The following is a 72,089-nucleotide window of genomic DNA, read 5'->3' as shown; positions in this document are numbered from 1 at the left end:
ATTACACAACTCAGGAGGAAGTACTTTGGTTACTTTGTGGCTTTTTTGTAAGTGATTCTGACATTGGCCTTTATTTCTGTACTACTTGGCTAAATAATATTTCTGACATTGGTTTTCAAATATTCCATAAATACATGAACATTTCAGATATCTTTTTCCAGAATTTGCATTCATACAATTTTTAAGTATTGTTTTCCCCAGGATGTAGGGCAAAAATTCTTTGAGAGCAGCTTTCAGAAGTCAACATTATTGTTGTGACTCAGGGCCAGCCTGTGGGTCCGACAGCCGGCTCCGATGTATCGGATGACTCAGATGAGGGGGAGGAGGGAGACGAACCGGCTGATGATGGTTTGGAGGCTTTGCAGAGCCCTCAGCCGGGGACCTCTTCTCAGCTGCGTGAGCCCGATAGTGCGGAGGATGATGACCCACAGCTGGCCCTGTTCAAGGACGCCCGACGCAGGAGGCAGTCGAGCAGGAACAAACAAAGAAAGGCTGTGGGACTCCTCGGGAGGAGGCACAGGGAGACCACGCCCTGAGCTCTCAATAAAAGGAGTGTTTGGGGAGGGGCTGGTTGCTGAAAGCAACTCTTCCGCTTGAGGAGACAAGCTCTAGTGTTTTTGTTAATTGAGTAATAAATCCTGGCAGACGCCTTTTAGCCTTGGACGCTCTCCAGTCTCTTCTTTCTGAATAGGGGTTTGCCTTACTACAAGGCCAGAAGAGGGCTGGTTCAGAACAATTATAAATAACCTTGCAGTTTAAAAGACATGATACAGAAAAAAGGGGGTAATAAGAGAAGGTGGCTGGTGGGGGGGGACGGGGACGGACGGACACAATTTAGATAGCTTTCAGCGTTAAATTGTGGTTATTCACATGACAGCTAAAAACAATTGCATGTGAGAAAGAGCCTACAGTTTTGACTTTTCAGAAGTATTGTTGGAATGATTCTTGCTTCTCATTCCTTCTGTTCTTCTGAATCTCATTTATGAATGAATCACACCCATCTCACAAGTTCCAGCAGAATCAATATGTCTGGGGCCACACATTGTGCTAAGTGACAGTGTGGCATCTTTTAGTTCAGCACAAATTCATGAAGCTGCTCTTTAGCTTCATCTTATGCCTGAACAGATCATAATGGCTTATTTTTTTAAAATTTCTAGCTTACAGTGTCTGGATTCAGCTGTTGGTAGTCATTGGAGCCAGAAAGACTTGACAGCCTGAATGCTTGGCTGCAGATCCTAAGTTAGTTGCTTGAGCAGTCCCTGGAGTATTGGTGAGAAAGACCAGGCAAAGTTCCCAGGAGTTTTTCTGGAGAAGTCAAAGGGTACGCACCAATGTATAATGAATATAAAGAAGGAACTTATCATTTTTGATCAATCCAGCAATTATCAATGACATCTGGATACCAAATCTACCAAAGTGGATTGACTTGAATCAAGAGGCCTCCAAATCAAGTCTACTCTCTTTCTCCCCCAATCTTTCTCCTTAAGTAGAGGAGCTGTCCGTCAGTTGTCTGACACCTTAAAGGATATTTTACTCCTCTGAGAACCTTCATTGTTTCTCTGTCTTCCTCATCCCGGCCTTGCCAGCTTTTAATTAATAGTTATGGCCATTGTAATTATTTCTTACTGCTCTTCATTTCCCTGAAGACTATCTAACACAACAGGAAGTGAATAACAACACTGGAGAATGGTTTACACACGTGCTTTAGTTGAGCCATATCCCCCTTAGCTTTCATATTTTATCTTTTAAACCTGCCTTTCATATTTTTAACAGTACATTATATGTACATGGCTGATTATGTAAACATCTTTATACAGTAATTACCAGGATTAGTTAGTGATTAACTGTCTTTTCATATTTTACTTTTGCATTTTGTACTTAGGATAAAGTGCTTCCATATTTATTATTATCCTTGCCTACATGTTAATGTATTTTGGATGAGTCTGAATAAGCCCGCAGAGAATGTTAGTGTCCATGGCTGCTCTAACATAGGCCTTGTCAAATAGTATTCCATGACTATAATTTTCTAACAGTAGGCTCTGTAATCAGAACTCTGTTCCCTGTTAAGTTTCCTTAACAAATACATTGGCTGGATATGTTTCCCATCCGGTTTTCATAGTTTCTTCTTGTTTTTTTTAGCTAGTTCTAAAAACTTGAATAAGAAAGGAATTCTGTCTTCAAAGTCCACTGAATCTGTTTGCACAGTCCATTCAGTCTGTTGCAAACCCTGATAATTTGTAATGACGTATATCTTTTTTTGTACTTCAGTTGAAATATTACTATTTAAAACCTTAGTTCAATTCTGAACAATTTCTTTCTCCCAAAGCCACTGTCTGCGTGCAGTAGAGATGGTCTGGGATAGGGAAGAGGAGGTGAGAAAAATTCCTTCGACTAATATGCATGTAAAAGCCATTCTTAGGATCTGCTTCAACTATTTATAGAGCATAATACGGTCATGATTCTGTTTGAAGAAGAAAAAAACAGTCCATTTTTTCTTAGTCTTTCTTTCCATTGGAATGACAAAGATTTCTGATGGGATTCAGAAAGGATATAGGCCCATAAAGTGCCTGTAATGTATTGGGCTCAATTGTAACACCACGTGGTAAGCTGGAGCTAACTAATGGCTCCCAGCACCTCAGACACCCCGTCACTAGTGCTGCCTGGTTCCCCTGTTCAGATCCTGCAAGCAAATAAACATGTTCATTGCTGAACTCACTCACCTCGTCTTCATTCCTGCGCAACAAACACACTACACAACACTGGCGACGAAGATGGGATTTTGCTTCTCCAAAGGAGCTGAAAGTCATTAGGGGAGAGGCAGCGCATGCCTGGCAGGAAAGCATTCCCCCCCCCTACGGTCGGCTAGCCAGACACGCTAGTGACCACGTGCTCAGTGGATCAGTCCCTGGGCAAAGGAGGAGCAGGATCAGAAGATGCAGGAACCAGCCGCGAAGACCAGAAGAATGCCCAAGATCGGAAGGCTGCGAGAGTTCGACATCAAGCGACCAGAAGGATGGCCCTCATACCTGTCCCAGGTCGAAAACTACCTTCGGGTGAACCAGGTTGCAGAGGATGGACTGAAGGCCGCCATGCTGCTCTGTGTGTGTAGCCCAGCAACATTCGATCTGACTGAAATCCTGTTCGTGCCAATGCTGCTGGAGTCAGTCTCCTATGCTGATCTAAAGAAGCTCGGAGAACACTTCCAACTAAAGATGTCAGTGATTGCTTGGCGCTATGCCTTCAAACAACGAATACAGTAGCCAGGTGAGACTGCATCGGAGTACATCGCGGCCTTGAGGCAGGCCACACGCCTGTGTCGATTTTCGGATGTCAAAGAGCGACTTTGAGACCGGCTCATCTGTGGCCTATGCAATCAAGAGCTGCAGCAAAAACTTTTTACTAGAGCAAACCTGTTGTTCGCTGAGGCCCAGGACAAAGTCATGGTAGACAAAGCTGCCAGGGGAGCCATCCGAACAATCCAGCCCACCAAAATAACACATTGCGAAGAAGCCGTCCACCACAAGGACACCGAATGCACCAAGGAATCAGAAGAAGATGCCGAAGTCGACAAGTTGCGCAGACAGCTCGACACACAGCACCGCAACAGCAAGCAACAAGAGACTCCTTACAAGGCAGATCTCTTACCTAGATGTCCAGGTTGTGGCAGCCGCCACCAACATGCGGACTGCAGGTTCCGGTCAGCCACGTGCCGGGCCTGCGGCAAAACCAGCCACATCGCAGCAGTATGCAGAGCTCGCCAGAGGGACCGGCCATCGAAGCGCTAGTCAGAAGATCTGACCAGGAGAGGTACTGGGGCCCCAGGGCCGTTCAGTGTGGGGTTTTGTGCAAGCCGCAGAAGTGTCTGTCGTACAGGGGCCCGACGCCCCCTCAGACCAAAATTTAGACTTCAGGTGGAGCTACAAGGCGTCCCCTGTAAAATGGAGTTGGACACAGGCTCAGCCTTTTCTATTATTTCTCTGGACACATTTAATTTCGTGTGCAGTCGCAGTAGAAAATGGGCCAAGCTAAGGCCCTCCAACATAATTTTAACAGATTTTCAAAATGCTAAAGTCACAGTCAAGGGTGAAGCTACCTTGGCCGTTAAATTTAAGGGATTTTTTGGGCACCTGGATATCGCAGTAGTAGGGGGCCAGAGAACGAGTCTAATTGGACTTGATTAGTTTGTTGCATTAGGCATCCAAGTCACTGGAATCAACCAGACACAAGTCGTGAGTCTAGCGTCATTTGCGAGGACTTCACAGACATATTTGATTCAGCCCTAGGAACTTACACAGGGCCACCTATAATGTTAAAGTTAGACCCCTACGTGGTCCCCATTAGAATTAAGCCTCGAAGGGTTCCCTTTGCTCTCAAACACAAAATTGACACAGAAATAGACAAATTTGTAGAACAGGGCATTTTGCAACCAGTTGATGGTGGGGAGTGGGAAACTCCTATAGTAACACCACTTAAGGCCAACGGGGAAATTAGAATATGTGCAGACTATAAATGCACAATTAACAAGGCCCTTAAGCAACACGCATACCCTGTTCCAGTGCTGAGCCACATCTTGGCATCATTGCAAGGGGGCACCATTTTCGCAAAGTTAGATTTGGCACAGGCCTATCAACTACTGCCAGTTGACGAGGCCACGGCTGCAGCTCAAACAATTGTGACTCAGAGGGGGGCTTTCAAAGTGAAGTGATTACAATTTGGGGTTAGTGTAGCCCCAGGCATTTTTCAGGGAATCATGGAACGCACGCTTAAAGGCATTCAGGGTGTTTGCCCTTATTTCAATGATGTGCTTATTGCCAGAGAATCCACAGAGGTGTTAGCTAGGAGGCTCAGAGCCGTCCTACAGAGGCTGTGTGAAGAAGAGAGAGAAATGGGGCCGACATTTCGGGAGAAGGGCGGTATATAAATTTAATAAAATAATAATAAAAATAAATAAAATAAAATTGAAAAAGAGTAAATGTAGTATTGGGGTTCCTTCAACTGAATTTTTGGGATTTCGCATTGATGCTAACGGCATTCACCCAGCTGAGTCCAAAGTGAAGGCCATTAAATTGGCATCTAGCCCTAAATCAAAAGGAGAGCTACAAGCATTCTTAGGCCTCCTCAACTTCTACCATGCATTCCTGCCTAACAAGGCCGCAATGGCGGAGCCCCTTCACAGACTTTTAGATAAAAAATCTTCATGGAAGTGGACCAGCGTTCACAAGAAAAGTTTTCAAGACCTAAAGGCACTTTTGTCAGCCAGCTCTACTGTCACACATTTCAGGGAGTCTAAACCAGTCTGTTTAGCATGTGATGCGTCTCTATACGGGGTGGGGGCAGTATTGAGTCATTTAGAAAAGAATGGAACACAAGTCCCTATTGCATTTTATTCAAGGATACTGTCCTCTGCTGAGCGTAATTACACTCAAATAGACAAAGAGGCCTTAGCCATTGTAGCAGGAGTTAAAAAATTCCATGACTACTTATATGGCAGGGACTTCATGGTCTTCACAGACCACAAACCACTACTGGGACTCTTCACCACAGACAAACAAACACCCCACATACTCTCCCCAAGAATGTTGAGGTGGTCTATTTTCCTATCAGCCTACACATTTAAGCTGGTTCACAAACCTGGCAAAGAAATGGGCCATGCAGATGGCCTGAGCAGACTCCCACAGCCACTAATCGAACCAGATCTGGCCCTTGTGGCCAGAGTCCTGTCCATTCAGGACTTGCCAGAGTTTCCTCTCCATGCAGGAGACATTGCTGCAGAAACAGCAGCCGATAAAACACTTAGTAGAGTGCTTTCATGGGTGCACACGGGGTGGTTAGATAAAAGCCCAGGCTCTGAATTCCAGAGTTACTTTGCAAGAAGACATGAGCTATCAGCTCACAAAGGTTTTATCCTATGGGGAAACAGGGTCATAATTCCCACTTCACTGAGAGATAGAGTTTTACAGTCACTGCACAAAGGCCATCTGGGTATTGTCCACATGAAGGCCTTAGCTAGAAGCTACTTATGGTGGCCTGGATTAGACAAGGCCATTGAGGCACAAGTGCATGGATGTTATACATGCCAGCAAGCAAGGCCTGAAATGCCGCACGACCCACTTCACAGGTGGGAACAAACACATACTCCCTGGTCTAGAATTCACATAGACTTTGCTGGGCCCTTTCAGGTACAGCTCTTCCTTATAGTGGTAGACAGCCACTCCAAATGGCTTGAAGTAATTCCAGTTGCAAACATGACTACTGCTAGGACCATCCAGGTGCTTAGAAAACTCTTTGCCAAGCATGAGTTGCCTGATGTCATAGTATCAGACAATGGGGCCCAATTCACTGCAGCTGAATTTCAGGCTTTCCTGAGAGCAAATCTCATCAGACACGCAATGTCAGCCCCATTTCATCCGTCCAGTAATGGTCAAGCTGAACACATGGTAAGGACAACGAAGGAATCACTGAAGCGAATAGTGACTGGGGACTGGCATCACAGATTGGCAGAATTTTTACTTTGCCAGTATTCCACGCCCTGCACTGCTACTGTGAAAAGCCCAGCAGAACTACGTTGGGGAAGACGGCTGATCACGAAACTGGACAGGTTGCATCCAGACAGAGTGGCAGCAGAAGCCTTTCGACCAAAACCCCTGAGGGGACTGCAAGTGGGAGATGGGGTGTGGGCTAGGAACTATGGGCATGGGAATCTATGGGTTCCTGGAAAAATTACTAAATCATCTGGCCCCCTCTCTTATGAAGTGGGGCTGGAGGGAGGGCGAGTTGTCAGACGCCACATTGATCAACTTAGAAAGCGGTTTCCAGAACGGCCACTAAGCAAGGACTGCGTCATAAGTCCCTCCCAAAGGTTCCAAACTGACAGCCAGACCAGCCCATGCATAGACTCTGAAGACTCTCACAGCACAAGCAATGAGGAGTTGGCCATAGAGGGGGGAAGTCCGGAAGTGCAACATGGGTCCCCTGACGGAGCAAGCCAACCTAACTTTCTCAGCCGTTGTGCCAATTTTGCTGAACAAACTGACTCTGGGGTGGGCCAACCTGGAGAGGCCATCCAGAGAGCACCAAATCTTTCTGACTTAATTGCATTGAAGGACACTGGTCTGCTTGGCCCGGTGGGTAAGCTGGTAGACCAGAAAGTGAATGGATCCCTCAGGCATTCCACAAGGGCACAAAATCCTCCTGCATATTTAGCAGATTTTGTGACAAAATAAGAGCTATAATGTTGTATGTACTTAGTGACTACTAAAAATAATGGAGCTTTAATGTTAATTGTGTTATTGTACTATGAAGTGGACCCTATTCATACTATTGTTAAATCTTGTGAACTGTATTGTTGTAATCACTTTATTATTGCTATGATGTTCATTCTAAGAGGGGAGGGGTGTAATGTATTGGGCTTAACTGAAACACCACCTGGTAAGCTGGAGCTAGCTAACAGCTCCCAGCACCTCAGACACCCCGTCACCAGTGCTGCTATTGGCTGCCCCTAGGTGGCAATGGGTTGCTTTAAACCTATTGGCTGCCGCCTAGGGGCCAGGCTATAAATTGCTGCAAGCTGCAGCCTAGTTCCCCTGTTCAGATCCTGCAAGCAAATAAACATGTTCATTGCTGAACTCACTCACCTCGTCTTCATTCCTGCGCAACGAACTGACTACACAACAGTGCCCCTTTAAAATCTAAAGTTCTTTTTTTTAATGAATATAATATCTGGGCATGCCCAGTTTTCTGTATGACTATCTGCTTATTCTTCATCAATGTTAATCATTAAACATGATCTCTGCCCAATTTATTGTTCTGAATATGAGACTAAAGATTAAGCGGGTTTAATTTTAACTACCTGTATCAAGGGCATGAATCTGTTATTTGTTAATGTAACATGGTATTCATTTTGTAGAGAAGCCCCTTTGCTAAAAACTGAAGTGAATGTGTTTTTCTGCACAAACATCACATTTGAGGAAGAGTGTTCAACCTTTATTGATAAAAGATAAAATGAATGCATGCTCTTAATTCTTCAGTTCAGGCACTAGTACTTTGATAAAAACCTCTCTTCTCTTTCCCAAGGTTTTTCTTGAAAAAGTGTTGATTTTCTGCCTATAAAGGAAATTCTGAACAGGCGGTTTTTCTCTCTGTGTAAACCAGCAGTGACTTCATCCTTGGGTCTGTTCTAATATGAATCAGTGAACGACTGCTATTGTTCTGGCCGTTGCAATTTCACCCAGGAGCAAGGAAGCATTTGCTGCAAGCGATCACAAGATGGCAGTGCGGAAATAAAATCTTTTTCATGGAAAGCTTAGAATAAAGAAGGAGCTCTGTTTAGGATTAATTGCATTTCTTCACATGGGTGAATTTCATGTTTGTCCACAGCAGTCAGGGAAGCTCCTTTTCCTGTACTGATTAGTTATTTGCTAAATGTTTTAAACATTTCACTGCTGCGAGAAGTGAAGGGAACTTTTGTCTAATGAAAACAAATATAAATATTAAGTATTCCATAGATGGACTTCCAGAGGAATCCTCAAGGCTGCAGTGCTATATGTATTTTAGAAGTGGGTCGCACTGACTATATGATTACACTACAGGTGTCCTATTCCCAACCTTTTGACATTATCTGGTGGAGAGAATTAATTCAAGTAGATAAAAAAGATGGCAATTCATTTGTTGTTCCTTAAGTTTGTGACCTGCTGATCCCAACGTCACTCCTTATTGGTCTTGCTCAGTGCTTTTTTTGTAAAAGAAAAAGGTGCCAGAACTCACACATGTCATGCAACCCGCCTTGCCTACCCTACAAGGTTCCATCCAAAAAAGGTGCCAGAACTCCGTTCTGAGCGTTCTATAACAAAAAAAGCCTTGGTCTTGCTGGTTAATACCATTGGGAGATGTATTTCAGACTCTTCACCCCTGCGATCGATATAGGTGGTTTATTCTGTAATAGTCCTACTGGTAACACACACACACAAAATACATCTATTATAGAATAAATAGAATAAGAGGTGTGCTCAGGATGACATTAACATGGATTAACAGCTCTACTCTTGATTCCTGTGTTGAAACTTTAGTTTGGGGCCTGGAAAGCATTAGAGATCTGTTTCTTGAATAGCATGATGCAAGAGATGCCATTGTGGTACAAAATGTTATTCTGATGTCTTACCCCAGTATAGGTAGTCAATTGTGCTTGGCTTTCAAGCACAATTAGGACCAGAATTTCTGTTGCTGAGCAAGACTGTTTAGTGAGTCATGCCCAATTTTATGACCTTCTTTGGCCTTGGTTGCTAAGCAAATTGCTGCTGTTGTTAAGTGAATTATGTAGTCATTAAGTGAATCCATCTCCCCCCATTGACTTTGCTTGTTGGAAGCCAGCTAGGAAGATTGCAAATGGCAATCACATGGCCCCAGGATGCTGCAATTGTTGTAAATATATGCCGGTTGCCAAGCAATCAAAATTTGATCATGTGACCTTGATGATGATGATGATGATGCAACAGTCACAAGTGCGAGGACCAGTCGTAAGTCATTTTTCCCTGTTGTGTTGTAACTTTGAACGGTCACTAAATGAATGTTTTAAATCAAGAACTGCCTATATATCTGGATAATATTGCTGGCGATCTGCTCAGGAAGATTCGCATTCCTCCACTTACAGCCTATTGCCTTCATATATTTCTGAAAAGGAGATTTTTCGAATAGCTAAGAAAACAGCAATTTTGTCCTCCTGGATAACTGGAGAGCATCATTCAATATGTGCTCCCTTGCCATAACTATGATGAGGTTAGAGGAAAACATAGATAAAGCTAAGGAGTTAAATACAGAATGGTGGAATTATCTGTTAACAAATGTGCTTCTGCTTCTTAGCAGTCAGGATAATATTTTTTTCTGTGGTCTCCTTGACATTTGGAAATACATTTTTATGTTCTTAGTTGTAGCATTGGTTTCTTGTTATGCACATTGCGTTTCTTTTTATTACTATCATTTTAATTTTCTTTTTGTTTCATGTTGTCCTATTACAACCTGCAGTTGCAACAGTAAACTTAGTTCTTACTTACAGCTACTGTACCTTAAAAAAACCCAACCAACCAAGATTTATGACCTTTAGTTACCTGAAACACAGTCCCTTCTGATTGCTTCCCCAATATATGGCAATTTTATAGAATTACTGTAATGTAATTCCCACACTTGAACAATCAATTTACTTATTCAGACCAATCTGTCACATTGCAAGGAAAAAGAAATCAGTTTCATTGCTTGGTCGTTCTGAAATTAAAGCATTACACTTTAAAAACACTTTAATAAGTAAGTGAATATAATTATTATGAGCTTTGATATGATATATTGATGTAGCAAATGAAAAAATAGCCACTGATGCCAAGTATATTTTATGCATTTATTTTCAAATTATCTATTTTTGGGGAAACGTATAAAAAGTTGCTCACTTAATACTTTTTTTTAAAAAAATGATATTTTTATGACACCACACATTCTGTAAAAGCATCATAGTAAATTTTATTCCTGGTGATTACATTCCTCTACAAGGATTGTTGCTGTTGTTTTTAAATTTACCAGTCTAGATACAAACTTTGGATTTTTGGGTGGTCTCCCACCCAAGTTCTAAAAAGATTTGATCTTGTATGTCTTTTTATGTGTGTGTATCTATAGTTGTTGTTTTAATCAGCTACAGTTGGTTTGGGAGCCAGATTGGTATAGTGCATGGTGTAATGTATTGGGATTTTACTTGAACTGTTTCACGTGTTTGTTTGAATGCTGCTTAGGGTTGCTCAATTAGTGTGTTTGTGTAATGGTCACTGACTAAGCCAGACTTGTTGTCTCCAAGATCATTGGATGATTTGGGTTGGGAATTGGTTCCTTTAGATCTATTGGCCGCCGCCTAGTGGCCAACCATATAAGTAGCTGCACAGAAACCTCTGTTTCAGTTCTGTTCCTGTTTGCCACAATAAAGCAATGTTCCTGTTTGCAACTTCTCATCTCGCTTACTGCCTCCAAAGTACTCACTACACAACACATGGGTCAGCAACCTGCGGCTCTGGAGGCACATGCGGCTCTTTCAGCCTTCTCCTGCGGCTCCCAGTCATCCTCCGCCATTTGCAGAAAGAGAGAGAGAGAGAGAGAGAGAGAGAGAGAGGCACTTGTGCTTCCTTCTCTCTCTCTCTCTCTCTCTCTCTCTCTCTCTCTCTCTCTGTGTGTGTGTGTGTGTGTGTGTGTGTGCGCGTGTGCAAAAAAGAGAGTGGCCTCACGCTGTCCTCGCAAGAAGCTGACAAGCTTATTGGGTGGGGCTCCTGCCTTTGCTGCATCTCCACGGGAAGCAGGAAGCAGCAGGAGAGCCTGCCCAATAAGAATGTGTGTCAGCTTGTCTGAGAACAGTGTGAAGCCGGCTTGCTAAGTGAGCAGAAGATCAGAGAGGGAGAGAGAGGGGGGGAGAGAGGGAGGGAGGGAGAGAAAGAAAGGGACAGAGAGAGAACATGCACAGCAGCCTCTATTTCTTTTTAGTTAAACTCTTCAAGCTCCCCTCCTTGTGTGTGTGCATGCGCGCACACAGGTTTTGCTGCTCCCAATGTTTTCCCCCCTCTGGGAAACAGGTCCAAGTGGCTCTTTGAGTGTTTAAGGTTGCCGACCCCTCGTATAGTGATTTAAGGCCCCAGACTAGAAGCCAGAAGAACTTTGAATTCTAATTCTGCCTTGGACACAAAGCCAGCTGGGTGACCTTGGGCTAGTAGGTCTCTCTCAGCCTTAGGAAGAAGGAAGCAAGGGCAACCGTCTTCTGAAGCCTTAGCAAGAAAACTGCAGGGATTTGTCCAGGTAGTCAACAGGAGTCAATACTGACTTGAAGAAACTGACAAGGTTAGTTTAGTGATGCCACAGGCTTAAGTGAGAGGCAGAAGGAAAAAATATTAGAGATATGGAGAGCAATCATAACTAAATGAACACTGTATTAATTAAAATAATTCAAATTTTTGTCCTGAACCTATTTAGTTCTTGAGCTAGTGCCCTTAGCCACAGAGATCTTTGCAGTACACAAGCATCCAAAGCACATTTTTGAGGAAGAACAGAGAAATCCAAGAATCTTCTCTTCCCCATTCCGTTAACAGGAGCTCTCAATTGAATTGGTATCTTCTTCAGATGGAAGAACTTGGCTCCACATTTAGTTGTCGCAATCAGAATGTGGCAGCCAGATGGTTAACTGGCTGACTGTCAAGAATATCATTCTAGCTGTTGAAATTTCTCTGAGAGATTCTAGTTTGCTCCAGAATTCAGTTTATCACCCTAGACTTAGTTTATCTTCCAAACAGTCTGAAATTAGACAATGGTAGTCAGTGGAGAGATGGCCTTTTCTGTAATAACATTCTAGTTTATGGACCCTTTTGTCCAGATATATTCACCTATTTGTTTCTTTGTCATCTTTTCAGTTCCAGGGAAAGACTGAAATTTGGGTTCTTTTGTATTTATAAATTTAAATTTTTAATTTTTTTTAAAAAAATAACAATATTTTATTATTTTGGGATTATGGAAATTTCAAATAAGGTATAGCTAGCAATGGCTTACTAGCCTCTACTTAGAAGTTATGCTATTTTGATAAATCATTAGATGCTCCATCACAGTTGATAAATCATTAGATGCTCCACCACTGTTTTAAGCATAACAGATACGCTGGGCATTGTTGGCAATTCAATTTTGCTGGAAAGGACACAGGAGGAAAATGATTAAAACAGGTGGGGCCATCATGGCATAAAAACAAAATAAGTAAGATCATTTGTATTTTTCTGTTTCTTTCACCAGTATCTACTAAAGCAGCTTTACAAAAATATCAGATTTGGTGCAAATAACTCTTCTCCTTTCTCAACAATGGGATGTGGGAAATAAAACATGGTTACCCCTACTATCCTAACTTTGTTAATGCTACAACACAGCATAAATGTAATGGTGCCTCAGAGACTTGGCAAGAAGATAGTGGTTTGTAAAAGCTTTTACAAGCAGAGGACATCACTCATTTCCATCGTCATCTGACTCCAATAATAGTGTGGCACGCCAGTGAGCTCATGGCCACTGTGCTATTTGGGCTACTGGAGTCATACATGACTGGTGTAGTGATATAAGGATACATTGTCAGGCAGGAAAAAACAGGTCCACATTGATTTATTGCTAAAAGCCTATTGCACAGGAATCTTCTCAACTAATGGTCAGCATCTCATTACAGTTAGTAAGGGTCAACGATACTTAAGAGAGGAGTTTGGATTTCATCCACTTGTAGCTATGTAGGGATTCTAGGCTGATCCCCCTTTCACTCCATTGCCAGGTTCTGCCATTTCTTCTCCTGCATATACAATGGTAATAAGCAGCACACGTGCCATGACTTTCTTGACTCACTTCAGATGCGGACAGCATCCTTCCCCCAGTGTGGGCACAGGTTGGTATTTCTGGGAAACTGGGAGTCTGCAGTTTGTCATCTACCTGTTCTTTTTCTGGTTCTGTTTTTACATTTCTACCATTAGTATTTTCATTCTGGCACCTCATTTTGTGTTTCTGCTTGCATGCTTTTCTGCTGTACCTCTATTCAGTGTCCATGCAACTGATGTATTTCTACTTCTGATGTTATGCAAGTGTAAGAGTGTTAACTGTGGTTAGTAGCTGTTGTGTTTCATGGGGATTTCTCTTATTTTTTAATCTTTGGTGTTGTGACTGTAGCACAAAAGGCGCAGTAAAAATAATGAGAATCTTTTTTTTTCTTTTTTTCAACACAAATTTAGTTTAAATGGGTAGTGATTGTGTTTTAAGTACAGAAGTAGCTGGTTCCAGAACAAATACGCTAAAATATATGAAAAGCAGTTGCAGGAATTGGGTATGCCTACTCTAGTGAAATGAAGGACTAGGGGAGACATGATAGCAGTGTTCCAATATTTGAGGGACTGCCACAAAGAAGAGGGGGTCAGCCTACTTTCCAGAGCACCAGAAGGACGGACAAGAAAGAATAAACGGAAACTAGTCAAGGAGAGAAACAACCTAGAAATGAGACATTTCCTAACTGTGAGAACAATCAACCAGTGGAATGGCTTGCCTTCAGATGTTGTGGGTGCCTCATCACTTTCAAGAAGATACTGGACAGCCATTTCTCTGAAATGGTATAGGGTCTCCTGCTCAAGAAGGGGGTTGGACCAGAGGACCTCCAAGATCTCTTCCGATGTTGTTTTTCTATGTTCTAAACTTAAAGGTATATCTGGTTTGAAGTTCTTTTAGCAACCATCACAGGTTGATAAGGTTGTCTTCAATCAGACCTTTCAGCATATAATCATGGTTCATTGACTGCAGTTTCATTGAACATCCAGATGCCATCTTTGTCCTTTGGTTACTAGTCTATACAATTCTCTTTTTTCCTCAGTTCAGGTACCCTAACTGCTCAACCCCTGAAGCTGCTTGCATATTTCTTTTTTATGACTTTTTAAGTATTAGAATTCCACAATTGCAGAATTCGTGTCTTTGGGCATTGTTCATTTTTCACAACCAGAATTTGAGTATTTTTCTTTGTCGGCCCAGTAATGTGTAGTCTTATAAGCCCAAGTTTTAAAAGGTTTTGTTCTGCATGAAGTAATATTTTAAGCCAAATTCAATTCCCAGTGCTTGAATTTGGGCAGTTTTCAGCAGCATTAGAAGATTGGCCACCTTCTGAGATGTGGTTCAATTTCTGGGTCTAGCCCAAACCCCAGAATTTTCCAGTGCTCTCCAATTTAATACTTAACTTGCATAACATTTTGAGGTGAGTCAAGGTCTTCTACGTTACCAGCTATAAATTAGTTTGATGTAATGGTAGGCACCACACTAGAAACTGAGAGACTATGAGTTTTGGTTTTGCGTTGGGCATAAACACAGCTGGTGATCGTGGGTCAAAATCTCTTTCTCTAACTCAACTCATCTTTCAACTTTCTCAACAATAGGAGGAAGGCAAGGGCAAACCACTTCTGAAAATTCACCAAGAAAATTGCAGAGACTTGTCCAGGCAGTCACCAGTAGGCAATACTTACTCCAAGACTCCCCCCCCCAAAAAAAGAACAAAATAAATCCAATTTGGAAGAAAAAGATATAAGATAGCAGCACAAGGAGACACTATAGGTCAGGGGTGTCAAACTCACAACATCACGTGATGTGTTGCAATGTATCACGACTTTTTTTGCCATTGCCGGCAATGCGGTTTCACTATGATGCATCTGGCCTGCGGGCCAGCAGTTTGACAACCCTGCTATAGGTCCCCAAATCTGGAAGAGCTCTCATATTCCAGAGCAGAACTATCAAACATGGACGTTTTGAGGATGTAACAGGATGAAAGCATTATGTAGAAGCACAAGACATCAATAATGAGTGCCACCAATGGTGTATGTGATGTCATAATCAACTGCACCCTGATATTTGATAGTTCTGGAATTCCAAAGCTTAAAAAATGATGCTAAATGCCAAGGTAGCTTTTTTTTTATTGAAAAGTTTTAAAGATAAAGATAAAATGTATTTTAATGCCAAGGTAGCTTTGTGTAAAACAATCACACACATGTTCATAATTATCCCTGTGTTATGGGGAATGACATCAGTGTGGACAGGGATTAAAGAGATACCATCTGTGGATTTCCTTGAAATATTTAGAACAGGAACAATTTGTATAAACTTGACATTGCAGTCATGGAAGCAGAAAAAATGGCAAATTTATAGCATTTATATTTTTGTAGTTCCCAAATTGCATTTATGCAAGAGAGTTTGCTATCAGCTGGTCACTCAGAATCTATAACTTCCTTTCAATCTTCAATAATACATTTTTATTGCAAGATCTGGTTTACTAACTACAGGTAATCCTTGACTTACAACCACCGTTGACCCCCAAAATTTCTGCTGCTAAGCAAGACCGTTGTTAAGTAAGTTTTTATCCATTTTATGATCTTTCTTGCCACAGTTTTTAAGTGAATCACTGCAGTCATTTAGTAACATGGTTGTGAAGAGAAATCTGGCTTCACCACAGACTTTGCTTGTCAGAAGATGACAAAAAGTGATCATATGAACTTAGGCCACTGCAACGGTCATAAATATGAGCCAGTTGCCAGGTATCCGAATTTTGATCATGTGACCATAGGGACGCTGCAACAATCGTGTGAAAAATGGTCATAGCTTTTGTTGTAACCTCAAACGGTCACTAAATGAAAGGTTGTAAGTTGAGTACTTATATCTGACATGCAACAATCAAGCTCCTACACCACTACTTTAAAGGAGAAATGGAGATATTGTGATATGCTAATAATCTCTAGCAAATTTGGAGTATTCAAGAATCTCCAGCTTACAGTTGTTAAACAAGAGCAAAATTATAAATTATTCCTGCTTTATTTAATTATAAATTATTCCTGTTCTAAAATTATACAGCTGACATGTTGAATATATGGGGTAACAGGATTATTTTTGTCTCTGAACTCTACTTATTTTGATACTCAGTAAATTCCCTAGACTTCTGGATGATTTTTTTTTCTGGCTCTGGTTGACGGACCTTGAGATGCTAATGAAAACAAAATAGATTATGCAAATTCTACTGATGTAAAACGACACTGAAAAATGCTTTTTTTTGCTTTTCTAAAAATGGCTTCAAAACCTCACATTGGCCATTATGAAGACTTTTGCATGCTTCTATATGTGCTTCCCCCCCCCCCCTAGAAAATATTCCATCACTGAGACAACTGAATTGCTTAGCTATAAATTCTTTCTGCATTTACTTGAGGATGCCTTTGGGGTTTAGTTTATTCCCTTATGAAAGTGTTTGCTACGCTCTCTTTTTGTATAAGATATTTGCTGTGGCTTTCAGAGCAAATAAGCTGTGTGCCAAAAGGATGAGCTACCTATCAAGTTGCAGAAAAACAACGAGTTGAATACAAGGCTGAGCGGCATCACATATAATGTAAGTCTGTAATGAGTTTTGAGGACATTTATAAAACTTGATCAGTTATACCACATGCAGACGTGGCTCAAGACTTGCAGTTACTTCACAGTCTACTTCCTTTGAAATGTGTGACTCATTTTTCTTTTCTTCTGGCTTGATGAGATTCTGCTTTGTTGATTATTAGAAGTTATCACAAACATTAGGTAAACACACAGCACACCCTTGTGTAAATTGTTGAGTAGAATATAAAGAACTGGTTCAGCAAAGGCCCTGCACACTATGGCTTCCTGTTCTAGAACAGAGGATCAAAATTGCCAAATATTAGCTGTCTTTTGAATTGAAGAAAGAAATGGGATTTAGATTTAACCTCCTTCCTCTCCACCTTCAGCAGCCAAATCCTTGATAGAGGTTCAAGCTGCAGTGGGGGCTTAAATTCTCTCGTTATTACAATATCTGATATTTTTTCCTTAGAAGTCCTTGAAGGAAGAAGTTATGAAGATGGTTGCTGATAATTCTGCTATAGAAATGAAAGAGAAATTGTCAAGAGCAACTTCCTTTAGAATCCGAGTTTTTAATAGCCATTTGGAAGTTTACAAAGCCTTTTGATTATTTATTTTAAGACAATAGCTTTTATATTATGGTTTTGGGTTGTGGAAAGGTTTGAAGATTGTGGATTAAACAGAAGGGTAAGCAATAATGCTTCTATTCAGAAAAACACAGTAATAGAAGACAATAAGCAGAAGCAGAACCAGCACCTACTGGCATTGCCACCCTCAAATCATGATCAACAATACATCCACGAAGAAGGGAGCACATGAGCTAAGTTACCTCAGGACGTATTTGCTAATAAGCCATTCAGGTAGCTATGGTTGGTGCAAATGTACTAATATATGCACAAGGGGATATTAATATAGTAAGGTATCTACCCTCAATTCCCAAATGGGTAGCTGGAAGGCATATGAAGAGGGAAGGCAGAAATTACCCTACAAAGTTCCCAGTTATTTTTATGCTTTTAACCTACAAAGGAGAGAGGCACAATATACCAAGGTCAACAGCAAAGTCTTTAGTACAGTATATATATATTTTTGATATGTGCTTAGATTGATGAACTGTCCCACCCATTCCTGTAACAATACCCTGAGGTAAGTTGGGTTGAAAAACCCTATTAGCCTTGTGAGGTAATCAAGACAAGAAGCACACCCAAGAGTGCTATATTTTTATTGTATGGTTGTATTAACAGAATCTTTACAGTCAAAATAATGATAGAACATCCCTTCTATTTGCCAATTGGTTGTCCAATTTCTTAAGAACTTCCAGTGTTGAAACATTCATAACTTCTGGAGGCAAGTTGTTCCACTGATGAATTGTTCTAACTGTTCTAATTTCTCCTTAGTTCTAGGTTGCTTCTCTCTTTGGTTAGTTTCCATCCATTGCTTCTTGTCCTGCCTTCAGGCGCTTTGGAGAATAGCTTGACTCCCTCTTCTTTGTGGCAGCCCCTGAGATATTGGAACACTGCTATCATGTCACCACTCATCCTCATTTTCATTAAACTAGACATACCCAATTTCAGCAACCGTTCTTTATATGTTTCGTCTTCTAGTACAGACATGTCAAACACAAGGCCTGGGGGCCGAATCCGGCCCGCGAAGTGGTTTCATGCGGCCTGCGAAGCCATCCTGGAAACAGTGAGGGAACGGCCCCCACTGCCTTGGCCCTGGCCCAGAGACCCTGAGATCTGTCCCACTCCTGCCCAGGCCCCCATAGGCACCCTTGATGTAAATGATGTAGAGCTGGCCATGCCCACCCAGTAGGCAATACACACTCTAGCCACACCCACCCAGTAGGCCACGCCCACCCTGGCCATACCCTCCCGGCCCCCTAAGGGCAACCGCAATGCTGATGCGGCCCTCCATGAAATTGAGTTTGACACCCCTGCTCTAGTACCCTAATACAGAGTTTCCTGTTTCCGGATTTGCAGACCAGTGGGGAGTGGGGATAGTTCTGTACAAGTGGCAGGCAAGCACATGTATGGGTGCGCAGCTCCATTTGCATGAGTGGTGTATACACACATACCTGTCCCTCATGCAAATGGAGCGTACACACATGCATTTGCCCGCTGCTTGCACAAGTGAGGATGTACGTGCGTGTATGATCGTTGGTCATTTCCACGGCCCAGTTGCAAACCCCTCAGGGCCCATTAGTGGGCTGTGGCCCACAGGTTGGAGACTCCTGCCCTAGTCGTCTTTGTTGCTCTTCTCTGCACTCTTTCTAGTCTCAACATCTTTTTTACATTGTGGCGAACAAAGCGTGGTCCTTCCAAGGTATTATAAAGTGATACTAACACTTTATGTGATCTTGCTTCTAGAAGATACTAGAAAAGCCTTCTGCTCCTGAGAATCCTTCTCCAGCTAATTTGTTTCCTAATTGAGTACTTTTAGCTTGAGATCACAGTCTTCAGAATTCCCAAATACCTTGCCAGTTCTCCAAAGTCTTAGCAAGGGCACATGTTGGGTGGAAATTGTAGTCTTAACCCTGCTGCAGCCTATTAGATTTGGGAAAGTTATGGGATGGGAGAAAAAAATTGCTGATACCTTCAGCCAAGTTTTCCAACCTCCTTCTCAGATAGCTGGATCCCCTTCAGCTGAAGCAGAGCCAACAGTAGCAAAACAGGAAGAGTGGTAGCACTCTGAAAACAAAATCTAGCCAGGCAAAATCCAGAGGGAAAAAAAGGGAAGGCAAAGAAAGGCTGCTGCTTCAATCAACTGACAAAGGTTCAATGCAGAAGACAAATGGATAGATAGATAGATAGATCAGAAATTACAACGTTGAACAATGAGGACAATACGAGATCTAGCAGGATTAAATGCCTGAGAGAATAAATCGGTTTTCAAGTGATAGGCAAAAGTTTACAAGGCTTGGGAATAGCCAAAATGGATCAGGAGAAAAAATGCCAAAATTGCAAAATCTATGTCAGACTGCTATTCACTGAATTACTACGGTAGCAGGACATACACAGTCAAGGACTGCCAGGTTCTAGGCTGATGAAGGCAAATCTGTGACACACATGTCAAAGGTAATACACTAAGACATTTTGGGTGACAGGCAAGTGTTCACCAACACCCAACAACTATTCTTGAAAGGATGCCTTGATCTTGCGCAATCTGCAGAGGTTGAGCAAGAATGGGGTATTGCTCTTGCACGGCCTCTGGACTCTCTGGAAGTTGCATGAGAGGACCATGCTCTCTTGTGGCCTCTGGAGCCTCCAAAAATCACAGGAAGATGGGGCACCCTTTTGTGTGTTTTTCGGAGGCTGCAGAGGCTATGGATGAGCATTCTCTAAAGCTGCTTCAAGAACTAAGACTTTGTGCAACCCAGAGCAGCCTCAGATAAGCCATAGGAGCCTGTTAACAGAAAGAGAAAATAAGCAATATGTAGCAGATCCTGGGGATGTCAGGCTGTGGCAGCAATCACGTCATTCCCAAGGTTCACTGCCATGGGTCATGCTGTGAGGCAGCCTTTTCAGTGGCAATGATGGCATTAGGCCTGAAATCAAGGGACCGACCTCTACTACAGGCCTTGGCACTGTCAAGAGCTATTGTTCAGGATGGTTTAAATGAGGAGAGATAGAGAATACTTTAATTTTTGTTTGGGGGGGGGAGAAAATAACATATCTCAGCCTTTATATCTTCATTTAATGCCTGGAAAGAAAGATGCTATTAGTCTACACTCTGGTTGTACAGTATAGATTTCCTTGACTTGGTCTGGCTGAGTATTGGAGTCTGCTAAAGAGCAACATAATCTCATATATGTGTGCAGGTTTCCCCTGTGCAGGCACTCATATTCATAGTGCAACTATCAGAGAAAACTAGAGCAAGGCTTTTCAACCTTTTCACCCATTGTACCACTTTTAGGATATGGCAACATCTGAGTACCACCAGTTGCCTAGCAAGGTGTCAAAGACTTGGTGACCAAAAAAAAGGGGGGGGGGGAAGTGACTTACAACAGTTCTCTTAGTGACTGTTCGAAGTTACACTGGCACTGAAAAAAGTGCCTCCCAAGCCACAGCCGAGCAACACACCTGCCTGCCCGCCCGGCGGTGCTCTTCCTCCTGTCCGAGGTTTTCATTTTTGTGAGCATTTCTGTTGAGGATTGGCAGCAGGGGTGGGGTGGGGTGTTTGGTTTTTATTCCCCCCGTCTTCTGGGTGGTTGCAGCAGGCTTTGGTCACTTCAAATGACCCTGGGACACTGTGACCGTCATAAATATGAATCAGTTTATTTATTTATTTATTTTATTACATTTATATACCGCCCTTTCCCGAAGGACTCAGGGCGGTTTACAGGGTAATTAAAAAAACCAAGATACAAAAGTTAAAAACAAATTTTAAAAAAATTATATTTGTTGCCAAGCACCTGAATGTAAATCACAAGACCCTGGAGATGCTGCAACAATCCAGCGGATCGGTGCTTCTTCTGGGCTCAGAAGTGCCAGGATCAGCGCTGAGCTCCAGCTGGAGCCTGGCGCTGATCCTGGTGCTTCCATTGAGCCCTGAGAGCCCTGAAGAAGCACTGATCCTGGCGCTTTTGCTGAGCCCTGACAACCCTGCAGCTCCAGCCATCTCTCGCTCAGGCTTGTGCTGCCACCGGTTCAGCTCATTCCCCTCCCCCGCTACTTTTCTAGGATGGTCGCGTACCACCTGCCAGGTGCCAATGTACCACAGGTGGTACCTGTACCACTGGTTGAAAAGCCCTGAACTAGAGAACTGTGTGATCAAGGGCAGGGCCAGAATATTCAGCTCACTGCCTACAATATATTTGCACTGCATTCAATACAGCAGTTGTTTAAAGATAAATGTAGGAGCAGTAGGCAAGACAGCCTTGTAAATATATTTAAATTGCTTTTGAAAATCAGCACATATTAAACAAAACAAATTTCTAGGATATTATATTCCTTTTTGGTATAATGGATGTGAGAACCAGTTTGGTGTAGTGATAAAGGCAACAGGTTAGAACACAGGTGTCAAACCTGATCGTGTCACGTGATGTATGGGGATGCATCGTGACTTTTTTTGCCTTTGTGGAGCCAGAGTGGGCGTGGCCTGCATGGGATGCATCCGGCCCATGGGCCGCCAGTTTGACACCCCTGGGTTAGAACAACTCCAGGGCTGCAGCCCACTACTGGGCCGTGGCCTATTCAGAATTGGGCTGTGCGAGTGGCTGGCTGAAGCGTGTGCACACACCGAACTCAACTTGCACAAGCAGTGGGTTGGCAGGCACTTGCACATGTGTGCGCCGGCCCTCTGCTCATGCAAGAGCTGCGTGCATGTGGCCCAGTTTCCCTCTCCTCCCAGCTGGGCTGCCAAGCTGCAAAGGTTGGGGACTGCTGAGCTAGAAACTGAGAGACTGAGTTCTAGTCCCATCTTAGGCGTCCTATGGCCAGTCACTTTCTCTCAATCCTAAATAGGAGGCAATGGAAAAATCCCTTCTGAAAAACTTTACCAACAAAATTTCAGAGACTTGTCCAGACAGTCGCCAGGAGTCAAAATTCACTCTATGGCACCAAAAAAACCAAAACCAAAATCATATATGAAGTAAAAGGTACCAGATAGCAGCATGAGGAAACAACTGAAGGGAAGAAAACAAATGGAATAATTGCATTGGGAATCTGTAATGATTAATGTATAGCACTGCTGGGGAAGAGACATTTATTTATTTATTTATTAATCCCATTTATATCCCGCCCTTCTCCAAAGACTCAGGGCGGCTTACAATCTAAGCACAAATCAATGTGCTTAGCAATAGCCTTCATTCTATGTACCGGTATATGCCTGCTTCTTAGGGCTTTCGGGCCCCCCCTCGCAAGCGGCATTATTACAAAGTCAGCTTATTGCCCCCAACAATCTGGGTCCTCATTTTACCTACCTCGGAAGGATGGCTGAGTTATAGATTTTTTTTTAAAAAAAAATGCATACATGATCATTGATGAAAAAGAAAGTTTTTTAAATATGTGCAACTTAAACATTTTGCAATAAACAAAAATAGATAGTCCAGAAATTCACAGTTTTAATAAGAATTAATGGATTTGAATCTATTTGAATTTGAATTCTACTTGTTCCATTTGGCTTTGGATGCATAAAATGCAAGAAGTTTAAAGAAAGATGGCTGGAGCTTTTTTCTTCTACTTGCCCCACCTTGCAATGTCATTTGTCAGAGTCCCCTATGATAATTACTCATCAAAGGGCTATGACTTGAGATGGAGGAAGGAGACCTATAATTTCGAATAGATTCTTTGCTGTCAGTTGAAACACACTGACTCTCAATATTAGAGGAACATTGCTTCCCATCATTGACCTCAACAGCACTTACACTAATGCAGTTTGTGGAAACTGTCCAATAGATATGCTTCATTGGCCCGCTGTTTTCAAACATTTAGAGGCCAAAGGTGAAGAAAAAAAAATACCTATTGTGGCTTGTGAAGAGGTATGCAAACACAGAAAAGCAATTCCAATCTCTCCTTGGTTGTTTTTATTTAAAACCTATCAAAACATTTTCTAAAATGAGAAAAACCGTTCATATACTTTACTGGGAAGCTTGCATATTAATCTATGTACCTCTAAAGACTGACTTTAGGCACTAGCCTGTGTTTACCCAGATTATCATTTGTAAAGGCCAGCACTTTTGCTGCAAGTACAAGATTAAAAAAAAAGAATTACCATGTCATTTAGTTCACATATTTCTGCTCCTTAGAAACAGGCCTAAATCCCACAGTGGAATGACCTCAAGTCCCAAAAGAAAATGCAAAAACCTGTAACCAAGTGTGAGAGTGGCCATAACTGCACAATTGAACCAAAGGTGAACAGTGAGTAGGTAATTGTGAGGAGATGTTCAAGTCAGATAGCACTGGCTCCCACAGCACTGATGAGTATGAGGCAAATATTGAAAGGAAGGACAGCAGAGTGGCAACCAAATGTAGGTTAGTCCAGTCTACTGTGGTGCCCGTAGCTACCTTTGGTTGCGAAAGTCGGACCTTAAAAAATCAAGACAGGAAGAAAAACGACTTGTTTGACTATGTGGTGCTGGAGAAGGCTTCTGCATATTCCTTGCATAGCAAAGGTAACCAACAAGCAAGTACTGGAGCGCATAATACCAGACATGTCACTAGAAGGAAAAATCATGAAACTGCATTTGACTTACTGTGGCTATGTCATGTGGGGAAGAATTGCCAGTAAAAGGAAACCAGGCCGCTAAAGAATATGGTGGCTGGATACCATCAAAGCTGACACCACCAGAGCACAAAAAACTCAGAGGAGTGCAAGATCAGAAGATGTGGATAGATCTGGCCCATAGAATCACCAAGTGTTGGAACAACACTGAATGGATAACATCATCGTGTTCAAGCAAGCAAAAAGGCATCTGTGCCATAAAGGAGGTGTTAGTGTTTTATGTTGAATCAGAAACTAGATAACCACATTTTGAGCTAATGTGTGTGAGCAACTAACTAGGGTGGTTAGTATGTGGTCCAGATGGAATCTGGACCAGGAAAATTGAGGTATTGAGTAAATCATTGGTCAATGAATCCTTGACATACATTTATGGAAGCACAAGTCGGATGTGTGGTCTGTGGCACTGTTCTTGGATGATCTCTTCTACCTCTTAATCTCAAATACATGCTCAAGATTCATCTATAAACAAGATTATAAAAATGAAATTGAGTATGCTGGTCCCTGGCTTTGAAATATACCTTAGACTTAGAGGAATTGCATTTAGTATCTACTTTCTCTGCTTTTAGAAAAGCAGTCAAGACATTTCTTTTGTCATGCTTTCAATGCTGAATAAAGTATTCTGACAGATTTTTTACTTCTTTATATTTACTTTATTATTTTTTTGTATTTCATTTATTTCATCTTTACAGTTGGCAAGCTTCAGTACAGGATTCAGGCTAGCAGAAAGATGGGGTATAAATCAAGTAGGTAAATAATAGCTTGTTTAGGAAAAAGTAAAGGCTGAAAGAATTGTTCAATATGCTAATCTAAAGAAATGTAATTTTGAGGTACTTGTATGTTTGGTGTTGTTATATGACATTAATAACTAAATAGTACCTAGCTTATAGTCTGTACTCAAAAAACCCCACTGAGAGTCAGATCTTGTTAATCTTTGGATGAAAGACCACGAGGAAATCTGATGTTTGTTTATATTGGAACGTAAGAAAAAATCCCATAAGATTTAATAATTTTCTTATAAGAAATTTTATGAGACACTCCCATTAATTTTATATATACTTGGTTGCATATGACGCCGGCGCCTCCGCCTTCCCCACCCTTTCACGTGTATCCTGGGCCTTTCAGGGTGAGATGCTTTTAGAGATACGGATACCCGGCCAAGTCGAAAAAGCATCCGACAAAGGGCTTCCTTTCGCTCTGAAAGAGGCGTGCAAATTCTGCCCAGAATGCAAGCATTAAGCCTACCGCAGCTCTGCAAAACGCCTGCCTTTTATAACCGGGAATCCGAAGGCAGCCAGCCAGTTAGGAAAGTGGTCAAAGAAACGAGGATTCCGTCACGTGCTGAATGCCGTAAAATGAAACCATGGCTTCCCAAGATGCCACCTCTGTCACTGGAGAAAACGAGGAGGGCGACTCAAGGCGGCGAGTACCCCGATCCTTCCTCCCAACCCCAACAAAGTGAAAGAAGGAAGAAACGCGAGAGCCGCGCCCGCCCGCGTCTCTCTTGCGCCCCCGAACAGTGCGCTTCTCCGAAGGCCTCGGTTTGACGCGCCCGCCCGCTCTCCCTCTTTCCGCGGCGCCCCTCCCTTGCTCGCGTTCAGGGAGGGAGGGAGGGAGGGAGAGAGCGAGCGAGCGAGGGACGGAAGAGGCGGCCATCTTGGGCTCCCTCGCCGGGGCTGTGCGTGTGCGAGCGTGGGGGGGGGAGGGAGGCAGGCTAAGGCTGGGGCAAGGGAGTGACTCGCTCCTTTGCGGAAGTGGTGCCTTCACTCCCCCAGAGTGGAAGGAGGAAAGAGAGAGAGAGAGAGGGAGGCCCGCGGGGTCGTCGGCACCTTTCCTCAGCGGCGTCTCAAATCCGTGGAGGATGGCAGGGCGGCTCCCGGCCTGCGTGGTGGACTGTGGCACCGGGTGAGCCGAGAGAGAGAGAGAGCGAGAGAGAGCGAGAGCGCGAGAGAGACGAGAGGGATGAATGGGCGACGGGGCGCGCGGCGGCGGCTGACAGTTGGAGAGGGCGGGGAAGGGAAGCGGCCGGGCTGCCGTTGCCTTTCATTGGGGCGCGTGGACGGGGATTCGCCCCTGGAGCTAGAAAGGGGCTCCTCTCGTGTCTCTTCTGCCCCAGTGCAGGGCATGGCAGGGCTTCCTGCCCCTCACCTAGCCACCCCCCCTTTATTGGCAGGTGTGTGTGTGGGGGGAAAGATTATTCCCAACTCCCAGGCCGGCTGGCTGGCTTCCCAGCAGCCGCTCTCCCGGCAGCTCTTTCTCTGCCTTTCGGCGTCGGCCGTCAAAAGCGAGCGTTTTGTGGGCAGAAGGGCGAGTCACGCCCTAAAACTGCCCGGGTTCAAACCGTCTCCTCCCCGTTTTCAATACCGCGGGAGGCTTCGGCCTTTGCAGAAGGAAAAGGCTTTTCATTGTCTCCTCCTGTTAAAAGTGTCGGAGGTTTGCCGGCGGTCTTATTCATTGTGTGCTTGCGGAGATGACAGAGCACCTTCCGCGGCTGGGAAGGAGACCCTTGGCCCGCTGACTCTTAGCGTTCCCGATATCCTTGGGCTTGGGGGGGGGGGTTTGTTTGTTTTTTTCGACCTGGGGGAAGAGGGTTGCAGGAGATTGGATTTGGATTTTTGTTCTTGCATTGGTCCAGGCATTTTCCTGCATTGCTAGTAGGATGCAATTTTGGAAAAGAACCTCTGCAGCCATCATTTCATTTACGAAAATAGCCATCTCGGGGTGGGGGTGGGGGTGAAAAATTAGCACCAGCCTTTCTCGGGTCAAACTGGCCTGTGTATAATTTTCAACTGAGTTCAGTTTACTGGGACGAGGGAGCCTTCAGATTGGTGGCTTCCTTTTGCAGTGCCATGATTTGTCCATATGTGCCATTTATTCAGCATTACTTCTTTCTGTGTGGGTGGAAAAAAAAATCTGCCCTCTAATGAGCAAGCGCAGAGGAACTTCCTTAGTTTTGTCAAAGGCGCTTCCTCCTTTCAGGCTTTTATACCTTATAAGGCAGTTTTCAGTGTCAAACCTAAACCAAATCCCTTTGAGAAACCACTTTTCTTATTCTGTAATTACTAATTAATGTGGAGAAAAGGCGCTCAACGTTGCTATTTTGTAATATGTTCCTTATAGAAAAGAACTTTAGTGACATTTCTTTCAATGAAGAGCAGGCATGGAGCATAGCACTGGAGGTATATCTAGGAAGCAAGGAATTCCTGGTACATTTATTTATTTTTATTTATTTTAATTCCATTTATATCCCGCCCTTTTCCGAAGACTCAGGGCGGCTTACAAGCTTAGCAGTAGCTAAGTAGGTACTTTATGTCCTACATTACAGTTTCTTAAGGAACTGGGTTGAGGTGACTTCATTTTGTGCTTTCACTTTACTTCATGCTAATGAAAGGTGGGTTTCACAGAAATTTGTGCATGCAAGTTGGTCTTTGCAGCAGTAGCTCAATATAATTGCAAGTAAAATGCTTCTAAGTAATCATTCATCAGCCTTAGTTTTCTGCTTAAAAATGGTTAATTACATTTAAAAATTATTTTGAGAAATGTGCCATCAAACGACATTCTGTAGAAATTGTGGCCTTACCTTTCCATTTGAAAAACAAACCAAAACCTAAACACATCTACATAAGAAATATGATTGTGATAGTTCACTTAAATGGAGCACAGAATATACAGTTGGGTGTAAAACTGCAGTAAATTATAACTTATACTGGTTGCTTTTCTGCTGCCTTTAGTAATTTATAAGCTATGTGTACATATGTAGAAATTACAGTACTGTACAGTGTTTAGTGCAATACACTAAGAACATGTACTTTTTTCATACGAAGCTTTTTTTGTTCATCTGTGAGAGGCTAATTGTACTAAGGAATCTCTGGTGACATGTTTCATTAAATGTAAATTTGTGCATAAATGAAAATGATAGGAAATACTCAAGAGAGAAAAGGATTTAATTTTAGATTCTGCAAAGGGGGCTATCAGTGAATGCATAGTCATTGGTGTGCAGAGCACAACATCTTTTAATTAGTAACTATGATTACACAATTACTAAATTGAAATGTGTCAGTGGCCCTGAAAAATCTGGACTCTAGGATCACAAGCTGTAAAACATTAGATCTGAACATTAGAGAATTAGAATTCCAATATGTTTTAAGGATATATGTCTTTTATAATCTGTTTTAGTATCACTATATAGAGACACCCTTACATATCTGTCTCAAAATATAAGAGAAGATTGGAATGTTAAAGGGTTAGACTTTAGCATTTAGCCTGTTATGCTAATATAATATGCAATATTAAAATGTTTTAAATTACTTTAGAAAATTTGCCATATATATTTATACCTTAGTAACTTTGGTATAACTATAAAGATTTGAATTAACTAGTGTCCACTGTTGGTTAAAATGTTTCATTATAGTATTGTACACTTCTTGCAAATGTGTTATTACATTAATGATTGCAGTTAAAAGTGCAAAGGAGAAATACAGGTAGTTCTCAACTTATGACCACAATTGATCCCAAAATTTATATTGCTAAGTGAGAAATTCATTAAGTGAGTTTTGCCCCATTTTACAACTTTTCTCACCATATTTGTTAAGTGAATCACTGCAGTTCTTAAATTAGTAACATGGTTGTTAGGTGAATCTGTTTTCCCCATTGACTTTCCGTGTCAGAAGGTCGCAAAAGGGGATCACATGACTCCGGGACACTGCAACCATCATAAATATGAATCAATTGTCAAGCATCTGAATGTAAATCACATGACCATAGGAATGCTGCAATGGTCATATGTGTGAAAAATGGTCATAAGTCACTTTTTCAGTGCTGTTATAACTTTGAACGGTCACTAAATGAACTGTTGTAAGTCTAGGTCTATCTATAGTGGCTTCCAGGGCACTTATATTTTGCGGCATTCACTTTATGTCCAAGAGGTGTATTGGGGAACAGCAAAACTAAAATATTTCCTATTGCATCAGGAACATATTGAAGTTCCTGAATTGAGTGCATGTGAAGCTTTTTCTAGAATAGAAGTATTAAAATATGACACAGTGTCTATTGAAGTAAAGTTAGTATGTGATTGGCTTGACATGTTGGTACAGCTTAATTCAAACATATTAAATCAGGTTTACTATATGAGTTTAAGTATGTACTAGATATTAATCTGGTCTGCTTTAATTTGGAAGCTTGCATTAATCAGGGGATCATTGACATAAAAGTCTGCCTCCAATTCTGGAATCCTGGGGTTGCAGAATGCTGTTTGTTATTGTTGAAGATTTGTGAATGATTTCAGTATGTACCAAAAATGTGCTTATTGAATTACTTTAGAGAAAACTAATATTTCTGAATTTACCATATTTTTTAAATGTGTAACCTTTTGCATCAGGATATCAGGATGTTTAAGTGAATGTTTATTATGGGTTGTTGATTAATATTTTGAATTACTTTTGAGATGAAACATCCTATGTGATACATTACTAAATGTGGTTAAGATTGTAGTTGCATTAAATGAGAAAATATGTTACATGTGCATTTATCAATACATTTTATAAAAATTGTGCGCTTGGGTCCATATGCACAATTTCCACTAATTTTAGTGCCTTTTAATTATGTATGACCAAGCTCAGAATTGTTATCCATGATAAAAATAATTGCTGCACCAGAAATGGAATCTGTAAAAACATGAATCAAAAGTCTTATAAGTTTGTATCTTTAGGCCAAGGTGCACAAGTGATGTTGCAATGTATGCTAAAGACCTTACTCCAGAAGTAGAAAGGGCAGGACCTCAGTGTTGTAAATGGTACTTCAGGGTTTTCAGTGAATAAAATAGTGCATAAAGCTTCTTTATAAATTCATCATTAAGGGCACACTTTTTGCATTCCTGCTTTAGGCCTCAGAACTTTTTTAATGGCCCATATAAATATAAAGCTACACACGTATTCCCAATAGATAATATGAAGTGGTTAAAATAAGACTGAAAGAAAACATATTGAGTGGTTATTATTTGGGCTTTCTAATAAAACTAATTTCTTCCCAGCAGTCTCTACACATAATCAAAATCTGCCTCTGGTTTAGGACTCTGGACTTTGTGTGGATGATTTTAGGGGTATTGTACACAGAAAGGAAGGAGGACAGAAGACACGAAAGTTCATTGTGTGTCTGGAAATCTGTTCATATAATATCTTATGTAGAGTAGTGTGCCGATTGCTAGTCAGAAATAGTTTTCCCAATGTTGCTTACTAAGAACTAGTCTCAGTTGTTATGCCTGAACCGTTATAACTTTAAAAATTATTGCAAAAAAAGTGCTTTATTTTAGGAAGACACTCAGAACTTGATAACATGAACTGCATAGGTCTCCTGCTAAATTGCATTTACTGAACATTACAGAATGAATAATCTCATGTTGAAAATAGGAAATGTACCCCACTGAGACTGTGAACTAGTCACTCCTCACCCAGCCTACCTCAGGGCATGGATATAGGGAAAAATGGAAGAGCATGTGTTTCTATGGTGCATTGAGTGTTTGGAAGAAGTTGGGGTATAAACGTAACAAACTTATATCCTCTCTTTTATGCAGTACAATAAATTCTTTGTTTAGCAGCCCCCCTCCCGTTTAGTGGGTGTTAAGTGGATGTAATGCATTATATTTATGTACAGGGATTCCCGCAAAATATCAGCAAAGTTTATTGCTTCAAAGTTGTCTTGAGTTGAAGAAGGCACTTAAACATATATTAATTTTGAATTATTAAAGCTGCTATATTTTCAGGGTTGCTGGGAACAAACCAGTGTTTCTATGCATCCATGCACTTGGAATCAACTAGGAGTACCTTTTGAAGCAGCTAAAGCCGTTTAAACAATTTATTTGTCCATATTACTTATCAACAAATAATACTTGCCAATATTCCCCAACATTGATTTGTTGCATAGAATTCCTTAATTGTTCTAAAAACTGACAATTAGAATACATAGTGCAGTATATAGAGTCAAGTAAAACTTATTACAGGGTGAATAACCATAATAAAAAGTGTTAAGTAAATGAAGCATTCTGCAAGGCTCATTTCTGAGCTTACATCACTTTTTCAGCAGTAAAATAATCCATGTGATTTCAGATCTGGTACAATGATACTGGGGCTCCACTTGGTAGACTTCTGTATGTGTATCCCCACTGCTTTATGTGATGAACCTTTTCTTATTTGCTAGCTGGGGATGTGAAAGTTGTAATCCAGCAGCAAGTTAGGAAGATGTTAAAATGCGTCAGGATGGACAAATATTCAGATGAAACCCACACCTATGGAAGTGAATAAGTCTGTTACTTCATGTCACTTGAATTATTGTTGCTTTACAATTCTCTCATTATAGTACTGACATATTTCAGTTTGTGATAGATTGATATGTGGAAGGAGTTTAGCATGCACATTATCTACTGTCTTTCTCAGTTACTAATTCCAATGAAAATATATTTTGGAGGCTTCTAAAAAATTATAACAACCCCCCCCCCAAAAAAAAATCTCTCCTGCTTCAGTGTCAGCCTGAGTCTACATTCAAAGCAATTGAGCTGACTGATTTGAAAGGCCCTATGCTAGGACTACCAGATCTGGACTCTAAAAATCCAGGAAATCAACCAAATGCCACCGCAGATGTGGCAATGCTACCATTTGCTAATAACAATGATCAGTGACACCCATTGATAATTTATTGCTTTAGTTTTTGGTCTTGAGTGTTTATTGGCCCCCCACAAACATACATACATACATACACTGGACCATAAGCTTATGTGTAAATGTTATTTGACAAGACTAATATTTGTTGCAACGGTAATTATTGAACTGAGTAAGCCAGTCTGTGGTTTGTCTGCATATTGTCGCCTCTATTCCTTCTTCCTCTTTGTAAATTAACAAAGGGTTATTTGTCTGCAACCTTGAAGTATCAGTTTCTTCCTCCAACTTCACAAATTTCACAAATGGCAGTTACAGAGTTGAAGTTCCTTATTTTAAATCATTAGTTTAAGTACTTAATTAACTAAGAAGAAACCTGCAGACCAGTACACACCATCACATTTTGCTGAATGTTCTAAAGGAAAACCTACTTTTTAATAAATGAAGTAGATTTTTCTTGTATTGTTTATATGAATCTTGCATTTACCTAATTTTTCAACTGGTTGAGTTGTATCACCTTGTCCTATATATAAATAACTTCAGAGCAGGTATCTGTTACTGTTTAGTAATACTTAAACATTTGAATGTTATTGCTTCAGTAATGTTCTTAGCTGTAATTTGTCTTATTTTTTATTAACTAGCTATGTTGGAGAATGTTAATGTATTTATTATGTTACATACCACAGTATCTTATAAATCCAGTTTATGATACTAAACCATTAATAGTATGAGTAAAAATTATAGTTAAAAAGTAAAAGTTAATCGGTATTATCACTGGTGCCAACCCAAGAATCAATTTAACTTTTAAAAGCCCAGTGGAGATTGTCTTAAAAAACTTTAAAAAGGGTGGGCACTAACTGGACCTCTGTGGAAGTGAGGCAATTTCCTAAGGTGTGGTCCACCACAGAGAAAAACCTTTTCCAGGCCTCTGCAGTTAGCACCTCTAGCATCTGGGAAATGCCCAATATTCCCTGTTGGGATGAGCTTTCTAGATCCATGCTTCTGCTGGCTAACTAAAGCTGCTTGGTAGTGATGGGAAGTCAAGGGAATGCGTTCTAACAGCAATGAATCCCTCCTTGGGTGAGGAGGTTGTTCTTCCACCTTTTGAAGAGGTACTGGTTTGCCCTCTCCTCAAGAAATCATAACTGGACCTTACCATACTGGGCAGTTTTTAGTGCTGTGTATCCTCCTTCTGGAGAAGATAATTCAGAAGTTAGTTACAGAGCAACTTCAGGGGACCCAGGATAAAATGGATTATTTGGACCATTTCAGTCAGGATTCAGGCCTGAGTATGGGACAGAAATGGCCTTAGTTCATTTTCAGTGACCTCTTGCAAGGACAGGATGGGGACCTGCATCCATCCTTACACTGCTTGACCTTTTGATGGCCCGTAGTGGCATAGTGTTGTATTGGTTCACTTCCTCCAGAGTCAATTCCAGTTGGTGGTGATTAGGGAAGGGAGGCCTCACCCTTGGCCCTAGTATGTGGGGTACTGTTTTTGCTGTCTAGCTGGTACAAAATATAGTGATATGTACAGCTAGAATGACACATTACACCTCCACTCTGAGCTGCATTAGTTGCTAATTTGTTTCCAGGTTCAATTAAAGGTGCTGTTTTTGATTTTTAAAGTCTTTTATTATTGGGATTGGATTATTTGAGGGACTGTCTTTTCCCAGTTACTTCGGTTCATTCCATCCTTACCTTAAAAAATTCCTTAAATATATTTCATTCAGTGTATCCTTTTTATTTGAAAAAAATCTAAATCTATGTATTGCTGAGTATCATTTCTCCTGTTCTACTTGTCCATTATTTTGCTGCACAATATAACTTGATAGCCATCTTATTCTGAATGAGAAATTACTGTTTAAAATGAACTTTAAATTTTCAAACAATAAAGTAGCAAAAGAGCAAACAAGTAGGCTTGGTATTAGGTGTCCTCAGTGTCTGCCAATAACTGTTTATTTTCATGATTCATTCTTCTACATTTTTGCTAGAGTAGCTATGAATATTTTTAGATATGCTGAACTGTGCAAAGTATAGGCTTTACTGGAAATATATATAACATTTTTCTTCTAATTCTTAAAATACTTTGCAGAGGATAATTTCCTTCACGAGATACTAAATTCTATATACTGAATATTATTCTGTTTTGGTTTTCCAAATTTATCCTTTCTGGGTGTTGGAGTACTGCTTGACTTATGTTCTTTTATTGGAACTTCTTTTGCACTAACAGTCTGATCTTGAGTGTCTTTCTTTAAAGTAACTCCTGATTAGTTCAGTAGTGGTATTGTATCATCCAGATGAGCAAGTGTAGAACTAAATACTAAATGTTCAGTTTCTTAGGGTATTTCAAAGCTTACTAGCACAGGTAGTCCTTGATTAACAATTGTCCTATTTAGCAACTGTTCAGTTATGATGGCGCTGAAAAGTAATATTATGACCAGTCCTCAAACTTATGACTATTGCAGCATCCCTGCAGTCATGTGATTGCGATTCAGAGGCTTTTCAACCAGTGTGTGTTTATGACTGTTGAAGCATCTGGAAGTCATGATTGCAATTTGGAAGTGTCACAGCTGGCTTCTGACAAGCAAAGTCAATAAAGAACCTGGCATGAAATTGCAAGTCGCAGCTATGGGATGTCTCACTTAACTGTGGGTGGTTTTTTTAACAGCCATAATGGGGCTGATGTTAAGTCTGGCATGATCGAGTGATATTTCATTTAATGACAGTGTCACTTAGCAATGGAGCTGCTGTTCCCAATTGTGGCTGTTAAGTGAGGACCACCTGTACTTCCTAGCATAAGGTTTCTCATCTTCATCTTTACAGGTAGCCTTCATGTGATCAAAATTTGGGTGCTTGGCCGCTTGCCCACATTTATGACCTCAGAGTGCAGTTCAACTTCCCCACCCACCTGTCCTCTCCCCCATCTCTTCCCTTTGGGCAGCCCTGCATTTTACCACCTCTGCCTTCCCTTGCACTGTCTTTTTCCTCCCACTGCTGATGAGGTGCACCTAGCTAAGGCAGCTGCTCGCCTCTAGTGATCTCTATGCCAGACAGATTGGGAGGGGCCTTCCTTCCTTCCTTCCTTCCTTCCTTCCTTCCTTCCTTCCTTCCTTCCTTCCTTCCTTCCTTCCTTCCTTCCTTCCTTAAATTCTAAGTGGCTTCAGATCAACAGTACAACATCAATAATAAAACAAATATACATAGACAGACAGACAGACAGACATATCCATACACACAGAAACACAAACAAACAAAAACCTGACACCAAAGTGACGATTTCCTATGTGGTCTTCTTTAAATTCTCTCATCCACCTCACCGTATCCCATACCTGGGGGAGAAAGCCAGGTCTTTTCAGAAGTCTAGAAGTGTAGAACCCTGCCAAACTTCAAGAGTTATGCAAATAAGCCTTGGGACTATGTCTATTCACCAGTTTTATTTTCTAACATCTTTGGGGAATTCAGAGATGTTCTCTTAAATAGAGATGAAACCAAAACCTAGTTATTTGGTTTCTAGGATGTCAGCTTCTCAATCAGTATTTTAAAATAAGCTTTAAAATAAAAAAAAAAATATAAGCAGGGATCCTGACAAGCACTAAGAGTGTCCATAGTTACCATAGAAACATATTGCCTGTTTTTTTAATATATAGTTCACATCAGCTTTTTAGGTAGGGATGTAATAGTATTGTACTTTCATAGCATCATTACTTGAATGACTAAATGCTACATGACATACAAATAATAACCTTAACCCACTTTTATGATTGATCTTTAAAAATGTCAGGTACAGGAAAAAGAGGAGGAGGCAAATTATTCAGATCCAACATACATACACTTCATTGAATGCCAGATGGTGAGAGCAAATTGGATTCTGAAAAATAACAAGTAAAAAAGGCATTTCAAAAATCTCCATGAAAATCTCCTGCTTTTAATTAGGGAGTATGGCACATATGAGAACCAAGAGCAATCAATGGTGCAGCTATTGCAATGGGAAAAGATGTGATATTTACAGAGAAAGGTGAAAGTTGATGCAGAGAACAAAGACAGGACAAATGAACTGTTGAATACATTATATGGATGGGCAACAAAGTTGGAATGAGAGATAGATTTGCTAGGTTGAACAGTAGTAAATGTGACAGAATCCATATAGTGGCTAGTATAGTAAGGTACATTGCTTATGGATTCATGTTGAGAATTTTTGGCTTTATAACATATAATGTTAAATCTCAAGCGGTTCTGGACACAATTATTTAAATTTTCAGCCTCAAAGCAAAATATGGTATTTGTTTAAGACATTTTTATCCTACCTTTTCTTTGGGAATTCAAGGCACAAAGATAGGTTCTCTCATTTTATCACTACATCAAGTACCCTGTGAGGAAAGTTGTTTTAAGCAACTGACCCATATTCATTTCACAAACTCCATTGTTGAATGGGAAGTTTCACTCAAATGGCATTTAATAACGACAGAAAATGATGAAGCTATATCTGAAATACTTAATTTCAATAATGTAGTAATGATTCCTCTATTTCAGACATGTCAAACACAAGGCCCGGGGGCCAGATCCGGCCCGTGAAGTGGTTTCATGTGGCCCGCGAAGCCATCCTGAAAACTGAGGGAACGGCCCCCGCTGCCTTGGCCCTGGCCCAGAGACCCTCCTTCTGCCAGAGACCCTCAGATCTGTCCCACTCCTGCCCAGGCCCCCATAGACACCCTTGATGCGAACGATGTAGAGCTGGCCACGCCCACCCAGCAGGCCACACACACTTTAGCCACGCCCACCCAGTAGGCCACGCCCACCCAGGTCACACCCACCCGGCCCCCTGAGGGCAACCGCAATGCTGATGCGGCCCTCAATGAAATTGAGTTTGACACCCCTGCTCTATTTCTTAGGGGGTAAGATATTTTTCTTTTTTCTTTTCCTTAACAGCTGATAAAGTGAGGGTAGAAATATAAAATCAGGCAGGTCTTGAGACACATTTATTTATTTATTTGCAGGACTTACAGGTAGTTCTCAACTTATGAACACAATTGGGACCGTAATTTCTGTCACTATGAGATGTGGTAGTTGAGCAAGTTACACATAATTTTGCGACCTTTTTGCTCTGCTTAAGTGAATCATACAATTTTTAAGTGAATTTGGCTTCCCCCATTGACTTCATTAGTTGGAAGCCCCTGGGAAGGTCAGAAATGGTGATTGTGTGATTCCCCCCCCAGGTGCTGCAATAAAAAAATGGTGATCATGTGACCCCAGGGACACTCCCAACAGTTCTAATGCATGATCGATTATTTATAAGTCAGGTTTTTTTTAGCACTGTTGTAATTCCAAATGATCCCTTAAAAAAACTACCTGTATGTGGTTGCCTATTTCACATGATGACTCACAACAATCCATAAGGGAGTAGTTTTAATTACAATTAGTCTTCAACTTAACAATTTCATTTAGTGACCATTCAAAGTTACAGCAGCACTGAAAAAAGTGACTTATGACTGTTTTTTACACTTTATTTTTTATTTTTTTTAATTCCATTTATATCCCGCCCTTCTCCGAAGACTCAGGGCGGCTTACAAGCTTAGCAGTAGCCTTCATTCTATGTATATGCCTGCTTATTAGAGCTTTCACACACACACCCCCAAGCGGCATTATTACAAAGTCAGCTTAATTGCCCCCAACAATCTGGGTCCTCATTTTACCTACCTCGGAAGGATGGAAGGCTGAGTAACACGACTGTTATAGCCTCCCCATGATCAATATTCAGATACTTGGCAACTGATTCATATTTATGACAGCTGTAGTGTCCCAGGGTCATGTGATCAACTTTTGCAACCTCCTGACAAGCAAAATCAATGGGAAATCCATATTCACTTAACAACCATGTTACTAACTTAACAAATGCAATGATTCACTTAACAGCTGTGGCAAGAAAAGTTGTAAAATGTGGCAAACTCACTTGACAAATGTTTCACTTAGCAACGTAATTTTTGGGCTCAATTGTGGTCATAACTTCAGGACTACCTGTACAGTAGTGGCCAAAATTGTGGAAACCTTTTGAGAAAAGTGTATTTTTGAGGGTTTTTTTTGGAGTACTATCATAAGATTATAAATCAATGGAAAGATAATTTAATCAAGGCAATGCAACATCTGTACTGTATTCTATGAAAAGTTATAGCCAAATAACCAGAATAAGGAAGCACAACTTGCTTAGGTTGATATCAGGTAGCTTTCCTTCATCTGATTGTAGCCAATGAGCATGAGTGTTTAGAGAGCCAATCAGGTGTCATCTTGTTTTGGCAATGAGCCAATCAGATCACAGTAGGATTCAGTTATTGATGTCATGTATAGAAGCTGAGAAGACATTTGTCAGTGTGTTACGTGATTTTTATCAAGTTGGTTGAGTTTTCTTTTTCTTTCATTTAGTGAGCTTGTAAAATTAAAGTAATGGTGCAGAGTTGACTGGTTGCCCAGAAAGCGATGTAAAATAGTATTATTAAGCGAGCAAGGCTACAGTTATAAAGAAATTAGAAGAAAAATTGGTGAAAACCTAACCAAAGGTGGCATTTCTTGTGTACACAAAAGGCTTCCACAATTTTGGCCACTATTGTACATGGCTGATCCAACGAGTGTTCTAAATGGAAAGGCTTCTTTTTTTAACTTGAATGTTCAATTGCTGTGAAGCTTTAAACATTGCTGGGTGGGTGTGCCTTATTACTTCTGAATCAAGGAGTTCTTTAACAGCTGCAGCCAGTGTCAGTGCCATAAGGCAGCTTAGCAACCATAGCTATCCTGTTCCCTAATTCTAATCATTAATGATTATATATAGTCAGAACTGTGGGAATATATAAATGTTCCCTTATTGGCACAGATATAGCTCACTTTTTTAATAATGTGTCTTAGAGGATGGATAAACCCATAGTAACTCTAGTAGTGAAGACAGAACTGGATATATCCTCTAGAACAGACATGTCAAACACAAGGCCCGGGGGCCAGATCCAGCCCGTGAAGTGGCTTCATGTGGCCCGCGAAGCCATCCTGGAAACAGTGAGGGAACGTCCCCCATTGCCTTGGCCCAGAGACCCTCCTTCTGCCAGAGACCCTCAGATCTGTCCCACTCCTGCCCAGGCCCCCATAGGCACCCTTGATGCGAATGATGTAGAGCTGGCCATGCCCACCCAGTAGGCCATATGCACTCTAGCCATGCCCACTCAATAGGCTACGCCCACCCTGGCCATACCCACCTGGCCCCTTGAGGGCAACCGCAATGCTGATGCGGCCCTCAATGAAATTGAGTTTGACACCCCTGCTCTAGAAAATCATTTAGCAATTAAAATAATCAATTATTGATTGACAGTCTTACTTTTGGACCCAGAGAGATGGATTATCCATTATTGCTCTGTTTCAGAGAGCACTTAATATGTTTCCTTGGACCTGGGCTGCCCAATTTTCAAATATCATTTCACAGTATGGATTCTCTGACCAATTCCCAGTACTATAAGATCTCAAGTGCAAGAAAAGTTTCAAAGAAAGGGTCTTCAATGTTGCTGCCCAAGATATCACATCTGTCACAAATTAGCCTCCCAGATAGAAAAGTATTAACAACTTTTTAGACCAGCCTTCACTAGAGCACATTTTAACAATTAGACTCTATGATAAGATATGGAAGGTTCCATAGAGTTCTGATTAAAGAAAGACTGCATAAATCAGGCATGTCAATCTTGTGACGTCATGTGACGTCACATGACATTTTGGGACTTTTTCCCCATTGCCGGCAATGGGGTGGGCGCAGTTTCGGCATGACACATCTGACCCGCGGGCTGGCAGTTTGACATGCCTGGCGTAAGTGCTGCACTAGCTGTTAAGACATATCTTGCTTGAATGCAAATTGTATTCACTCAAGAAAACTGAAAAATTATTACAGGAAACAAACCTGCATATCCCTAGCAAGACAACATTTTTTATAGCAAAGACTGGAAGAGAATAGACTAGAAGAGATTGGGATTCATTGGAAGGTTGACAGTTTATTATGAATATGCCCTACTATTTTCTCTGTATTGTTTTTATAGTTTTTTATGGTCAGATAACTAATCAGTACAATGTATTGTATTAGTTCTGTATTTGTGTTCAATATATCTTAGGATTGTCACTTGGAACAAAAATATTACCTTGTGCTGCCTGACTTCACAATTCTTATGGGCCTTGTTCTGACAGATGTATAGATGGCATCAGCACTACCTTTTCAGTACAGTCCTGAAAGATTTAGGCTAATGACTCTTAGTGAGGAGACTGTGTCTGATTAATATTTTTATACAACAGTATTTGTTCATGTCACTGATTTGTAAATACTGCAGTTTTGCTGATCATTTTTAAAGAAGCTTGTGTATGTTGCTTTATCTTACAGGTATACCAAACTGGGATATGCTGGCAATACAGAGCCACAGTTCATCATTCCTTCATGTAAGTGTTTTGGGGTACACTGTTGTGGTTTCTAAGGATGTAACTACTTCATTACCTAATTTAGCTCACAGTTTGAAGAATATTCATACTTTTGAAATCCCATTTAAATGAGGTCCTGTTTATGATAGATTTATTTTTGAAACCACTTTAAATGTGTTTTCAGATTACCAGGTACTGTACACTTAGAAATTACAGTAATTATGAATTTATAAGGAGGTAGTCAATGAACCTTGCCAATGAACCTTTTGATCATTGCATTATTTGGCTAATGGAGAACCTTTAAAAATATGTAACAGCATTAGATCATTCAGGCCGTTTTTTGCTGTTTTATCAAACTATGTTTTTTAGCTAAAGTTACTCTGATTATTTTATTTTATTTATTTATTTTAATTCCATTTATATCCCGCCCTTTAGGTTATAGAACAAAATTAACTGTTGGAAATTTTTATCCTTTTTGGTAGTTTGGCACTGATTGAATGATTAGTGGAGTCTTACTGGAGCAGGACAATTCATTTCACTGACAAGTAGAAGCAGGTGCGATTAGAACAAAAGATGATTAAATGAGAAAGTTTTATCAATTGTCAAGAGAACTCCAATTTTTTTTCTTATACTGATCCAAAATTTTATCTCCCCCCTCCCTTTTTTGTTTGGTGCTTGGCTATTCTGGATTAGTAACAGCATTATTCTACCATGGAAACCAGCTGTTATTAAATTGCTGGTTTGATTTGCCTTGTATGACTCTCTTCCCTTATCTGCATAGCAGTTTATCTTTGGAAGCCTTTCCTGGTTCTTCCTTTCTAAATGCCAGGTGAAATTTGGATGTATTCTGAGGAGAACTGTTACAAAACATTAATAATAAATTTTCTGCTAATTTCCATTGCTTATTTCATTCTCTCATTCAGAATACAAGTACAGGTAGTCCTTGACTCACCACAGTTCATTTACTGACTGTTCAAATTTACAGTGGCACTAAAAAAAATTGACCATTTTCAGACTTAGGATTGTTGCAGCATTCCCATGGTCATGTGATTTACATTCAGATGCTTGACAATTGACTCACATTTATGACAATTGCAGTGACCCATAGTCATGTGGTCCCCTTTTGTGACCTGACAAGCAAAGTCAATGGGGGAAGCCAGATTCACTTAACATATTACTAATTAAACAATTACAGTGATTCACTTAACAAATGTGAGAAAAGTCGTAAAATGGGGCAAAACTCACTTAACAAATTTCTTACTTAACATAAATGGGCTCAATTGTGGTTGTAAGTTGAGGACTATCTGTACTTAATATCTTGTTCCTTCAGCATTCTCAGATTGTCAGTGAAATGATAACTTCTTTCCATGTTCCTGTTTTAAATGCCTCATGTGGAATTCCTCATTCAATGTTTCCTTAATTTTCCCTATAAATTTTCCCTATAAATACACTACTAATATATTACTATGAACTTAAAGAGATACTATTCTATGTAGTTTTTAATAACAGTTTAATTTAACCAAGACCTGATTATTAAACATGTCAAAATAAATTCTAAAAATACAGTGAAGAACTTATGTATAAGAGGAAGGGCTATGTCATGTCGTAGTTAGAAGAATAAATAGTATTCTCCTTGATAGTGAGTTGAAGTAATTAAATGCTGAAAGAAGTCAGAATGTGGCCATTGGTAAACAAGACAGAAGAAACAGTGCTGTAGTAAAAGATACTGGGGTTCAAAAGGTTAAGTTGAATGTAGACCATCCCAAAATAAATCAGAAAACAAAATAAAAGAAAAATAAAGTGAGAATTGAACAGGATCAGTGCTACTATAAACTGCAGGATATTTGAAAATGAGAACTGGGGTGTATAAGTAATGACTACCTGGTTGAACCCCTTAGTTCAGGGATGTCAAACTGCCGGCCCGTGGGCTGGTTTCATCATACTGAAGCCGCACCCACCCTATGGCTGGCAATGGAAAAGAGTCGTGACACGTCATGTGACGTGGCGAGTTTGATACCCATAACTTAGTTCTTACAGTATACTAGATTTACTTTACTTTATTTTATTTAAACATTTATGTAGTCACCCATATTACCTCAAACTCTGAAATGATGAAAAAGCATATTTGGCCTAAAAATGTCATTCTTGTTATGGGGTAAAGATTGCTTGCAATATTTTGTGGCAGATTCTACATTGTGATGCTTTAATTTGGATACTTGTAGTGGGCAGAGGGTTTTATTCCATGGCCCTTCTGTCTCCATGACTCATTGTAACATATCATTTTTCGTAAGTGTCTTAAATAATGCCTTGCATAAATGGCACAGCAAGTGGCAGGCTCAAATCCACTTTTACTCATTTTATTAAATCTAAACATGTTTGGACTAAGTTGATATTTGAAGGACAAGGACCCTTGAAATCCCATAACTGGGGTGTTGGGAAAAATACACTGGAAAAAGGCAGTAACAAATCACTGCCATATTGCCTGTGAGTCAGTATGAATATCTTTGTGCAATCATCAGATAAAGCTGGATTTGGGAGATATTTTACCTTTTACCTTACAAAAGGATATATATTGTACTGCAGAAACAACACATTCGTTAACAAGAAATTTAAAAGTGTCTAGAATATTCTTGTTATGGCCTGTTTGCTATTGTTATGTTTTCGATATTTTTCCTTAGTATATTTATTTATTTATTTTATTTATTTGTTTTTATAAACCTCCCTTCTCCCGAGGGACTCGGGGCGGTGTACAGAGTAAGGAAGGTATACAGATTGAACAATAAAAAACAATAGTAAAAACAAACTGGGACCCCAATTAAAGCTATCAGGCCAGGCCGGACTGCTGGAACAGGAAGGTTTTTAAGTCGCGCCGGAAGGTGCGGAGGTCAGGGGCCATCCGGATTTCGGTTGGTAAGCTGTTCCAGAGGGCTGGCGCACCCACTGAGAATGCCCTCCCCCTGGGGGCCACCAGCCGACATTCCTTGAGCGGTGGCACCCTGAGGAGGCCCTCTCTGTGGGAGCGCACAGGACGGTGGGGTGCTGACATTGGCAGAAGGTGCTCCCGTAGGTAGTCCGGACCCATGCCATGTAGGGCTTTGTATGTCATTGTTAGCACCTTGAACTTCACACGGAAGGCAGCCGGAAGCCAGTGCAGCGCACGGAGGAGAGGTGTGATATGGGCGTATCGGGAGGCTCCCAAGAGTGTCCGTGCCGCTGCACTTTGCACCAGTTGAAGCTTCCGAGTGGATCTCAAGGGCAGCCCCGTGTAGAGAGCGTTACAGTAGTCTAGGCGAGAGGTCACAAGGGCATGGGTGACTGTACGTAAGGCATCCAGGTCCAGATAAGGCCGTAGTTGGCGAACTAGTCGAACCCGGGAGAAGGCCCCCTTGGTCACAGCTCCTATGTGATCTTCCAGGGAGAGCTGCGAGTCTAGGAGGACACCCAGGTTGCGGGCCCTATCAACAGGGGGTAGTAACTTGTCCCCGATGTACTGAAAATGCTAATTTATTCACCACACTGAGCATTTATAGTTTGTAAAATCATCAGTAATATATGTAGTCTTTTGTTTAGTTTACTTATTTTAATAAACCACCTTTACATTTTTACTAATTATCTTTAAGAGGTTGGGGTAATGATTAAAAGTGCTTAAAATATCATATTTTTTTCAGAGCTTTTAAAAATTATTATGCAGCATAAATCCAAGGCAGTCATTTTATATTGCAGGAATAATTTCTGTCTTTAAACACCATGGTAACCTATTTTTTTAAAAAAAATCTATCCAGATATACGTAATTTTCAGTTCATAGTGTCAGATGCATTGCTTTTTTTAAGTGCTATTTTCTTTTTTAATATTTTAAGTAGCCAATTATCTTGCAGATTTAGCAGCCAGATTTTATATTTTATATATGATAGCTTGTCATTTCTGTAATCCAGAATCAGAAAGTATACAAATAGACAAGTGTTATTAGTAGTGCACTTCAGAAATCTGATATTTCAGCATTGGTGAAGGACCAAGAAGGAAGGGAGAAGAAGGAACACAGGGTTTATAATCTGCTTTAGGCAGTCTGTCCTTCCATTGATATTTCACTTATCAAGTGTTGTGATCATTTGATTATTTCTATTCTATTATTATTATTACTTCTATTATTTCTAGTCTATTCTCTTTCCATTGCAGAATATTATTTATTGTTTACATCTTTTCACAAAGAGTGTTAATGCTCTGGGTTAAAGATGAAAGTTTTGTCTGGTTATAGTGATCAATTGATTATATACTGTCAGGTTGTCGATCCTCAGTGATCTCTTTGGTAAAAATTACTCCAGTACTTTTTGATTTATAATTCTGCATTATTACGCATATTTAGAATGTAAAGTGAACATTTTGTTAAACAGAGCATGGATAATAAATATTTGCTATAAGAAAGAAAGTTAAGAAATAAGAAGAAACTTCCATGAAATAATATTCCAAGAATTTATTGTAAAATAACTGGTATTATATATGAGGCTGTGGTTCTAGTATAATGTCTTGTGCTTGGCATTAAAAATATGATAATTCCTACTTCGTTTATATAGCTGAAGCACACTGCATTTAAGCCCTTTTTATTGAATCAGAAATAGTGAAATTAAAATTAAAATTTGAATGTTTAATATAGAGAACCAAATTTGTATTTTGGCTTTATCCCTTAAAGTCCATTGCTACTGAGGTTTTTCTGTATTGTTGCGTCTGATACTTCTGTGCAGAATGCTCTTATCTCTCAACCCTGCTTGATTTCAGGCAAACATTTAACACTCTACCCATATCTATGAACTCTACACTTTTTTTGTGTACATGGACATTTGCATTAACAACCCTCCCCCTCCACATTCTAGTGATGCTTTAAGTAGAGGGTTTACTTGTATTTGAAATTTATTTTTTCTAGAAAACTGAATCAGTAATATCATTCAGAGTAATCTTTGTAAAAGAATAAATATTTTAGTGAAAATTTAGGGTGTAATTCTATCTGTAATTTGCCCATTTTTCTTATAATAAAGGTATTGCCATTAAGGAATCGGCCAAAGTTGTCGATCAGGCACAGAGAAGGGTTATGAAAGGAGTGGATGACTTAGACTTCTTTATTGGGGATGAAGCAATAGAAAAACCCACATATGCAACAAAGGTATTTAAAATAAAAAGTCGCATTTTCCCCTCTTTCTTAAGCGAAGAAAGAAAGACTTGTCTAACTTTCAGGGATAAGTAGCAATTTGAATTTAATTTTCCTTATACAAATTAATGTTTTATTTACTGTGTCATATCATTTATTATGAACAGCAGTATGTTAATATTTCAGGTTAAGATAAGGTTTTAAAATGCTTACCAGTATATTTTAAAACAAGTTATGATAATCAATTTAATTTAAAAAGAGCAATATCATATAAAAATGTAAACTGTTTACTAAACAGTGTATAAATAAGCTAGAGCATAGTTAAAGCCTTCTTCTATGTTTATTCATATCTATGTGATTCTACCATAAATTTTAATTTAGTATTTTTTAAAAACAATGTGCACATTTTGAACAGTGGCCCATTCGCCATGGCATAATTGAAGATTGGGACTTGATGGAGAGATTTATGGAACAAGTTATCTTTAAATATTTAAGGGCAGAACCTGAAGACCATTATTTTCTTTTGGTGAGTATAAAATCTGATTTGAAATATTGGCCACTTAGGATTCTGATTACTCAAAGTAGAACAAATCCTTCAATTTGTAAAAACAAGTGTAATATATAATTGATTAAAAGCTGAAAAGTGATATCTCTGATAATACAGTACACCACAAAAATATGATATATAATACAGAATTACATTGTAATAAAAATTAAATGCAGTACAGCAAAATAAAACAAGGTGGTTGTCTGGCTTACTGCTTAAGCCCTGCTGACGCAGTGGCTAGAATGCAATATTGCAGGCAAACTCTTCCCACAGCCTGGAGTTCAATCCTGATTGGGCTCAAGGTTGACTCAGCATTCCATCCTTCCGAAATTGGTAAAATGAGGACCCAGAATGTTGGGGGCAATATGCTGACATTTTAAACTGCCCAGAGAGTGTTGAAAAGCACTATGGGGTGATATATAAGTCTAAATGCTATTGCTATTGCTATAACACTGTATAAAACAGATACCAGGGGAATAATTCTTTGGGGAAAATAATTATCTGGGGAAACTGTTTCTGAAGGTATCTATTATTAAGACATTTATAATCACAAAAAGAGTTTAACAAACAAACCCAGTTCAGGGAGCTTCCCTTTGATGAATCTGTTGAAGCAGAAGTTTAGTAGGTAATTTGTCAAGGTTGGATTCCTTTTTTAATCAGAGAATTTGGATTCTTTCCATTTAGAAGGAAGTTGGACTCAGTAGCCCAATTGTTCCCTTCCATATCTATAATTATAGCAATTATTGTGACAATAAAGTATGCCTCAAATGCTTCTGCATTTTATAGCTTTAAAATCTTGAAATAATATTTGTAGTCTCTGAAGCCAGATGAGAGAAGGAAGTTAGAGCTTACCTATCTAATGGCTGTAAGGTTATTATAATAAAATACATAATTGCAGTATATGAAAGAATATGTAAAATTGCTGACCTCATTTAGCTCACTAAAGAATTCTTCAGGAGCAAACTCAAGGACTCGTAGGAGTGAAATTCGTACTTTGAATGCAATCACTCCCTGCTTTCACCCATATGTTCGCTAATTGAATATGTGGCTTGTTAAATGCACATGAGGTATCTCAGGGTGGGGAGCCTAGTGATGGAACAGACCACCTGCTTCAGACCACCCAAGGCCTCCCCCAAACCCCTGAGATATCTCATTCTCCCTCCCCTGGGGGTCCCCACAATTTCTCCCCCCCCCAATCTTGCTGCGCTGGGTCACTTACCTTGTGAAGATCTGTCTCCTTTCCAGCTTTTCTGTTTCTTTGCCTGCTCCCAGTGAGTGGGGAGAGCAGAATGAGCGCGCCCTGATCAGCTTCTCTGCCTGCCACAACTGGAGTGGTGGGTAGCCTTGGTGAGTCTCCCTCAAAGGCTTCCAGGCTCAGCACGGAAAAGCATTTGCATGCTGAAGGGAGGTTTGGGGCAGTGAAATCACTTTGCTTCAATCCTCCCATTGGTGTGCAAACACTTTTCACACAGAGACTGGAAGCTTTTGCATGACCTGATCTTGCGGGAAGTCAGGCACCCATTCTCTTCAAAAGCAGATGGGTGCTTGAAGTCACACGAGATCCTGGTCCCAGAAGCTTTCGGCCTCTGGCCTAAAAGTGTTTATGCGCCTATGGAGCACTGATTCAAAGAGCCCCACAGGGCTTGACAAGGCCTTTGCCACCAAGAACGGAGCCCCTGGAGGGAGCGCGTGTCGCTCCGGGCCTCCGTTCCTGGCAGCAAAGGCCTTGTCGAGGCCTCTGCTGGTGAAAATGGAGCCCCAGGTTGATGTGCGCGTTGCCCCTGGCCTCCATTTTCTCTGGCAGAGGCCTTCAGAAAAGTCCTCTGCCGCTGAGAACGGAACTCCGGATTGATGCACTCGTCACCCCCAGCCTCCATTTTTGCCAGCAGAGGACTTTCCTGAAGGCCTCTGCCGCTGAGAACATCGCCCCAGGATGACGAGCGTATCACCCCTGGCCTCTGTTTTTGCCAGCAGAGGCCTTTCCTGAGGGCCTCTGCTGGCAAAAATGGAGACCTGGGGCGACATCCATGTCAACCTGGGGCTCTCGGCGGCAGAGGATTTTTGCCAAGTTGGCAAAAGGCTTTACAAACAGAAGGAAGGCTTTGATGTTTCAGGCCTTCCCTCCATTTGCAAAGCCTTTTGCCGCAGATCTCATCCAGGCCTCCCTTTACAGAGAATAGAGGCCTAAAATATTGTGAGATCACGTGAGATCAGTAGTGTGTGATCTTGCGCTACTGATCTTGTGTGATCTTGCAGTACTTTAGGCCTCCATTCTCTGTGAATGCACTGAAGGCTCGAAGCAGCAAAACAGGCCAAGAAAGCAAAGGTAGATCTTCACAAGGTGAGTATCCACAGGCCTAGTCCCTACGGAGACCCTGTGAAGGGGAGGGGGAGGGAATAGCCAGGGTGAAAGTTGCAGGGCCTCTGCAATCCTTCAGAAGGGTGAATGACTGCCATGGTGTTGCAACATTCATAATTTTTTGACACTAGGGGATGCTTATCGCATAACTTGTCTTGCTATTAAATCTTTTCCTCACTCATTGACATTAACATAGTTTCCAAATTTCTTATATAGAGTTCATTAATAGAGTTAAGAGAGTTAACAGAATTAACAGAGTTGGCAGAGTTCCTCTGTTGTTTGGGAAGATAATGTCTGGGAATAATGGGACAACAATGTTCTGTATTTGCAGGCACTACTTCCTTTTTGTGGGGGGAAAAGTAAGCATATTTAGGAAGTTAAAAAAGGTCTCAACTCAATTCAAGCAAAATACAGTAGAGAGAGAACTTACAGTTCTTTTGGTAAGAAATCATTCATTCTGTGGTGTTGGATATATTAGATCCTGTAAAGCTATCAAAATGAGTAAAGTGAAGTTAATTGTTCAGCTAAAAATATAACATGACCTACAGATTAGATTGAGCTGGATAGTTGTTGTTTTTTTCCCTCCACAGACTGAACCTCCTCTAAATACCCCAGAAAACAGGGAATATACCGCTGAAATCATGTTTGAATCTTTCAATGTTCCCGGGCTTTACATTGCTGTTCAGGTGAGATGTAGAGTTCTGATTTTTATTAAGTTATACTCCTTAAGAAAGAAACTGTGTGGATTCTGCATCAGTTGCCCTTGAGTTAGCCTGTTCTGCATCAGCTGGATTTAGAGCTTTTCTTCTGGCATTTGACCTAAATGATGGTAATTTTATGGGCACTTCTTTCCTGCTATGTCCCAGCTGGCCCACTGAGATTTAGTCAAACAGTGAGTCCACCCCAGTTTGGAGTGAGAGGCCTTTTGCATGAAACACATGCATTTGGAAATGTTCCAAATATGTTCTAAATTTTTGTAAAGTCTATTTTTGTAAACGATTAAAATGCCCTTCTTTATGATCTTTGTTTCCTTCTGACTGCTGTTGACTGTTAATTTGGTATATGTAAATCACTGTTCCCGGTATGGGACCTTTGGTCCTGTCTTTTTTTCTGTCGTTGGATAGCTTGCTTAACAAACTACGAGTACTAGTGATGCTGTATGAGAGGGTGGCTAATAGTTTTGTAGATAAAAATGCACCAACTGCCTCTTATGGTTAGGTGTGATGTGGAAATATCACCAATGTGCAAATCATATTAATGTAGAATTTCATAAAGTAATACAAATTAACTTTCTATCAAATTGAGGTAATAGCAAAATCATCACATAAAGTATAGTTGTCTTTGTTTTATGTGATCTATAATTGTGAACTCTGCTTCTCCTGTCTACTTTCAGGATATAGAGCACCTTATAATAAGAGTTTATTGGATGAAAGAGCAGCATGGCGCCTATAGTTTTATTGTTTCTACACTTAACTCTTTCATAGTGTGTCCATGGTTTACTACCACAGTATTACTTTTGATAGGATTTTTTTTTGTTTAACATTTACAAGACATTTGATATTTGCAGTTGAAGAAAATCATTAAGTCATTCTGATTTATTAACATTTCTTTTCAATATTTATTGAATATGTATATTATACTTCTTAACAAAGGAGTGATAATATACCTGATTTCTATATTGGAAAGATTACATAGTAAGAAACCCACTGTAATACAGTGAACAGTACAAGTAGGAAAGGATATTCTTAACACGATACCCTGTTGAGTTTTTCTTATACCTGAACTCATCATATTTGCAATCACTTTATGCCAGAAAGATAAGATGAAAAATAATATTGTATTTTTGGCCTGTTTAAAATTAATGTAGCTTCAGTGGGATAGTGCTGCTTTCCATCAATACTTTGTCTACTCAGATTGTCTCAGTGCTTGAGTGGAATTTCAGAAGAGTTCTAGCTTTTTTTCTATAGTGCTGCTGCAATTATTTAAAACTTAACAAACTGTATTTATGTTCTTATATGTTCTTTATTTTCTTTTGCACTTTATTCTTGTAATATGGATAATTTTCTTGGGCTATGTAATGCAGTATAAATATATTGAATGATTTTGTCTCATGTAGCATTCATTTTTGGATATTATGAAACACTTATGCTCAAACTGTTTCCTTGGTAGGCTGTCCTTGCTTTAGCTGCATCTTGGACATCAAGACAAGTAGGTGAACGGACACTGACTGGAACAGTTATAGATAGCGGGGATGGTGTCACTCATGTCATTCCTGTGGTAAGATACAATTACACAGATTAATTTATTAAAGTACAATTCTTAATACTGTAATTATTATGGAAAGCACAATCTTTTGTTTTCAGCCTTTTCCTAAGTTCAGTGCTATAATTATTCCCTACAAATTACAAAGTATGCAAAATTTTAACACTTTTATTATTTTTAACTAGTGTTAAAGATATATATAGGTAATCTAAATAGTTAACAAGCATTTAACACATATCTCCCTTGCTTCTCAGCTAACAAAGTGAGATAGAGCTTGTGGCCTAGAGGTTAAAACAACTGCCTAATGTGTAATCAGCCCAGGTTCGAATCTCAGAAGGGTATGGCTGACTGATGAAAACAAATAAGTTTGAAATGCATATCAGTCTCCCTTTAATTCTTTGTTAGCAATCTAAAATTTACACAAATATGAGCTGTCACTGTTGTGACTACTGCCTGTCGATGGCCTTCGGTTAGTCCGAAACAGGAAATAAAGATTTGTCCTATGTTTGGGGCCTACCAAGGTAATCTAAATAGTTAACAAGCATTTAACATATATATATATATATATATATATATATATATATATATATATATATATATATATATATATATATATATATATATATATATATATATATATATATATATATATATATATATATATATATATACGCACTCTAGCCACGCCCACCCGGCCCCCTGAGGGCAACTGCAATGCTGATGTGGCCCTCAATGAAATTGAGTTTGACACCCCTGTCTTAAAGCATAATGGTTTGAGGCTCAAGGTTGACTCAGCCTTCCATCCTTCCGAGGTAGGTAAAATGAGGACCCAGATTGTTTGGGGGCAATTAAGCTGACTTTGTAATAATGCCGCTTGGGTGTGTGTGTGTGAAAGCCCTAATAAGCAGGCATATACATAGAATGAAGGCTACTGCTAAGCTTGTAAGCCGCCCTGAGTCTTCGGAGAAGGGCGGGATATAAATGGAATAAAAAAATAAAATAAAATAAAATTATATATATATATATATATATATATATATATATATATATATATATATATATATATATATATATATATATATATATATATATATATATATATATATATATATATGAGATATATATATATATATATATATATGTTATATATATATATATGTTATATATATATATATATTATATATGTTTATATATATATATATATATATATGTATATATATATGTATATATATATGTATGTGTATATATATATATATATATATATGTATATATATATATATATATATATATATATATATATATATATATATATATATATATATATATATATATATATATATATATATATATATATATATATACACTATAAGGCACTTAAACAGTCTATTTATTTTATTTATTTTATTCAAAATTAATTCAGTGATAGCTAACCTGGTGTCTTCATTAACAGTTCCTAAAATTCCATACTTGTGGCTGCTAGGAATTAAGTCTAAAACATCAGAAAGACACCATTTGTTATACCTGCTGAAAAGATATGCCCTTCAAAGATTTCATGACATAGAAAATGCTAACATTGAAATACTTGTTTTGGTTCTCTCACCCTTGAGAAAGTGATATTAGACATTATTATTCGATCATGCTGTAGGCTGCCTTTATAAATAGAAAGGCAGGACATAAATGCATTATTAAAATGCTCTACAGGTGGTCTGTAACCCTGAAAAATGCAAGTCTTGCTACTTTTGTTAACTCTGAACATAAATTAGGGAGTGGGGGGAAGGGAGAAGGATTATTAGATTAGCAGAATTTTATCTTTTCATCTGCTTAATGTGTACCTGATGAGGTACAGTGGTCAGGTACTTTCTTGCCCAGGAGTGCACCAGTGGGAAGCAGAAGATCAAAGATAGTCTTTCTGATTGTCATTGAGGACATTTCTTTTATTTCCAGGCTGAAGGTTATGTAATTGGTAGCTGTATCAAACATATTCCAATAGCCGGACGAGATATAACTTACTTTATTCAGCAGCTGCTAAGAGAGCGAGAAGTAGGAATCCCTCCTGAGCAATCATTGGAAACTGCTAAAGCAGTCAAGGTAATATATTTAGTTAACATAAATGGATATATTAACAATACTTTTAATGAATATTTATTTATTAAGACCCAAATGCAGATTAATATATTAAGATTCAAACCCTGACTTTGCATATGTATATTCTGTACCATCCAGAAGTCTTCACAGCAAATTGGAATGAATCCCCAAAATGGCAACCCTCTCTACAATTATGCACTTGCATCAAGATTTTGTGATAACACCAGAAATGGTTACTCTCAATCTGGTGCTCTTTAGATGGCTTTGATTGCTGCTTCCATAATCCAGAGCCTCAAAATGGACATCTAATCTTTTCTGTTTTGCTTTTGTTGAAGGTTAGCTATTTCTAGTGTGAGCAGAGAGTAATGAAATGGAAGGAAAATGTCAGAGATAATCAATAGTTGAAAAGAGTTTCTTCTCTAGCTCCTAATAAAGCCAATGGCAACAGAGAGGAAGATGTTAGAAAGGTCTGGAAACAACTAGCTCTTTGTCTAGTCAGTACTTCACAGTTGTGTACTATTTAGATTGCTGAATACTTTCAAGGCATTTGCATCCCCGTAGGAAGATTCCCTTCATGCTTGGGTATATTACAACTTTCTAACTAGAGCTGCCTTTGAAGAGTGGAAATTTTAGTAGGTTCAGTATCTTCATCCAAAATGATGACTGAATATTCGTATGATTCTAGGCTACAAGAATTTGTTAACCCTATATTGTAAGTCAGTAATTGTTTCACATCAAGTTAATTTTAATTACTTGTCAACTAGGGTAGATTTTATGGCTAATCCATGAATAAATGTAAAATAGTTGATATTAGGAACTGAGAGGATAACTAGCAACTTTTTTTTCTTCTGTATGTTATAATTCGAAATAGACTTCTGGTTCTACATTGCAAAGACCTATAATTCTTTTCCTGGAAGTTCTTTGTCTACATTTTTCAACAAACACATCTATTATCGTGTTTCCCTGAAAGTAAGGCCTACACTAACAATAAGCCCTAGCTTGATTTTTTGGGGTGGGCTTAATATAAGCCCTATCCCCAAAATAAGCCCTAGTTTTAGGGTGAGACACACACTTAAAAATCAAGCTGGGGTGTAGAGCTGCCCCACCTGCCCTGCACCCACTTACCTTGCAGCCAGGCCTCTCCTTTCTGGCCCACTTCTTCTGAGACCTCTTCTGTAATCAGGCCTGCATTTTTCCGTCACAGGACTTTCCGGAAGGCCTGTGCCGTCAAGAACTGAGCTATGGATTCAATTCATAGCTCGGTTCTGCAAGACCTCAGCAGCTGAGCACCAAGCTATGGATTGAATCTGTAGCTCAGTACTCGGCTGCTTAAGCCTTCTGGAAAGGTCTGACTGCAAAATGCAGGCCCAAATGCAGCTGCAGAACTTCGGCCCCAGAAGAAGTAGACCGGCTGGGTGGGGCTGTCGGTGCCAGAGGTGAGGTAAGGTCTACCCTGAAAATAAGACCTGATGCCTCTTGGAGGGGAAAAAAAAAGACCTGATCTTATTTTCGGGGAAACACAGTATTATTGATAGGTTTTTGGTTATATGATTGTACAGTATGTTACTATAGCAACAATGCGTATGATTGCATTTTTCCATTACTGTCTTGGTGCTGAAAGAACTAAAACAGTTCAGGCTCTCTGGTTTCTATAATTTTTGATAGTGGGGAATAAAAATGTGTCTGCACTAAATACCAAGTAATAATTATCTAAACATAGGTGGTAAATATTAATTTTTGATATCTTCCCACTTATTCCATTTGTAAACTGCCCACAGTCACTTAGGGGACTTAGGCAATGTAGAAATTTGATAAATAAATAAGTACTAATCTGTATCTTAGTTTTCAAGGAAGCTTTTAGTCCTGTTTTATCAAAAAATGATGAGATGGAAAGCTTAGATATTTAGTCATGTTAATAAATATGTGTTACTTTTTTTTCCAGGAACGTTTTAGTTATGTCTGTCCAGACTTAGTGAAAGAATTTAATAAATATGATGCAGATGGTACCAAGTGGATTAAACAATATACTGGAATCAATGCTATCTCAAAGAAAGAATTTACCATTGATGTTGGCTATGAAAGATTTTTAGGGCCAGAAATTTTCTTTCATCCTGAGGTAAATTGAAGCATATTATGTGTGTGTGATCTCTTCCTAAATAATATTTGAAGTAAAAGAGGGGATGGTTGTAACATTTTAAACCTACACCAATGGTGTACCTTTCTTCCCACTGTGAATTAGTTTAATTATACCACCAATGTAGTTTTTATGTTGAGCTGTAAGGTTAAATGCTTCTCCCAGCTGATGCTTTTTTATGTTAAACTGCTTGATTCATTGCTTAGCATTTGAGATGTGTAGGTGGACTCTAAATTGTTCAGCATAAAATAACAGCAGGCAAACTAGAAAGAGAAAAGTGATCAGAGGACACATTCTAGCTTTCAGTAGGCTGAATCTGGCCTTTACAAGTGCCCTTTTTCTCTCAGAACAAATGTTTCTATTCTGTTTCCCCTCTGTAGTTCTATATGGCCCTGTGATCCTCTTCAGTGTGCATGCTTAAGCATATTGCGTCCATTTATCTATATTACGAAGTTGGAATATTTTGCTTTAAATCATAATGATATTGTTAGTCACTTTTGATGTGATATGATTGAAGGGCTAAATTCCATCCTCCTAGATCAAGATAAGTTTATCTGATGTGTTACATGTTTGAAAAATCCTACCTCTACATTTATACATACCTTAGAGATGGGTAACTGGATATCTCAGGGCTATATTGACCCAAAATTCCCACAATTGCTGGCATAGTTTTCATTATTTTGAGGTAAGAAAACAGTAAGTCTAGTATAAGCACTAAAATACCTTAATAGAGTTTTTTAAAAACTGAGAGAAATGCTCAAATTTTAGCAATAGCAATAGCACGTAGATTTATATACTGCTTCATAGTGCTTTACCACCCTCTCTAAGAGGTTTACAGAATCAGCATATTGCCTCCACAATCTAGGTCCTCATTTTGCTGATCTTGGAAGGATGGAAGGCTGAGTCAACCTTGAGCCTTTCAAGATCAAACTCCTAGCAGTGGGCAGAGTTAGCCTGCAATACTGCGTTCTGATTACTGCACCACCACAGCTCAGGTTATTTTTTCTCATAACCCAAAGCTATGCCTGCAGAAAATCCTGTCCTATTTATTTTCTATCACTACTCACCACAATGGTCTTAGACATCTATGGACATGTTAAATACAATCACAAAAAGCTTGTCCAAGCCTATTATAACAGAGAAAACAAGGCAGAAGTTGTGGATGTTTGTTTTGCTTCACTTTTCTAACTTCAGTTTCCTTTTAATTAGAAAAAGATTCTTCCCTAAATCTTTAGCCAAATCACTATTTCTTTTCATACATTGCTTCCCATTTAATGTGTGGATTAATTATCTCTAAATTGTTAAATTTATTCCATCTTCCAGCTTATGTTGTTGAGGATGCTAGAATAATCTACTAATCAATCCATTTTAAAAAAAAAACATATGTGGGCTAGTGCTTAAGGCACCAGGCTAGAAACCAGGAAGCTGTGAGTTCTAGGCCTGCTTTAGGAACGAAAATTGGCTGGGTGACTTTGGGCCAGGGTGGTTGTTGTAAGGAAAACAGGAAGTAGGAATATTAGGTATGTTCACCATCCTAAGAGAGAGAGAAATATAGCAAGGTAAAAATATAATAATAGTAATACCTACTTCTGTTTTCAGTTTGCTAATCCAGACTTCACACAGCCCATCTCAGAAGTAGTAGATGAAGTTATTCAGAACTGTCCTATTGATGTTAGACGCCCGCTGTATAAGGTTAGTGAAGCGAGAGAAGATAAAGTATGGATGTAAAAAGGTATCGCTAGATGCAAAGCATCTATTTTTTTCTATTTCCTAAAAATCCCCCTCCCTCTCTTTTAGATGAAAGCAGAGTTAAAACAAGTGTTAATAGAGATAACTAAAAATAATATTTGAAAGCATGGGGGTTGTATTTATCGTTTGATATAAATGTGATAATAACAAGTGAACATGGTATTAGCTGGTTGTGCTTATCGCTCTACTTGTGCTATCCCACTATGTCTGATGGGATTTGTACATGATTTGATGTAGTACAACTTATCAGTGTGAGGAATTAACATTTTGATCCTAGTCAAAACGTAGACATTATGCTGAAGTCGGTTGTCATGTGATCATTAAGCTAGGCTAGTTTGTGAAACTGAAAAGGAGTTTTTTGTGACCTCCCAGAATAAATGTCTCCTTGGAGACCTTTGCACAGGAATCCCCTTGGGCCTTGGGGATATCTCTGTTGAGCCAGCTTGGAAATGCTTTCTGTCAACAGAAGGTCATTTTATCTCCTCGGAATCCTCTCAGCTGCTGCCTGCCTCTTAAGATTTGCTTTTGTTCTGTAAGTTTGTTTGGTTCAAATTTATTAAATTTTGTTGATTGGTGAAAGCATATTTGGGCAATGCTATTCTCCCTTCTTAGGGTGCTCAACATGTTACTTAAATGTACAACTTTGCCCTTCTGTGTAGGAAATAAAGTTTTTGAACACCTCGCATGTATGGAAATTGCAACTATTTTTCTGTCTCTTATGACTGGCTATAAATGTCATTATTACCACTATTCCTAATTCCAGAAATGAGTATTTCACTTTCATTGCTGCATAAATGATTTAATTTTGCTTGTGCAATTTCAGAATATTGTCCTTTCTGGAGGCTCAACAATGTTCAGGGACTTTGGACGGCGTTTGCAGCGGGACTTGAAAAGGACTGTAGATGCTAGACTGAAACTCAGTGAAGAACTGAGTGGTGGCAGACTGAAGGTTTGTTTCCTAGACAATACAGTGCATTGATGTGGATGGTCAGTGTTTTCTGATGTAAATGTTTGCTTGGAATGGAAACTTTTAACAAGTTCCTTATATTACTGAATAGAACAGTATTAATCTGATTTTCCTTGTTATCTGTGTACCTTTTTATTAACGTAGAAAAAGCACTCAGATCTGTGCTTTTGAAATGAACAGTTATGATGTAGTGGCAATCTTTATCACCTAATGCAGGCAACTGAGTACTTGGTGTTTCAAAAATCCATAGGCAGTTGATCTGTTGGTCGCCTGGTGTTTGGGTCCTTCATCATCCCAGTTGGCCCAGTTTCATTTTACCTCATTATTTGAGGTAAAATAAAGTAATAAAGTATTTTATTGATTATTATTTTAGTTAACTACTGTGTTTTTCATCGGCCCTACAATATCTCTGATGGCTGGTGTAGATACTAAAAACATGAAAAGCAGATACTAAAAGCATATCCCTTTTAATATTATTGAACAATTGCAATTAAATATTGCTTGGACCTGCAAGTATTAGTGAGTTAATATTGGCAATAACTTAACTATGGGGATACAGATCCTCTGGGCTTGGTGAGGCAACAAGAAGTAGCCATAGAGGCTTCAGTACTATCCCCTAGTACTGTAAGCATCAGAAGCAAGTATCAGAAATGATTTAATAAGGTCTGTTCTACACTGTATATTCTGAAAGTATTTCAAGTTTGAAAGCCAGCTACAAACACTCTGAACAATCCCTTACCTGCTCAAAATGCCTTTTCAAAGTTCAGATAGTTCAATTGAAATCTTTGGCACATCTCTAATTTTGAGAATCTTTTTCTTGTTTAAAATTTTATTTTGGTCTTTACTAACTAGTACTAAGCTAGGTGTTATTTTGCTTCAACTCTGCATGTTGCACATTAGGAATGACCAATATTATATTTATTAATATTCAATTGTATTTTATATATAAATAGTGATCACAATAAAAAATGTGATGAGCTTAAAAGAGATTTATTAGAATTTAAGAAATTAAGAACTTAATAAAGGTGGCTTGGTACTTTGCTAAATTTTAACTGCTAAATTATTTTTACTACTTTTAACATGGAATTGCAATGGAATTAAAACAAATATTCACAATGATAGAATACAATATGTTAATATTAATTTTGAGGTAAAACATTGGAAGCTTATTTATATTATTATTATTATTATTATTATTATTATTATTATTATTATTATTATTATTATTATTATTATTATTATTATTATTATTATTATTATTACTATTTCCCAGTAAGCTTTTTGCTAGAAAGCTAGCTCATTCTTTTTACATAGAAATGCCAGGAATTAAATGTAGAAATTATGTATCAAAAGTATATTTTTCAATTAGGCAATTGATCTATTGATCTGTAAACTATATTTTTAGTGTTATTTCTTGAAGTCATCCAGCTATGAGGCTATATGAGAATTTGGTTACAAATAATCAGAGAATTCATCTTTCTCATCTCTAGGACTGTGCAGATCATGCTAATCAGTCAAGTGATTCTTGTTAAACTAACCAAAAAATAAAGTTAAATAAAACAATAAAAATTCAATTAAGGTTGTGTAAATCTATTCTTAATAGATTTGATGGCACAGTGGTAGGTTTTTGTGTTTTAATCTTGTTTTGCTCCTTAGATTAATGCTAAAGCATTAATTTTTATACAAAATAATATTGTAATATAGTAAAGTTTGTATAAGTAAACTTGTACATTTTTGTGGAATTAATGTGATTTTGTTTTCCACTATAGCCGAAACCTATTGATGTACAAGTTATTACTCATCATATGCAAAGATACGCTGTTTGGTTTGGAGGATCAATGCTGGCTTCCACAGTAAGTTTACAAAAATAGAAAAGAAATATGAAGAGATTGTTCACTACAACATTTATTGTAATATTACTACAGGTAATTGGCATTATAATAAATGTTGTAAAAATATTCAGGAAGAAGTTTCTTTAAGATTTGTTTGATTGTAAACTGCCCTGAGTTGGCTGAAAGATGCATGGCTATATAAATGTTTTAAATATATAAATAATTTTTGGTAAATAGAATACCAAATACAATAGGATTATCAACAAATCATGAACTACTCAAAGGTTTCAGTGTTTTTTCCTGTTTGAAAAGTCTTAAGGCCAAATAATGTAAGCTTCTACAAATTTGTAAATCTTCTAGCTTATCCTAGATAAAAGTTCTACCTATCCTTGTCCTAAACTTTCAGACCAACATTGGACTAGGAAGAGATTGATTGATTGATTGATTGATTGATTGATTGATTGATTCATTCATTCATTCATTCATTCATTCATTCAATTTATATACCGCCCTTCTCCCGTAGGACTCAGGGCAGTTCACAAGGTTTTTTTAAAAAAAAAAAAACAGATACAACAATTACAAAACTTAAAATCAATTAAAAAGAATTATATATGATGTGGACAGGATCATGGGGAGGCTGAGAATTTTTAACTGGGGTTTTTATTTTTATTTTCACGGATAATTTAATCTTTTTAATTGTTTTTTAACTTTTATATTTTGTATTGGTGTGATTTTAAAATGCCCTGTAAACTGCCCTGAGTCCTTCGGGAAAGGGCGGTATATAAATCTAATAAAATTAAAATTAATTAAATTAATTAAATATAAACCTTGCAATAAAACCCCAGTTAAAAAACAGTTAAAATCCCAATTAATATGCTCAGTCCAGGCCAGAGAGCTCAAAGAGCCAGGTCTTCAGGTCCCGGCAGAATGAGCGAAGGTCAGGGGCAGTCCTAAGCTCTACAGGCAGCTGATTCCAGAGGGCAGGCGCACCCACAGAGAAGGCCCTCCCCCTGGGTATTGTCCGTCGGCAATCTTTTACCGGCGGTACCCTGAGAAGACCCTCCCTGTGGGAGCGCACAGGACGAAGGGAGCTTGATGCCGGCATCAGGTGTTCCCTCAGATATCCCGGACCCAAGCCATTTAGGGCTTTATAGGTCATCACCAGCACCTTGAATCTCACCCGGAGGGCAACCGGAAGCCAATGCAGTTCGCGGAGCAGAGGTGTTACATGGGAGTATCGGGAAACCCCCATCACAACCCGCGCAGCTGCATTCTGCACCAGCTGAAGCCTCTGGGTGGTCCCCAAGGGCAGCCCCATGTAGAGAGCGTTGCAGTAGTCCAATCGGGAGGTCACAAGCGCATGAGTGACTGTGCGCAGGGCATCTTGGTCCAGATAGGGCCGCAACTGGTGCACCAGGCGAACCTGGGCAAAGGCCCCCATGGTCACGGCTCCTTTATGATCTTCAAAACTGAGCCGTGAGTTCAGGAGGACGCCCAAGTTGCGAGCCCTATCGACGGGGGGTAACACCTCACCCCCCCATCATTAAAGGTGGAATAGACTGGTTAGTCCGAGATGCTGGTATGCACAGCCACTCAGTCTTGGCAGGATTGAGACAAAGCCTGTTTCTCCCCATCCAGACCTGGACCGCCTCCAGGCAACGGGACATCACAGGAGATAAAGAACTTAACGCAGTCAGACCCAGACTTTTGAAACAGGAAAAAAACACTGAACCCCTTGAGCAGTTCATGATTTTTTAATAGGAGTAGTGAGTGCCTCAAACCATCTGAGATGTGTTCCTGAGAATACCAGAAAAGACATTAAAAGTTCAGGTCCATTTATTCTAGAGACCCATGCCCTTAGCCTTCAAATGCATTAAAAACTGAACACAATATTCAAGACCAGTAATTTACTGCTTATATCTTCATTTCAAAGATTGGAAACTTATTTTTATAGGGTAACTGCATCATTTGTTATACACATAACATAAGGACAAAGGTATCATCTTTATAATGGAAATTATCCCTTTTCCAAAATGTTTATTTTAATAAATATAAAATTGCAATAGGATCCAATGCATTAATTTAATTTTCTCTCTTGTTTTCTTTTTCAGCCTGAGTTCTACCAAGTATGCCACACCAAAAAAGATTATGAAGAAATTGGTCCTAGCATCTGTCGTCACAACCCAGTTTTTGGAGTTATGTCTTAAATCTGACATTTAATTAATTGAGTTTAGCGAGGCAAGGAAATGGTCTTTCTCAGTGCTTGTTTGTCTGGATGGTCGGTATTAAGATAAGAAACATGACTTGAAAATAAGAAAAAAAGACCAAACACAATTAAACAGGAATATTTTAATAACTGTCTCAACATGCTGATATAGAGGGAAGCCAAAACAATTCAAAGTGTTTTTTTCTTTTGAATATTTGAAGCTGTGCATAAACAAACAAAAGAAGTTGGTCTTTGTTCTTTTTGTGCCCTAATATTTTGTATATTAATGGAATATCCAAGATTTGATGGGATTTGATGGTATGTAGATAGTCAGCTCTATAATTCTTCTGTTGTACTCTTAATTGTGTACAATGCAAGAGCCTGTTTATATTTCCTACTTTTTTATACATTGAGAAAAAAAATATCAGTGATTGAAAGTAATGTTAATATTTGACAAGAAAAAACACCAGTGACCAATTGGAGGGGAATGTGAAAATTAATAATGCCCCCATGGAGTCTCATCATGTAAATCGCTAATAATGTCAAAATATGACCAATCTTCCACTTGCATTCCATACACAACGCAACTTGGCAAATGCTTTTGGAAATGAGGGGCTAGAATCTTGGATTAAGTGATGTTTGCTAGTGCTTTCTGATTATTCGGTGCATTTTCATTCTATTTCTTGCTTGGGGAAGGGGCGGGAAAGTAAAGACAAGACTGTTGGACAAGTATTGCAGTTCTGTAGTGTCATTTCTAATTGCAACCAAATATTCCGATTATGAAAAATGGGTGTATTCCACCATTCCAATAAAGACACAACATTCTTTTTTAATATTCATGTGAGGCCTTTCAATTTCGTTGTTTAATCATTTGTGAAGGTCCTTCTAATCTGCAATTACAGTTTCTCACTCCATAATTTGGAAAAGATGAGAGGGGATACATGTATGCAAGTGGTGTATTATCTATTTAATAGTATAATGCAGTTTTAGAAGCGTAATTCTAATTAAATATATGTTTTTCATGAGATTTTGGTAAATAAAGCTGTTGCATTCTTGGCGTCTTGTCTCACAGATTTGATACTGTAACTCAAGAGAATCAAGTATAAGAACTATACTGATGGTATGTTTAGTCAGAAGCAGACTTGGTGGGGCTGAGTATCAAGTACGTAGAGTATGTAAAAATAGAAATATTGCTATATTTAACTGAATGTCATGACAAAGCTCTCCTTGGCTGGGAACCTTGAGCAGAGAAAGTTTCTGATCATTCAGAAGTATAATAAATTTCCATCTTAAACTTTTGGGTAAGTGTGGGGTGGTCATAACAGGAGACTGGGTCTTAAAGTGCACCCTGGCTGTGATCCATGTTTACAAATATTGAATGAACAAAATTATAACCTAGAATGACATCTGAATCTAGAATTATGTTAGATATGCTCACACGATGCAGGATAATAAGCTTGCTATGAACCAGGGTTTATTAAGGGCTTACAAATCCACTTTAAAATCTAATTTTTTAAAAAATAGTTTTTATTGAAGTTTAAAAATGCAGAGATTAAAAAACTAATGCAAACTAAGAAAAATACAAAAAACAAAAAGTGCAGATAGAAAAAAAATCAGAGGAGGGAAGGAAATAAAAAAATAATTCAAATTTGGATGTCCCATGAAACTATCCCCATCCTGGTTGGTTTACCTGCTGATGTGAAAAAAGTAAAGCAGAAATTGGAAGCTGCATACGTGACTTCATTCACAAGTCAGGATTCCTTTTGTTTTACTGTTTACAAAACCTAGCATTTGTCTAAAGAATAGGATTTCTTCATAGTATCACAGACTGAACTATATGTAGCCTGAAGTGAAGTATCATATATGATACCAAGATCTATTTTGTGGATTTCCTCATAGAATCAAGGATTAGCAAATTGCCATAGATTTGTGCCAAAAGATGCCTTTTGGTATCTAACTCTGATTATCAAATAAACTCACCAGAAAGAAGTAATTGTACTTCTATGTATTTTAGATTCAATTATTATTTTTTTCACTGAGTTTAGTTTAAAAATTAAGGATATTTATATAAAATCTTGATTTTAAGGCCAGTTATGGGGAAGGGATGTCCATTAAATCTATGTTTACATAAGTGATGTATGTTTGTCAGTTATATGATTATGGAAGTGATATAATTGCTTAATTATGCAGATCAAGTAAATTGTATCAGTTACATAATTATGGAACTTGATGTAATGTTACTTGTCTGAACTGCTTACAGTGGACATTGGGGGGGCTAAGATGAGTTGACTTTGCATCTGAAGTTGTCTGAACGGATTCATAAAACCTTGCATCAAACTGAATAATGATTTACTTAACTTCTGGAGAAATAGTACATTACTTCAGGAACTGTCAGCTCTTGATTCTGAAAAAAATCAATGGTATAAAACACCAATCCTATACAGATATGTACAGAAGTAAGTTCTATGCTACACAGTAATTCAGTAGGACTCAAGTGGAATTAATTGTGGTCAGGTTTGCAGTCCTGGTCTTCAAGTAAATAATCTTGCTTATTTTTGCATTGTAGAGATGATGCTAAAACTTGTTCTTCATCTCCAGTTCCTCAAACCTTATGTTATAATACTGGTTTGTAAAACAGTTCTTTTTAGTTGCCAGCTGATATGATTAGTTGGTAGTAACCTGTATTTATACCAGTTAAAATTATTTAAATGCTTATTACAGAAATTAAAAATAAAATAAGGTTTTTCTTTTTGATGACTTCTATCAGTCCATCCTGCGTGTGTTAATAAGTAAAAGGTTAATGGCAAGAATTTACTTACTCTTAAGTGACTTGTAAAGGAACTGGATAATTACTTGTTTTTGTAGTAACTGGAATGCATTAAATTATTTTTTTTAAAAAAATCCAAATTTCAATGAAATACTACTTATAGATGAAAGCCTCTGCTTAGTACTTAATAAACTCATTGTAAGGAATATGTATGGATTTTCTATTTAAAATGAAATTTGTTGAAGAATTATATGAAAATCCTGTGTAATAATAAAGAATTGGCATTACCAGAAAATTGTGAAAGACAATTTTGAAAATAATATATTGCATGTAACTGCTAAATATTAGATTACATATATAATGTGTACTGTTCAAATCTTTAATAAAAGCTTTTGCTGTCTTCTAGAAACAGCAGACAAAATTCTGAACAAAATATTGGTTCTTATCTCCTAAACTTCAGCATTTAAAATAGCCTTTGATTTATTGAACTATTCTGTCAGTTTGTGTATGGAGAACTTAAAATTGTGGGTTTTTTTAATTTTGTGTTTTTTTAAAATTTTGTGTAGAATCATAATACTAGAATTTCTGTTTTGATGTACCTATATAGAATGTGTCTTTTTCGCATGACACTATTTAATAGAGAGGACTAATTTATATGTTGTCTGAATTAGGCTAGGCCTGTGATGATCATGAAACAATACCAGTGTAATTTTGGGCATTGTAACTTGCTTTCAAGACTCCTTGAGTGCAGAGCCTTCAAATCTAAGATAGGTGTTTTCTAGGCAACTTAAATCCACATATAAAATGAAAATATTTCCCACCCCCATCCTTATGATTGTGCCTTTCAATATAGATATGCCTAGGCTAAATATTTTTGGCAAAATCTCATGGTTAGATTTTCTGAAATGTCAACATGGGCTTTATCTTATTAGTGTTTTTCATTTCCATTCTAACTGACTTTGTTAAATAGCCAAATCATTGGGGGAGGAAATGGTGTTCCAAATTATGGCCCTCTGCTTTTACTGCCTTGCAAACTAGCTAAGGAACCATAACAATCAACAGATTCCTCTACATGATTGTCCTGTTGAGATTCATTTGTGTGTTGTGCAATTAGCTCACATGGTGTAACAAGATGGTGGGTTTGTTGTCACTGTGAGTTGTGGTGGGGCACGAAGGGAGGCTGAGCCAATCTCAATGTATTCATGATTGTACTTTGACAATAAAGGTTCATTCGTTCATTGCTGGCCTTGTAATGCAGCTCAAAGTCTTGACAGCTAAGTAAACCTCTCTTGTGGTAGTATTTATTTAATGTGATACACTGAGGCTGCTTTACCAAGGAATACCTTAATTTCCCCAGCACAATTGTACCAATTTGTTTTTAAGAAAGTTTAAGAGAAACTGAAGCATTTATGTTAATTTGGGAAGCTGTTTTTAAGCTCAGAGAATTAGGGAATGATATCTAGAGATTCTTGCATGGCCAGATCTGTCCCCCAAATCTGTAAAAAGAAGACAGTCAAGTTCAGATTATGTGTAGTGTTTATTTTTGAATATCATGTAGGGAGACCTTGTTCTGCATCTGTCTTTCTACCTCTGTTACCAGTTGGGTCTAAAAACAAAAGGATGGATGCCTATGAAGGTGTCCTTGGTACTGAAAACAAATTTCTATTTAAAATGCTCTTTTTCTAGCATCTAGCCTGCAGTTTCAATTTCAAAACAAATAATTAAAAAGTATGATTTGTTTGACTATAATAATGTCCCCCCTTTTATTTTTTAAAAGTAGTCACATTGCACTGGAATTTAATATATGGTAATACTGTATTGTATATACAGTTGCAAGAAAAAGTATGTGAACCCTTTGGGATTACGTGGAGTTTTGCATGAATTGGCCATAAAATGCGCTCTAAACGTCATGTAAGTCACAACAATAGAAAAACACAGTCTGCTTAAAATAACACTACACAAACAGTTGTTATGTTTTAATTGAACATAACATGTAAACATTCACAGTGCAGGGTGGAAAAAGTATGTGAACCCCTAGCCTAATGACTTCTCCAAGAGCTAATTGGAGCCAGGAGTGAGCCAACCTTGACTCCAATCAGTGTGATGATATTGGATGTGTTGCTGACAGCTGTCCTGCCCTTTAAAAACACACACCTGTTTTGGGTTTACTGGTCTCAAGAAGCACTGTCTGATGTGAACCATGCCTCGCAGAAAAGAGCTCTCAGAAGACCTACGATCAAGAATTGTTGACTTGCATGAAGCTGGAAAGGGTTACAAAAGTATCTCCAAAAGCTTTGATGTTCATGTGTCCATGGTAAGACAGACTGTCTACAAATGGAGAAAGTTTAGCACTGTTGCTACTCTCCCTAGGCGTGGTCGTCCTGTAAAAATGACCAAGAGCACAGCGCATAATGCTTAATGAGGTAAAGAAGAATCCTAGAGTGTCAGCTAAAGACCTACAGAAATCTCTGGCACATGCTAACATTTTTGTTGACACATCTACAATAAGGAAAACATTAAACAAGAATGGAGTACATGGGAGGACACCACGGAGGAAGCCATTGCTGTCCAAAAAGAATATTGCAGCACATTTGAGGTTTGCAAAAGAGCACCTGGATGTTCCACAGCACTACTGGCAAAATATGCTGTGGACAGATGAAACCAAAATTGAGTTGTTTGGGAAAAACACACAACACTATGTGTGGAGAAAAAAAGGCACAGCACACCAACATCAAAACCTCATCCCCACTGTAAAACATGGCAGAGGGAGCATCATGGTTTGGGGCTGCTTTGCTGCCTCAGGGCCTGGACAGATTGTTGTCATTGATGGGAAAATGAATTCCAGAGTTTATCAGGACACTTTGCAGGAAAACGTACGACCATCTGTCCGTCAACTGAAGCTCCGCAGCGGATGGGTGATGCAACAGGACAATGACCCAAAGCATACAAGTAATTCAACAAAACAATGGCTTCAACAGAACAGAATATGCCTTCTGGAGTGGCCCAGTCAGAGTCCTGACCTCAACCCGATTGAAATGCTGTGGCATGACCTTAAGAGAGCGATTCACACCAGACATCCCAAGAATATTGCCACACTGAAAGAGTTTTGTGAAGAGGAGTGGTCCAAAATTACTCCAGATCATTGTGCAGGTCTGATCTGCAACTACAGGAAACGTTTGGTTGAGGTTATTGCTGCCAAAGGAGGGTCAACCAGTTATTAAGTCCAAAGCTTCACATACTTTTTCCACCCTGCACTGTGAATGTTTCCATCTTATGTTCAATTAAAACATGACAACAGCTAATGTTTGTGTAGTATTATTTTAAGCAGACTGTGTTTTTCTATTGTTGTGACTTACATGACGTTTAGAGCGCATTTTATGGCCAATTCATGCAAAACTCCACGTAATCCCAAAGGGTTCACATACTTTTTCTTGCAACTGTACACATGCAGGTATGCTTACCATCTTAAACTATTCTATATATATTTATTGAGCAGCAGAAATGTGTTAATTGCTGTTTAGGTATCTAATGAAAATGAAATTCAAAGCTAGACATTGATATAATAGTATTAAACTATAATAATGAACAACTTGATAGAGTCCTGACATAGAACACTACGTCTTTTTATGTTGTACGTTCAAACTCGTCTCCAGTGTTTCTAAGAGCATTTCTAAAAAATGAAAAATGTATTCTAAAGTCCTTAAAACACGATTCGAAAAAATTAAATCTATGCCAATCTCTTTCTTCTTTAGAACCAGTAATACTGATCTTTATACTAGCTGTACACATTATTTCTCATTTCAGCATTATTATAAAATAACTTCAGACTGAAGTAGCAGATAAAAATCAGTAGTTATTAAATCAGAAGTAGTGATTTACATCAGTTTTTGGAGCCAATCCTCTGCTTATACATGGAATATTATGCGCTTCTGCAATGTATATTTTCCAATATCTGCTCTGACTTTATAATGAAACTGGAATCTGAATACATCTGTCTATTATAGTGACAACCAGAATAAGCCTCTTAAAGCATGCTTCCAACATAAGGCTAAAGAACGCAGAACTCCAGTCAGTCCAAGTCGATGATAACTTGTAGATAGTGATTATTAGTCTTGAATTTTTAGAATGTGCATGCTTCAAAGCTATCCCTTATGTCAATAGTACCAACCATCAAATGTGCTATCATTGTTGGCTGATATTTTAACAGCTCACAAAGAAACTGAATAGGTTCTTCCATTTCTGAAGAGGCTTAATATGTCAGAAAATAAAAGTCAGTGCTCTATAATTGGAAGTATGAATCATTTACTAAATATCTTGGCCCCACTGCCCTTATGTGTTAATCTTTATCCTGATAGAAATCCTAAATGTAGATACCATCAAGTGGTAAATATGTGGCTACATCCCTGTTTAACTAACTGGGGAGCAAGTGTATTAACATGAAAGCACAGAAGAGACAAAGATTCCATCTCTTAGGGCAGTTTTCTGTTTGCCTTGTCATTTGATCAGCTACACAATCTGGATTTTAAATAAGTGTAAACATAGAACTGTGAGGCTCATTTTACTGTGGTTTTTTTCTGGTTTACTTAGGATCATAATTAGGTTTATTGTTCACTTTTGGGACTGACCCTTTGGCTGTCTCTCAATTGCATTTTATGTCTTAATTTGCTTTTCTGTACAACTTTCAAGATACTGTGTAAAAGCTCTTGTTATTCCAAACCTAATTTGCCTATCTTAATAAAAGTATAATGTATAATTCTGGAATACAAGCCAATATGATCCAGTGTGTGCATAGCTGTTTTTTTCCCTTTTTAATGATTATTTTACACAAAAGTATAATCCAGCTGATCACTTATGCTGATATGCATGATTCATGTTTTTTAGAAAAGAAATACGTGCACAAAGTGATCCAGAATAATTACCTACTGAGATTATTTAGCCAAGACTGTTAATACTTGTTAATAATAGTCTGGAAGTACTGGGAAGGGTCAATTCAAAAATGCTATCCTTCATTCCCCAGTTCCCTGAAGAGTTAAATTTTTAATCTGTCCTGAACTTCCCATTTTCATTGGCTTTAATATGAGAGAACATTTCCCTTTTTCATAGTGCATATAAGTGTACCTACCTTTGTCAGATCAATTCTGTACTTATTTCCTTTTTTATTTCCAAGGTTCAGATGTTGAAACCAACACAAAGAGGTTATTTTAGTCTTTGGCTGCTTTGGTTGCCTATTGATACGCAATTTCCAGCTGTATCCAATCTTTCTGATGGGGAGTAATAGACGATGCATGGTATAATTTTTTATTCACCACCATTCCAAGATTCCCTTCCTAATCAATTGCTGTATGCCAGCCGAGATTTCTTTAGAGTAGATTGTCAGAATTTTTATCTTTCTTTACTTGGAGTAATGTGCATTAATTCCTAATCCCACAATCAGGAGAGATCCTTTCAGAGTTTTTTTGTTTGGGCTAGTCCTGTTAAGGTGTCATCAGTAAAGCTGGCCACTCTGCTTAATTTTTAGATGTTTATGAACAACTTAAAACATGCTGATCCCCACATTCTTTCCCACTGTACTTAGTGTGCATCTTTACCTGTTCTTCAAGGAATAATTCATAAGAGACAGGTAACTTGTAAACTGCAGGCAGACCTTAAAAGAATTTTTGATTATTTCATCCTGCTAAAACTGGCTTCAGGGTGAATGTGTTATGGGAATCAGGATGGGAGGCAGATGGTTGATGGTTCGCTTTTCCTCAGCAGTTTTCAATGCCATCAAATGTGGTGTCCTGCTGAATCTTTAGAGAGATCTGGGAAGAGACGCTACTGTTTCTCAGGTAGATTTCAGACAACGTTACTTGAAAATCTTTTTTTTTTTAAGTGTCAGGGCTCTGGTGTATCTCCAGCGCTTTTCAATATCTACATGAAAATGCTAAAACCTCATAATATTTACAGCCGTGTTCTGAAATCTCCACTTCATGACATACTTTTCATAAATGTCTGCTTGTTCTTAGTAGTGAGTTAAAGAATGAATGATTCTTCCCTTCTTATGAGAGTCACAGTTCCAGACAAGAAGTAGATTTTTCTGAGGATTATTTCCCAGAAGATTATATGTGGTTTGTGATGTTTTAGGATCCAAATCTCTCTGGTTCCTTTGACAGAAGCAACAATCAAGACTGCTTTGTGTTCTTTTGATACACCGGCCGTATCTCTTTCTGGAAGGAAATGTCTTTAGTACTGTACATGGGCCATTCATCTCTAGGTTTCACTAGTATAATGAACTCTGTGAGGCTCTTGTGTATATAGAGTGGATATTTATTTATTTATTTATTTATTTATTTATTTATTTATTTATTTATTTATTTATTTATTTATTTATTTATTTATTTGATTTATATACCGCCCTTCTCCTGAAGGACTCAGGGCGGTGTACAGGGCAATAAAAATAAGAATACATTTGATACAGAACTAGGCAGATAACAGGAATAAGTGCTAAAAGCTGCCAACTTCTTGGTAAAATACAAAGTACTGGTTCTTGCATTTAAAACCATATATGCTTGGATCTATGTTGCTTGAGTAATTCCTCTTTCTATTTAGCTATTTCCAAACCTGGCCATTCATGAGATCATTGGGTGAAAGTCAGTTAAATTTGCTGTGACTGTTCTTGTGATTCTTTATACTTGGAACTGAATATCCTCTATAGTGGTCTCAATTCTTTCAAGTGCATTTCCTGCTGAAACTGATGTGCTAAGTTTTAACAAGGTCTCAAACTCTCATCTTTTTTTTTCTACAATTTTTATTAGTTTATCGAAGTATAAAATACAAAGAAAAATGAAATGAAAATAATTTTAAAATGAGGGAGGAAAGGGGAAAGAGGAAAAAGTGTAGGGTAAAAGGGGAAAGGAAAAAAAGCATTGACCTTGAACTCTTTTTAATGCAGTAGAATAAGATAATGATATACAGCCTCAGCCTCTTACTTTTGCATAATAATACATACTAGCCATTTCTATAGCAACAAACCAATTTAATCAACAAAACTCAAAATCAAAGTTTCATTTTTTCTGCCACCTGAAGCATAAAGTCCAGAAGCAGTTTCTAAGTAGAAGTGAAGTTGGTTGCATTTTTTCAACTCCATCAGCTTTTGCAGCCAATCACCCATTGTGGGAATTAAGGAGTTTTTCCACTTCAACTCTCATCTTTATAAATGCTTTCTCTTGCTTGTAAGTTCCTTTTTTAAGCTACTACTATCTCTGTTTTCAAAAAAATTATCAAAATACACTAAGAAGCTTAAATATCATCATAAAGTTGAATAAATAAATTAATAATAAGCCTAAATTGTGCCATAAATGTTAAGTTTGCTTTCGTATCTATAAATAGAAAGTTTCAAATTAGCAAAACTAGAAAACACATATACATGGTGATGAACTATATTCAATGTTAGACATGTTCTAAATCAAATATCTGCAACAAAACTCAAATAAGGAGAGGTTCCTGGTCCTTCGGATATCCTCATCTCATTTTAAATTGGGTTCAAAACTTCATTGATAATCAGAGCCACCATTATAATACAGACTTTGCATTGTCCTTCTGGGATTTAGTGGCCACATTCTGCATCACAAGAGTTTTCGAAATTGGTTTTAAAACTGGTATTACCAGAGTAAAAATGCAGAAAGGAATTTTCAGAATGGATAGCTGGCAGCATGCAGAACAGGATTTCCACTTGAAGGAGTCTGAGAGGCCACCACATACCTGTGCACGTATGTACAAGCACTGTTCCATTACAAGAGCATTATGGAACCACAATTTTTGTTTGTTTTGTCTAATATCAGATCATCAGCTATGCAGAA

General features: G+C 38.8%; 1 protein-coding gene and 1 long non-coding RNA gene across 2 annotated transcripts; one reads left to right on the top strand and one right to left on the bottom strand.

The window, feature by feature from the left end:
- Nucleotides 1-25,807: 25,807 nt before the first annotated feature.
- ACTR3 (actin related protein 3) lies at nucleotides 25,808-62,541 on the top strand. Its single transcript, XM_081313051.1, has 12 exons — nucleotides 25,808-26,034; nucleotides 40,171-40,226; nucleotides 45,234-45,358; nucleotides 45,759-45,869; nucleotides 48,840-48,935; nucleotides 50,419-50,526; nucleotides 52,456-52,599; nucleotides 54,539-54,712; nucleotides 56,330-56,422; nucleotides 57,303-57,428; nucleotides 59,216-59,299; nucleotides 61,390-62,541. Exons 1-12 carry the CDS (start codon nucleotides 25,991-25,993, stop codon nucleotides 61,483-61,485), a joined length of 1,257 nt encoding a protein of 418 aa, XP_081169177.1. The 5' UTR covers nucleotides 25,808-25,990; the 3' UTR covers nucleotides 61,486-62,541.
- On the bottom strand, nucleotides 50,415-57,108 carry LOC308659446. Its single transcript, XR_014024538.1, has 3 exons — nucleotides 56,318-57,108; nucleotides 52,522-52,585; nucleotides 50,415-50,521 (listed from the first exon to the last, which is right to left on the bottom strand). It is a non-coding gene; the product is annotated as an uncharacterized lncRNA (long non-coding RNA).
- Nucleotides 62,542-72,089: the final 9,548 nt, after the last annotated feature.

The sequence above is a fragment of the Vipera berus genome (genome assembly GCF_964194415.1).
Source record: "Vipera berus genome assembly, chromosome: 1".
Taxonomy (NCBI): domain Eukaryota; kingdom Metazoa; phylum Chordata; class Lepidosauria; order Squamata; family Viperidae; genus Vipera; species Vipera berus.
The sequence above is the reverse complement of the archived record's forward strand: the minus strand, read 5'-3'. Positions and strand labels throughout refer to the sequence as shown.

Excerpts from the sequence above, each read along its gene's own strand:
- ACTR3 (XM_081313051.1), top strand. The coding sequence starts at position 25,991 with ATGGCAGGGCGGCTCCCGGCCTGCGTGGTGGACTGTGGCACCGG. Across the intron at positions 45,359-45,758 it reads AACCCACATATGCAACAAAG|TGGCCCATTCGCCATGGCAT; the intron begins GTATTTAAAATA and ends CATTTTGAACAG. Across the intron at positions 56,423-57,302 it reads TTAGACGCCCGCTGTATAAG|AATATTGTCCTTTCTGGAGG; the intron begins GTTAGTGAAGCG and ends GTGCAATTTCAG.